Raw genomic sequence first — 64652 nt, forward strand, 5'->3', positions numbered from 1 at the left:
GCCTCCTGGTAGCTAGAGGGCAGCAGGGAGACACCCTTGCGTTTCAAAATAAAATACAGCGGTTGGGAAAAATTTCGTCTGCTCACCCTAGCAAGGCAAGGCTGACCTTCAGCAAGCCTGCACTGCAACCAACCTCGTTTGATCTATAGGATCCGCCCCCTCTTCTATAGCGCAGGTTTGATCTCCAATCGCGTTTGATTCGTTTCCTACCTCAGAGGGTTTGTTGATATCGGCCAATCAGACGGCACCTGCAAGGTTCCCAGCTACCAATCACGTTGCTCTGAGGGCGTGTTCTCCAATACATGAGCCACGCCCATTCCTCCCCACGCTGGGTCAAACCTCTCACTAGTTCCAGGTTGCTGAATGATTGACAGAGACGCCGTCTTATCAGAGCGCCGCTGGGGCAGCCAATACCCAATTATGTCTGAGGACGAGCTGAGTAGGTAGGCCTTGGCCTGTCGTGTGTTAGGTTGTCCGTTCCCTTGTGCAGCCGGTATAGAAGAGCCGTCCTCGACTGGGTTGGACAACGTGAGTACCGCATGAGGTTTTGTATAAATGTATTTTTTACCAGAAAGATTGAATAAAGCCAGACATATTGAAAATACGTGGGGCGGTGCATTTTTATAAAATCCTGGCCTCTGTGTGTGTGTGCGCGCTCGTGGTGGCGATTTCCGCACAGCGAGCAGGAGGCTGGGATTGATTGGCGATCGATCGGTGGGGTCGGCGACGCAGGGTGTCGGTCCAGGTCTTTAGCAGCGCCCCTGTGGGGAGACCTGTGAGCCCGGCGACGGTCTGGACAGCGTTTGTCCGGAGCCGACGAGTCGCAGTGAGCTGCATCGAGGGGGTCGGACATGTCCAGCTGTGTGCGTCTGTACGGCTCGAACTCTCTCTCACACCCGGCGCCCTCTTCTCCCGGACTGAGTAAAATCATTCGAGGCCGATTAAAACCCACTCGGCCTCAGTAACACCCCCGACTTGTAATCCCGCCGGTCCAGGTAACAGCCCGACCGGATCAAACCCGCCTCCGACCAGCGCGGCCCGGGTCAGGGGCGACTCCGGTGAGCTGACCGCGGGCGTCTGGCGTGAGAGTCCGGGGCTCGGGGCGCCTGGACTGGGGCCTGTCCACTGGTCAGTGTCGTGAGAGAGAGAGGGAGTACACTGGACTGGAGCCTGTCCACTGGTCAGTGTCGTGAGAGAGAGGTGGACAGAGAGAGGGAGTACACTGGACTGGGGCCTGTCCACTGGTCAGTGTCGTGAGAGAGAGGTGGACAGAGAGAGGGAGTACACTGGACTGGGGTCTGTTCTGTGGTCTCTGAGCCTCTGATGTAGCACCTTGTCCCGGCTCACCTCAGCAATGTTCTGGTGCCGGGGCTCGGCTCAGGCGAGTAGGGCGTGCGCTGTCCTGCTGGGATGAATGTCCGTCAGAATGAGCCTGCAGGGAGGACAGCAATTGAGGTTCCAGGATCAGGCTGCCCCTGGTCACCTCAGGTCAGGTCCTGTCACGTCCACCAGCAACTCAAGACAAACTCTGGGTGGGGGTGTGTGTCTGTGTGAGAGCTGGGGGGGGGTGTGCGCAGCTGTGCTCCTGGTCTCCACACAGACCAGTGTTGCTCCTGATCCCTGCGGCGGGTTCAGTCGATGTGGACGGGGAGCCCAGGTCGTGCTGCAGTGATGCTGACCTCTGCCTGCCCCTCCCTCTGTGTTCCAGCTCAGCTGTGCCCAGTCTTCCCACAGTCCAGCCCGCACTCCTCTCAGCCCCCGCGCACCCCCACGATGGGCAACGTCTTCGCTGCAGGGGCTCCCTCCGCGCCCCCTCCCCCCGCCAGCAGCACCCCCGCCGGACCGGGCCTGATGTCGGTGCCCCCGGGCTTCACCATGCCACCCGTGTCCTCGCTGGGCCCCGCTGCCACCGCCGACCAGCAGGGCGGCGACAGAGAGGGAGCCCTCTCCAACCCCGGCACCTTCGAGGAGTGCCATCGCAAGTGTAAAGGTGGGGGTGTCTTTTTCTGGGGGGCCCCTCTTGGGGTCGGGGGTTGTGAAACTGGGGGTTGGTGAGAAAAAAGGGGTATAAATTTGGAGGTGTCCTTGGGCTTCTCTGGGGGTCGGGGGGGGGGAGGTATGAACGTGGGGATCACTGCTGCATGTTGTGGGGCTGGGGTATTAAGGAATTTATGACTTTGGGGTCACTGGCCGGGTCGGGGGGCACCAGGAAGGCTAACCTGAGGTTCTTGATGTATCTCAATAACTCTGTCCTGTCCCCATCCCCCCCGCTGTCCTGTCCCTAGAGATCTTCCCAGTGCAGATGGAAGGAGTGAAGCTGATAGTCAATAAAGGACTGAGCAATCACTTCCAGGTCAGTGAAGGTCAACACACTTCTTTTTCAAAGAGCCTTGTGTACCGTGTGTACTAACTTCTAGTGTAACAGACTGTTCTACTGGACTGGGACTGTAGCTCCTAGTGTAACAGACTGGTCTACTGGACTGGACTGTAGCTCCTAATGTAACTGGATTGTTCTACTGTACTGGTCATTTTGCAGGTGAACCACACAGTAGCTCTGAGCACGATGGGAGATTCCAGTTACCGGTTCGGTGCCACTTACGTCGGAACCAAGCAGACCGGACCTGCTGAGGTACTGAGCGGGCAGTTTGGATGAAACGTGTGAACTGCTCCAGGCGAGCTCGCACCCTGACCGCTGTCCCCTGTCTCCCAGGCCTTCCCCGTGATGGTGGGCGACATGGACAACAGCGGCAGCCTGAACGCACAGGTCATCCACCAGCTGACCAGCAGAGTCCGGTCCAAACTGGCCTTCCAGGTGTGTGCCCGTTCTGGGGGGATTTAAGGGGTACTGGCTGTGTTGAGCTGTATCACTTGTGTGTTTGGTGTTGAAGGGATTGGGCTGTGTTGAGCTATATCACTTGTGTGTTTGGTGTTGAAGGGAATGGGTTGTGTTGAGCTGTATCACTTGTGTGTTTGGTGTTGAAGTGGTACCAGTTGTGTTGCAGTTAATCAGTTGTGTGTCTGGTGTTGTGCTGCAGACCCAGCAGTCGAAGTTTGTGAACTGGCAGGCAGACGCGGAGTACAGGGGTGACGACTTCACTGCCGCGGTCACTCTGGGCAACCCTGACATCATCATGGGCTCAGGTGACTCCTGTCCTGGCCTGACTGTCTGTCTCTCTCTCACCCTGTCTGTCTGTGTGTCAGCCTGTCTCTCTCTCACCCTGTCTGTCTGTGTGTCAGCCTGTCTCTCTCTCCCTGACTGTCTGTGTGTAAGCCTGTCTCTCTCTCTCTCCCTGACTGTCTGTGTGTGAGCCTGTCTCTCTCTCTCTCCCTGACTGTCTGTGTTTGAGCCTGTCTCTCTCTCTCTCCCTGACTGTCTGTGTGTGAGCCTGTCTCTCTCTCTCAGCCTGTCTTTCTGTGTGTCAGCCTGTCTCTCTCTCCCCGACTGTCTGTGTGTGAGCCTGTCTCTCTCTCTCACCCTGTCTGTCTGTGTGTGAGCCTGTCTCTCTCTCTCACCCTGTCTGTCTGTGTGTGAGCCTGTCTCTCTCTCTCACCCTGTCTGTCTGTGTGTCAGCCTGTCTCTCTCTCTCACCCTGTCTGTCTGTGTGTCAGCCTGTCTCTCTCTCACCCTGTCTGTCTGTGTGTCAGCCTGTCTCTCTCTCCCCAACTGTCTGTCTGTGTGTCAGCCTGTCTCTCTCTCACCCTGACTGTCTGTGTGTCAGCCTGTCTCTCTCTCACCCTGACTGTCTGTGTGTCAGCCTGTCTCTCTCTCTCCCTGACTGTCTGTGCGTGAGCCTGTCTCTCTCTCACCCTGACTGTCTGTGTGTCAGCCTGTCTCTCTCTCACCCTGACTGTCTGTGCGTGAGCCTGTCTCTCTCTCACCCTGTCTGTCTGTGTGTCAGCCTGTCTCTCTCTCAGTGTGCTGACCCCTCTCTCTGGCTCTCAGGTATTCTAGTTGCCCACTTCCTGCAGAGTGTCACCCCGAGTCTGGCCCTGGGGGGGGAGCTGGTGTACCACCGGCGCCCAGGGGAGGAGGGCACGGTCATGTCCCTGGCGGGCAGGTACACAGGTGAGGCTGGTGTCGGGGGGGGCAGTGGGGGCAGCACGGTGGGCTATGTGTGTCAGTGGTGACAGGAGCTCTCTCTCTCTCTCTCTCTCTCTCTCTCTCTCTCTCTCTCTCTCTCTCCAGGCAGTAATTTTGTGGCCACGCTGACGGTTGGGGGCGCAGGGGCTCACGCCACATACTACCACAAAGCCAACGAGCAGGTAAGACAGCAGCCCTGCCTCTGCCCACCCTGATTCAGGTGCCTCTCTGTGTGCATTAACCCTCCTCTCTCTGTGTCTGTATTAACCCTCCTCTCTCTGTGTCTGTATTAACCCTCCTCTCTCTGTGTCTGTATTAACCCTCCTCTCTCTGTGTGCATTAACCCTCCTCTCTGTGTCTGTATTAACCCTCCTCTCTCTGTGTGTATTAACCCCCCTCTCGATCTCTGTATTAACCCCCCTTTCTATCTCGGTATTAACCCCCCTCTCCTTGTCTGTATTAACCCTCCTCTCTGTGTGTATTAACCCTCCTCTCTCTGTGTCTGTGTTAACCCTCCTCTCTCTGTGTCTGTATTAACCCCCCTCTCGATCTCTGTATTAACCCCCCTCTCCTTGTCTGTGTTAACCCTCCTCTCTCTGGGGGTGTACGTGTGTACTAACCCCCCTGTCTCTCTCTCTGGGGGGGGGTATATGTGCATTAACCCCCTGTCTCTCTGTATAGTTGCAGGTGGGGGTGGAGTTTGAAGCCAGCACTCGCATGCAGGACACCAGTATGTCATTCGGTTACCAGTTAGATCTTCCTAAAGCAAACCTGCTGTTTAAAGGTACCAGCATTAACCTCTCTCTCAGTGCAGTGTTAATGTACTGGAGTGTCCAGTCAGTGTGTCTGTATTAACCCCTCTCTCTCTCAGTGCAGTGTTAATGTACTGGAGTGTCCAGTCAGTGTGTCTGTATGAACCCCTCTCTCTCTCTCAGTGCAGTGTTAATGTACTGGAGTGTCCAGTCAGTGTGTCTGTATTAACCCCTCTCTCTCTCAGTGCAGTGTTCATGTACTGGAGTGTCCAGTCAGTGTGTCTGTATTAACCCCTCTCTCTCTCAGTGCAGTGTTAATGTACTGGAGTGTCCAGTCAGTGTGTCTGTATTAACCCCTCTCTCAGTGCAGTGTTAATGTACTGGAGTGTCCAGTCAGTGTGTCTGTATTAACCCCTCTCTCTCTCAGTGCAGTGTTAATGTACTGGAGTGTCCAGTCAGTGTGTCTGTATTAACCCCTCTCTCTCTCAGTGCAGTGTTAATGTACTGGAGTGTCCAGTCAGTGTGTCTGTATTAACCCCCCCTCTCTCAGTGCAGTGTTAATGTACTGGAGTGTCCAGTCAGTGTGTCTGTATTAACCCCTCTCTCTCTCAGGCTCAGTGGACAGTAACTGGATTGTCGGGGCCACCCTGGAGAAGAAGCTGGTGCCCCTGCCCCTCTCTCTGGCCATGGGCGCCTTCCTCAACCACCAGAAGAACAAGTTCCAGTGTGGATTCGGGATCACCATCGGCTAGACAGACAGAGACCGAGTGGCCGACCTGTGGACACGAAACACATCGACATGCCAAGACGACAGAGAGACGCGTGCAGAGAGACGGGGGTGTACAGACCACAGGCAATCCCTGAGACAGTCAGACAGACAGTCAGAGATGGACAGAACTACTGACATACAGACGGACTTTCTCACAGAGACTGAACTAGAAGCAGATGGCTGGACACTGTCAGAGAGACACACAGACACACAGAGGGACAGACAGTCACAGAGCTTCAGACACTGTCAGACACACAGACACACAGAGCTACAGTCAGAGAGACAGACACAGAGCTCCAGACACTGTCAGAGAGACACACAGAGGGACAGACACTGTCAGAGAGACACACAGAGGGAAAGACACTGTCAGAGAGACAGACAGAGCTACAGACACTGTCAGACAGACAGACACAGAGCTACAGACACTGTCAGACAGACAGACACAGAGCCACAGACACTGTCAGAGAGACACACAGACACACAGAGCTACAGAGAGGGACAGAGACAGACAGAACTACAGAAAGTCTGAGACAGATCAGGAGAGCGCAGAGGGAGGGGGAGAGGAGACATGATTGTTTTTTTCTGTTTCTTGTTTTGATTTTTTTACTTGTTTTTGTACTGTACAAGCGGACTGTCTGGGGGCTCCAGCTGAGGGGCACTGTGAGGGGTGGGGGTGTCGCTGCTGGTCGGGGAAGGGGTGTGGAATAATGTTTGTTTTTGAGTCCCTCCCTTTTAATTTAATTCTTTTCCTCTCCGTTTCTCTCAGTGGTACATATATATAAATATTCCCTGTACATATCTATTAAAAAGATCAAGGCCATTTCTTACAAACCTGTGATGGATTGTTGTCTGCTTCCGACACGGTGTGTCTGTGTGCTTGTGTGTCTGCAGGTGTGCATGCTTGTGTGTGCAGGGTGGGGTGTATGTGAGCGCGTCTGTCATGACTGAAACTGCAGTACTGTACTTGACAGACTGCCAGTGGCCACAAGAGGGCAGTCTGAGCACGCCACAGGCCATGAGACAGACCGATCAAGAGAGAGATTAACAGAGACATTGGCAGGCAGAGAGAGCCTGAGCACCAGTGTGCCTTCTGTGACGATTATTAATAATTCAGGTGGGGAGCTGCGTCAGCCTGCGTAGTCTGTGTATTCCCTGCTGAAAAGAGAAAACAACGTTTTGGCAGCGAAGCCTTCTTCAGGTGTCAAGTTGAAAACGTTGTTCTCTCTCTTCTCTTTTCAGTATGGAATAAACCTATTACTTGTGCCTTTGCATGATCATTAGTAAGTTGTCTGTTGGACGATTCTTGTACTCTGCTCAGCTGTGCCTGTGTGTGAGTGTGTGTGTGTGAGTGGACTCTGTCCCTGATACACACGTCTCCACGCTGGAAGACAGCAGGGCATGAAGCACAGGCAGGCGGAAGATAAGCTGGCTGGCAGCCCTGCCCACAGCCTTGACAGACACTGACTCATCACGCACTGAAAACACACAGCCCTTACTGAGAGAGGCGCCCGCTTCTAGTCATCAAAGAGCAGGGTTCATGAGTCTGGGAAGAAGCTGTGGTGCTGCTGGTTCGGACAGGAGCAGGATTAGATACAGCAGACAGTACTATAGCAGTGGCAGGATTAGAGTACAACAGTCACATCCGTGACAGTAGCAGTATTAGAGTATAATAGTTACAGCAGTGACAGCAGCAGTATTAGAGAATAAGTTACAGCAGTGAGAGTATCGGTTACAGTAGTGGCAGCAGTGATAGTAGCAGCACTGGATACAGCAGTGACAGTAACAGTAGTAGAGTATAACAGTAACAGCAGCGAGAGTAGTATTGGATATAGCAGTAGCAGTATGAGAGTCTAACAGTTACAGCAGTGAGAGTATCAGTTACAGCAGTGACAGTAGCAGTATTAGAGAATAACAGTTACAGCAGTGACAGTAGCAGTAGTAGAGTATAACAGTAACAGCAGAGAGCGTAGTATTGGATATAGCAGTAGCAGTATTAGAGTATAACAGTTACAGCAGAGAGAGTATTAGTTACAGCTGTGACAGTAGAAGTATTAGAATATAACAGTTACAGCAGTGAGAGTATTAGTTACAGCAGTAACAGCAGCAGTAGTAGAGTATAACAGTTACAGCAGAGAGAGTATAAGTTACAGCTGTGACAGTAGAAGTATTAGAATATAACAGTTACAGCAGTGAGAGTATTAGTTACAGCAGTAACAGCAGCAGTAGTAGAGTATAACAGTAACAGCAGAGAGCGTAGTATTGGATATAGCAGTAGCAGTATTAGAGTATAACAGTTACAGCAGAGAGAGTATTAGTTACAGCAGTGACAGTAGATGTATTAGAATATAACAGTTACAGCAGCAGCAGCATCAGAGGCTAACAGTTACAGCAGTGAGAGTATTAGAGTATAACAGTTACAGCAGTGAGAGTATTAGTTACATCAGTAACAGCAGCAGTATTAGAGTATAACAGTTACAGCAGTGAGAGTATCAGTATCAGTAGCAGCCACAGCAGTGAGAGTATTAATTAGAGCTGTGACAGTGATAGACATATTAGTTACAGCAGTGATTGTAGTAGTTACAGCAGTAAAAATACATTTCCTAATCTTATTAAATAGGACAGCAGTTGGAAACAAGCTCTGTGGTGATGTGGGAGAGAGGTGTGTTATGGTGGAAAGTGGTTGGAGGTTGTGAGGTTTCTCAGTCACTGTGAACAGACTGCTCTCTCACCTGGATGGTTTGTGTATCAGAGGCAGACTTTCCTGCTCTGCTGGCTGGGTCACTGGGTTCTGTATATAAATAATAAAGAACCTGTGCTGTCAGCACTCCATCATCATCATCATCAGAGCTGTAGAGTCCCTGTAGAGACACACAGTTCAGCTCATCTGTATCTTCACACTAACACTCCTTCATCACCATCAGAGCTGTAGAGTAACTGTAAAGACAGTCAGTCCAGCTCATCTGTATCTTCACACTAACACTCCTTCATCACCATCAGAGCTGTAGAGTAACTGTAGAGACACTCAGTCCAGCTCATCTGTATCTTCACACTAACACTCCTTCATCATCATCAGAGCTGTAGAATAACTGTAAAGACACACAGTCCAGCTCATCTGTATCTTCACACTAACACTCCTTCATCACCATCAGAGCTGTAGAATACCTGTAAAGACACTGAGGCCAGCTCATCTGTATCTTCACACTAACACTCCTTCATCACCATCAGAGCTGTAGAATAACTGTAAAGACACTGAGGCCAGCTCATCTGTGACTTTATCAGCTCCTCTTTGATCTTGGAGTGGTGATGCAGGAGGTCTGATGTGGGAGCTGTGAGGTGTGATCTTTGAGCTGGGAAGGGTGTGGCAGTGCTCACTCGTGGTGACAGGTGAGCTGACAGCAGGGCACTCTCTCCTGGACTTTGTGTCCCGATCAGCCGAGCCCTGTACATATAGAGAGGCCGGCCAGAGCAGAGAGCAGGAGCACCAGAGCACAGTGCAGGAATCAGACTGATCTGCTGCTGGTTGTTGTGTCTGCAGGACCTTTCTGAAGCCCAGCCATGAAGCTGTTTGTGGTTTTAGTGTTGGCTGTCTCCACAGGTGAGCTCTCAACATTCAGACTGCTTTTAATTCTCTGCATGAATACCGTGGTTGCTGCCTCGCAGAGCTGGGGCCCCGGGTTCAAACCCTGGGGCGCCATCTGCGCGGATGCGAGTACAAGGGTACAAGTCTGTCTCCAGGGAGCGAGTGTGGGTGCATGTCTGTGCAACAGGTAAGGCATATGGCTTCTGGGAAAACTGGCTCTGGTGTGAGTGTGTGTTTGTGTGTGTGTGTGCCCTGTGATGGACTGGTGTCCCATCCAGGGTGTACCCTGCCATGTGCCCGTTGCTTCCTGGGATAGGCTCCGGCTCGGCCACAGCTCTGCACTGGACAAAGCAGTTACAGTAGGAACGGATGCATGGGCAAGCAGACCTGTGTAAAACACTGACAAAGAGGCGACTCAGAAAAGCTTTGTACTCGCTACCCGCTTGTGGATTTCCATATTAGAATAAGAGCAGTAGATTCCTGTGTTGTGACATTGTTATCACACTTACAGAAAAGCGACAGGAGTGATATGGAATCGCACGGTACCACGGTTACTGACCTTCCGTTGTTGTGTCACCCCCTAAAGGTTGCCATGCCAACATTCTGTGGCAGGAGCAGCCCAAGACACAGATGGAGCAGGTGAAAGAGGCATTCTGGGACTATGCTGCCAAGGCGACACACACGGCAGAGGACACACTCCAGATGATCAGACAGTCAGAGCTGGGACAGGAAATCAAGTATGTCAATACACACACAAAGCACAGACACTGAAGCAGTCCTGTCTGTGTGTCTGTATTAACCCCTCTCTCTCTCAGTGCAGTGTTAATGTACTGGAGTGTCCAGTCAGTGTGTCTGTATGAACCCCTCTCTCTCTCAGTGCAGTGTTAATGTACTGGAGTGTCCAGTCAGTGTGTCTGTATTAACCCCTCTCTCTCAGTGCAGTGTTCATGTACTGGAGTGTCCAGTCAGTGTGTCTGTATTAACCCCTCTCTCTCAGTGCAGTGTTAATGTACTGGAGTGTCCAGTCAGGGATGTTAACTCTAACCTCTCCCTCTGCCAGTGCCAAGATCACAGAAAGTGCCAACACTGCCAACCTGTTCGCCCTGGAGCTGCAAGGCCGGGTGACGCCCCTGGCCCAGGAGCTGATGGACCGGCTGACCCAGGACGCCGAGACCCTGCGCCAGCGGCTGATGGAGGACCTGCAGGCCATGAGCGGGCAGCTGGGGCCCTACGCGGATGAGCTGGGCACCCAGGTGCGCGCCAGTGTGGACGAGCTGCGCCAGGGCCTGGCGCCCTACGCCGACGGGCTGCGCGACTCGCTGGGCCAGAACGCGGAGGACCTGCGGAGGGCGCTGCAGGAGCGGAGCGCGGAGCTGCAGGGGCGCCTGGAGGAGGGCGTGGAGGAGCTGCGCGCCCGCCTCAGCCCCCACGCCGACGAGCTGCGCGCCCGGATCGAGCAGCGCGTGCAGGAGTTCCGCAGCGGCATGGTGCCCTACGCCCGCAGCCTGCAGGAGCGCCTGGCCCAGAGCTTGGCGCCCTACGCCGAGGACCTGCGCGGCCGGCTGGACCCCTACGCCCAGGACCTGCGGGCCCAGCTCTCCTCCCTCTGGGACTCCTTCCAGAAGAGCTTCTAGATCAGAGTGCCCCCCTCCGCTGATCTCTCCCGCACCCCGGCCCCGCGCGCTTCCCGCCACACAGACAACCACCACCCCCGCTCGGAGGGTGCCGATGGTTTACTCCGCTGGACGCACCCAGGCTTGCCCCTGGGGTCGGAGCATACCATGGCTCGGGGAGGGGGTGTGTGAGCTGTCTGCAGGAGCCCGGCTGTAAGACGAGGAGGCGCCGAGCTTCCCCTTCCCACAATCCCTCTCTCCGCTGTGCTGTTGCAGCTGACCGTCCCCATCACACAGCACAGCCTGGCTCGGGGTTCGAGCAGGGCAAGAGTGTGGGGGGGGGTCTCCCCTGTGTGTCTTACTCTGTACTGTAACATTGTGCTGTTTTCCTCCTTAATTTATGCAAATAAAGAGTGAAAAAATGAGAAAACCCCAGTGTACTGTATGATCTTTTTCTTTTCTCAAAAGGTTTTTCTTTTTGTAACAAAAGCAAAAGAATGACCTTTTTTGCAAGCAGAGTAACCCAAGCCTGTCCCACTCTTGCTCTGTTTTACCATGCCTTTCTTCATCCTAGAGAAATTATCTAGAGCTGGGAGAGAGAAGGGAGGATGGAGAGTGGAGAAGGGAGGAGAGGGAGGGAGAGAGAGTGGAGTTCAATCACAGACCGGGATGACACTGAATGGGACAAACACCCCATAGACTCTCTGCACATGGAGCTCTGTAAAAACTCCTCCCAATGTGTGCAAGATTAAATAAGGCCAATAGCCATTACTTATCAACTTACTCAAGACAGCCCTAGAATACTGGTTACCCCCGAGAGACAGTGATCAGAAGTACACCACCACCAGGCCCTGCTGAGCCCAGAGCTGAGCCCAGAGAAGAGCCCATCAGCCAGCTGGTCCTGAGGCTCACGGACACCATCCAGCCCCAGGACAGCACAGCTCCAGAGACACGAGTATAAGACTCAAGCACTTCACAGCACAAGCCAAACAACACTGCCTCACCCACTGGGACACACACGCACACTGGAATGCTACAGAACCCTAAACACACAACACACACCAGAAGAATACCTGAGCAGGGTAAGAAACAGCAAGGAGAAACAGACCCTGACGAAGGGCAGGCTCAGTGACCACAGCCTGGCCACAGAAACTGGACCTGGCTGTCCAGTGAGGACAGGCTCTCAGTGACCACAGCCTGGACACTGACACTGGACACAGGCAGACCTGGCTGCCCAGAAAGGACAGGCTCTTTGACCACAATCTGGCTAGAACAACTGGACACAGGCAGACCTGGCTGCCCAGAGAGGACAAACTCAGTGACCACAGCCTGGACATAGACACTGGACACAGGCAGACCTGGCTGTCGGCTCTTGGCCCAGTTGTGGGATCAGATGATCTGACATCCCCGAGTGCTCGGTGACGCACACCCACGCGACTGAGGAAGCTGAGAACGGTGTTGTCAGCAGTTCCCTCTCGGTGGCCTGTGACCTCGTGGCCAAGAGCTGCCATCGTGCTGGCTCTCTGACGGGGGGGCAGGGAGGGACGACACCAGAGACTCCCCGAGCACATGGGAGAGCCAGGGCTCGGTACTGTGCTGCCCTCGGAAACCCCCCTGCCTGCAGCCCCCCAACCAACAGGAAGCAAAGCTGAGAAACTCAGCATCCCCACATCTGTGTCATAGTGTGGAAAAGCACAGTACAGTGCAGTAAAGCCCAGTGACAGCAGGGTAAAAGCACAGTACAGTGCTGTAAAGCCCAGTGAGATCAGGGTAAAAGCACAGTACAGTGCTGTAAAGCCCAGTGAGATCAGGGTAAAAGCACAGTACAGTGCAGTAAAGCCCAGTGAGAGCAGGGTAAAAGCACAGTACAGTGCTGTAAAGCGCAGTGACAGCAGGGTAAAAGCACAGTACAGTGCTGTAAAGCCCAGTGAGATCAGGGTAAAAGGACAGTACAGTCAGTAAAGCCCAGTGAGAGCAGGGTAAAAGCACAGTACAGTGCTGTAAAGCCCAGTGAGAGCAGGGTAAAAGCACAGTACAGTGCAGTAAAGCCCAGTGAGATCAGGGTAAAAGCACAGTACAGTGCTGTAAAGCCCAGTGAGAGCAGGGTAAAAGCACAGTACAGTGCAGCAAAGCCCAGTGAGATCAGGGTGAAAGCATAGTACAGTGCAGCAAAGCCCAGTGAGATCAGGGTAAAAGCACAGTACAGTGCTGTAAAGCCCAGTGAGATATTCCTTCTGTCTGATATCTCAGCTCTGTCTCCGTCTCTCAGTTCAATTCTGAGCTCCACTGGCCTGTCTCATCCTCACACTCGTCACATCAGAGTGAAGTCACCACAGCAGACAACAGGCAGTCAGCTACAGTGCAGGAGACATCTACAGTACCTACACAGCACAGCAAGCCACTGGACAGTGGGAAAAGAGCAGCAAAGTCAGTGATCAGTCAGCAAGTATCCAGCGCCCGTGGCACACACTGTCTCCTGGAGTCATTTCTTTACACAAAGAGCTGCGGGAGGGTGGAACAGACTGCCAGGCCGTGTTGTGGAAGGCAGTAACGTGGTGTCACTCAAGACGCAGCTGGAGGGGATCCTCCGGGCAGGATGTGAAAGCCGATACTTGGGCTCCTGGGGAGAAACAGCTGGATGATGCTGGGATCAGTCAGCGAGCAGCAGAGTGTCTGAGCGTAACCTCTCTCCTGTTGCTAGGCTCCAAGGTATGTGCCCTGTCCTCCCAGACGTCTCCCCCTCTGCCTGTACTGTGCCAGACGCTGTGCCTTCTCGTTCTCACTGGAGTTTGAGTTTTGGTTAAAGGTTACAGTTAATAACGAATTCCTCAGAGGCGTCTTGGTGGGGGGGCGGGGGGGGGCTGTCCTGTCTGCGGCCCGATAAGATCAGAACTCCGCGGGGCAGGTGGGAAAAGCCTGTCCTCCCTCGCGGATGAGCGCGTTATCGCTGAGCGAGAGGCGGGCGGACCTCGGACCTCGGACCGCGGACCTCGCAGGGCGCCACGCCTCGCCTCGCCGCACCTGGGCACCACGGGCCGCTGAGCTCGGCGCTGACCCCTGCGTGTCCCCGGACACGAGCGCATCCACACCCACCCACGCGCGCGCGCGCCCGAGTGCCCGCCCGCTTTGGCACGAAGTAACCTCGCGAGGAGCTTCATCACACACACACACGCACGCACACGCACACCCCACACCACACCCCACCCCATCGTGTATAAAAAGGCGGTCCGCACACAGCAGAAAGTCACCGAGGAAGAGGCGAGGCGGGGAGCATCGATCCAGGTGAGACAGCCGGTCCTTTCTGTAGACGCCGACCTCGGGTCCGAGTTGAGTGGGAGGTTTAACGTCTCTGCGATTGCTCGTGGAGCAGGGGCGATGTCAGCACTGCTCTGGCAGCGGGGTGATCAATAATAAGGCGCGCTTTGATTCTGAGACGGAGTTATGAAAGATCGATTTAACTGTCTGACGCGCCGATGTCGCCGGAGCGAACGAGCCGAGGTCCTGACAGCTCGATAACTCGACACGAGCGTGGGGTGTCCGGCCGTGGGGTGCTGTGGGACTCTGAGGACGCGGTATCGTCCGAGTGGATCTGACTCGCTCCGGAGCTTAATCACGGGGAGGTGCGCGCAAACAGGGGGTGGAAACAGAACTGTTAACAGACGGAGAGTCACTTCTCTGTCCTCTCAGTCCTGCTCAATTCAAGACGTTTCATTGGCATCTACAATGAGTGTTACCAAAGCAAAACTGATACAACTAACATGAAACATCTACAGCCATTTACAACACAGACACAATCATACGATATTCACGTATAAACATCTGGAGCATTACTGGAAGACAGGCTCACTGGTCCTCAGGCTGGGACAGGAGATCACATACTGGGCTGCCAGTTCAACTGAGTTCCTCCTCCCTCTCCCAGTAGGATTGGGAGCTGTTGTGATTCTGGCAGGTGTGGGAACTCTGGGATCAGATGTGTAAATATGGGGAAGAATGTTTCTCTAATCCCAGAGAATCTGTCACAGTGCAGTAGGAAGTGCACCTCTGTCTCTGATTCTCCCCGCTGGCAGTGGGAGCACAGTCTGTCCTCTCTGGACAGCCAGGTCTGCCTGTGTCCAGTGTGTATGGCCAGGCTGTGGTCACTGAGCCTGTCCTCTCTGGACAGCCAGGTCTGCCTGTGTCCAGTGTCTATGGCCAGGCTGTGGTCACTGAGCCTGTCCTCTCTGGACAGCCAGGTCTGCCTGTGTCCAGTGTCTATGGCAGGGCTGTGGTCACTGAGCCTGTCCTCTCTGGACAGCCAGGTCTGCCTGTGTCCAGTGTCTATGGCCAGGCTGTGGTCACTGAGCCTGTTCTCTCTGGACAGCCAGGTCTGCCTGTGTCCAGTGTCTGTGTCCAGGCTGTGGTCACTTCGTCTATCACTTTTCTCTCCATCCCTCTCCCATTCTCTCACTCCTGTTTCTCTTTTTTCTAATTCTATCACTCTCCATCCCTCTCTCCTTCGGTCTCCCTGCTGTATCTGGACCTACATTTGTGTTTCATTCTGCAGCTGCTGTACAAACCCTCCTGTGGAACCATGAGGACTCTGGTTGTGATTCTGGTGTTGGCTGTCATTGCAGGTAAGTGAGTCTCTGGTGCAGTCCACTGGAGTGCCAGTGTGCTGGACTCCACAGGGACTAGAGGAGTCTAGAGCCTGTGACTGGGCTGTGTGTCAGTGTACTGGACTCCACAGGGACTAGAAGAGTCTAGAGCCCTGTGACTGGGCTGTGTCAGTGTGCTGGACTCCACAGGGACTAGAAGAGTCTAGAGCCTGTGACTGGGCTGTGTGTCAGTGTCCTGGACTCCACAGGGACTAGAGGAGTCTAGAGCCTGTGACTGGGCTGTGTCAGTGTCCTGGACTCCACAGGGACTAGAGGAGTCCAGAGCCCTGTGACTGAGCTGTGTCTCGGTGTACTGGACTCCACAGGGACTAAAAGAGTCTAGAGCCCTGTGACTGGGCTGTGTCAGTGTGCTGGACTCCACAGGGACTAGAAGACACACAGACTCACTGACCTGTGTCCCCAGGCTGTCAGGCCCGTGCTGTGCCCAGTGAAGAGCCCAAGACAAAATGGGAGGAGATGGTGGACCAGTTCTGGCAGTATGTGGCTGACGTGAGCACCAAGACGGATGGAGTTGTGGACAACCTCAAGAGCTCTCAGCTGACCCGCGAGCTGGAGTGAGTACAGCCTGCTGCAGCACCTCAACACCTGTGTGAGAAATCAGAGCAGGAAGACATTGCTAGGAAGTATGGGATAGAGGAACACAAATTAGCTTTGTCTGCGTCATCACACTATGTAAGCAGAACTGATCAAAGAGACCCCTAATTCTGGAGGTGTCTCCGAGTCTCTATTTGTATCACAGTGAGACTGGGGCTCCTTTAAAGCTCTCTGCTCCAGACTGTGGGGAGATGAGTATCATGACTCTATAAGGGCTGTGTCTCTACCTGTAACACTGACACAGATCACAGGGAGACTGGGGCTCCTTTAAAGCTCTCTGCTCCAGACTGCAGGGAGATGAGTATCCTGACTCTATAAGGGCTGTGTCTCTACATGCAACACTGACACAGATCACAGTGAGACTGGGGCTCCTTTAAAGCTCTCTGCTCCAGACTGCAGGGAGATGAGTATCCTGACTCTATAAGGGCTGTGTCTCTACCTGTAACACTGACACAGATCACAGGGAGACTGGGGCTCCTTTAAAGCTCTCTGCTCCAGACTGCAGGGAGATGAGTATCCTGACTCTATAAGGGCTGTGTCTCTACCTGTAACACTGACACAGGTCACAGTGTGACTGGGGCTCCTTTAAAGCTCTGTGCTCCAGACTGCAGGGAGATGAGTATCCTGACTCTGAGTGACCTTGTCCTTCCCGACAGTGGACTGATCACGGACACCATGGCCGAGCTCGGCGTGTACAGCGAAGACCTCCAGAACAAGCTGGCGCCCTACACGAAGGACGCGGCCGGACGCTTCGCCCGGGACTTCACCATCCTGCGCGACCGGCTGCACGCCGACATGCTGGGCGCCCGCAACAAGGCGGCGCAGTACAGCGAGGAGATGCGCGTGATGATGGAGCAGAACGTGGACGATGTGCGCAACAGGCTCAACCTGTACACCCGCAAGCTGAAGAAGAGGCTGGGCAAGGACACCGAGGAGATCCGCAGGTAAGAGCACCTGGGTCAGGTCAGAGGTCAGCACACTCACAGGTAAGAGCACCTGGGTCAGGTCAGAGGTCAGCACACTCACAGGTTGGATCACCTGGGTCAGGTCAGAGGTCAGCACACTCACAGGTTGGATCACCTGGGTCAGGTCAGAGGTCAGCAGACTCACAGGTTGGATCACCTGGGTCAGGTCAGAGGTCAGCACACTAACAGGTAAGAGCACCTGGGTCAGGTCAGAGGTCAGCACACTCACAGGTAAGAGCACCTGGGTCAGGTCAGAGGTCAGCACACTCACAGGTAAGAGCACCTGGGAAAGGTCAGGGGTCAGCACACTCACAGGTAAGAGCACCTGGGTCAGGTCATAGGTCAGCAGACTCACAGGTGAGAGCACCTGGGAAAGGTCAGGGGTCAGCAGACTCACAGGTGAGAGCACCTGGGAAAGGTCAGGGGTCAGCAGACTCACAGGTGAGAGGGCAGATGAGTTCAGGGCTGTGAACCAGTCAGGATCAGGCCGTCTGACCCCCGGCTCTCCTCCCGCAGGAAAGTCTCTGCCTACCTGGAGGAGCTGCAGTCCCGCATGCAGCAGAACGTGGACGCTGTGCGCCAGCGGCTGGAGCCCCTCGTCAGCTCCCTGCAGGACAAGGCGCAGGAGAAGCTGCTGGCGCTGCAGCAGATCCTCGGGCAGCAGGGCGACGGGCTGCGCCAGCACTTCGACACGCAGGCCACGCAGATCCGCGGGCAGCTGGAGCAGACGGCGCAGGAGCTGCGCAGCTCGCTGGAGGCCAAGCTGGAGGAGCTGCGTCGCTGGTTCGAGCCCTACGCCCAGGAGCTGAGGGGCAAGCTGGAGGAGGCCGTCGAGAAGCTGCGGAAGGACGCCAGCGCCTAGACCGGCAGCGGACCCCTCCCCCCACTAACATCACCCCTTCCCAGACTAACTGCCCCCCCCCCGGCCCCCAGCGCAGCGCTCCAGAACCGCCGCTCCAACGCCTGTGTCCGGAGAGCAGGACAGGCCAGGAAGGACCGGGAGTGACCGGCCTGGTGTCCAGCTCCTCTCTGGGCTGATGCTGCTGGCTCCTGAGGGAGTGCGCTGTGCTGTCTGTAACCACGGTGATTAAACTTGAGAAGATCCGCCTGTGTCCTGGTCATTCGCGCTGTCGGTCTCACCTGTCCGTGTGGAGCGAGAAGGGGCTGGGGTTTGCTCTGGACACACTCTCCCCTTAATATGCTGTCCATCTGACTGCCCCGTCCACCTGTGTCCACCCCTGTCCATCAGCTGGTCCATCTGACTGCCCTTGTCCACCCCTGTCCATCAGTCGGTCCATCTGACTGCCATGTCCTCCTGTGTCCACCCCTGTCCATCAGTTGGTCCATCTGACTGCCCTTGTCCACCCCTGTCCATCAGTCTGTCCATCTGACTGCCCCATCATCCTGTGTCCACCCCTGTCCATCAGTCTGTCCATCTGACTGCCCCATCATCCTGTGTCATCCATCATCCTGACACACACTCACACTCCCTGGACAGGACAATAGTCCATCACAGGACACACATAGACACACACTCACACTCCCTGGACAGGACACCAGTCCATCACAGGACACACACACACCCATACCAGGGCCAGTTTTCCCAGAAGCCAATTAACCCACTGGCATGTCTCTGGACTGTAGGGGAATCCACATCAACACAGGGAGAACATGCAAACTCCACACAGACAGCACCCCAGGGCCCCAGCGCTGCGAGGCAGCAATGCTGACCCCTGTGCCACCCATTACAGGCTGATCCACATGGAAATATGAGCAAGCAGCAGTAATCAACAACAGAGCAGATGAGAATGTTCTGAAGGCGGTAGATGACGTTCCTTACAAAGGACTAGGCGCCAAATTGCAGGCAGTAAACACCCAAGACAAGGCTGAAAGGCGACACTAGCACAGGGTGATACACGCAGGCAGAAACGTTTTTAGAAGCTTCCTATGAGACGGTCTGCACAGAAACCGCAATTCATCATTCCAGACACTGTGGAGAAGCAGCTCTGCTGTGAGGGTACAGAGCTCAAACTGAAGCTTTTAAATCGGGGGGCCGAGGACTGTAAACGCACTGGTCAGGCTTCATGAATCACAGTGTCCATCTCTGTCGCCATGTCAGAGAAAACATCACTCACAGAGAATCAGGCCACAGCACCAGAAACATCCTGCAGCGCTCTACACTGACAGACTGAAGGGACTGAGTCTCTTTAGTCTGAAGGGAGTGTCCCTCACTGACAGGCTGGAGGAACTGAGTCTCTTTAGTCTGAAGGGAGTGTCCCACACTGACAGGCTGGAGGAGCTGAGTCTCTTTAGTCTGAAGGGAGTGTCCCTCACTGACAGGCTGGAGGAACTGAGTCTCTTTAGTCTGAAGGGAGTGTCCCACACTGACAGGCTGGAGGAGCTGGGTCTCTTTAGTCTGAAGGGAGTGTCCCACACTGACAGGCTGGAGGAATTCTCTTTTGGTCTTGAGCACAGAAGACTAGGGGGATACATGAATTCAAAATCCACAACGATACTGAGAAAGTCCCCCCCAGAATCAACAGTAACAAACCAGAGGACACAGGAGAAAACTACAGGGAAGAGCATTTAAAAATGAAAACAGATTCCACTTCTTTACAGAAAGGGTGGAGGGAGTCTGTATTAACCCCTCTCTCTCTCAGTGCAGTGTTAATGTACTGGAGTGTCCAGTCAGTGTGTCTGTATTAACCCCTCTCTCTCTGTCAGTGCAGTGTTAATGTACTGGAGTGTCCAGTCAGTGTGTCTGTATTAACCCCTCTCTCTCTCAGTGCAGTGTTAATGTACTGGAGTGTCCAGTCAGTGTGTCTGTATAAACCCCTCTCTCTCTCTCAGTGCAGTGTTAATGTAGTGGAGTGTCCAGTCAGTGTGTCTGTATTAACCCCTCTCTCTCTCTCTCAGTGCAGTGTTAATGTACTGGAGTGTCCAGTCAGTGTGTCTGTATTAACCCCTCTCTCTCAGTGCAGTGTTAATGTACTGGAGTGTCCAGTCAGTGTCCAGTATTAACCCCTCTCTCTCTCAGTGCAGTGTTAATGTACTGGAGTGTCCAGTCAGTGTGTCTGTATTAACCCCTCTCTCTCTGTCAGTGCAGTGTTAATGTACTGGAGTGTCCAGTCAGTGTGTCTGTATTAACCCCTCTCTCTCTCAGTGCAGTGTTAATGTACTGGAGTGTCCAGTCAGTGTGTCTGTATAAACCCCTCTCTCTCTCTCAGTGCAGTGTTAATGTAGTGGAGTGTCCAGTCAGTGTGTCTGTATTAACCCCTCTCTCTCTCTCTCAGTGCAGTGTTAATGTACTGGAGTGTCCAGTCAGTGTGTCTGTATTAACCCCTCTCTCTCAGTGCAGTGTTAATGTACTGGAGTGTCCAGTCAGTGTGTCTGTATTAACCCCTCTCTCTCTCTCAGTGCAGTGTTAATGTACTGGAGTGTCCAGTCAGTGTGTCTGTATTAACCCCTCTCTCTCTCAGTGCAGTGTTAAAGTACTGGAGTGTCCAGTCAGTGTGTCTGTATTAACCCCTCTCTCTCTCAGTGCAGTGTTAAAGTACTGGAGTGCCCAGTCAGTCACATTATCACAGTTGAGCTCCTCGTCTGTCCTCCTCTGTCCTGTTTCAACACGCTGGTTTCTCCTGCACATTCCGATGCGCCGCAGTGTCACGCGATCACTGTCCTGAGCAGCGCGTTCTGCTGAGCTGTTTGTTTGGTTAGCGAGATTGTTTTGTTTCTGACTTGTGTACCAAGAATCTCCCGGCCCCAGGTTACGCAACATTCCCGATAACTGCACCAACAGCGGGGGCTGATGCCAGACTGTGCCGGGTGTGAGATTCACGACGGATCCCCTGACTCTGCACAGCACAGGCAGACAGCAGAGAGAGAGGGGGCTCAGACGGGTGGGGTACCCCAGTGACAAAATCACCCCTGACTCTGCACAGGACAGACAGGCAGGCAGGCAGGGAGGCAGACAGACAGGACAGATAGGCAGGCAGGCAGGCAGGCAGGGAGGCAGGGAGGCAGGGAGGCAGGGAGGCAGACAGACAAGCAGTGTCTTAAGTCCCTGTCAGACCGTTGAGGAATCATGTCCATCTCTCTTGGTGCAACAGATGGACAAGCAGAGCTTGTTCTACAGCTCTTTTCCCAAGACGACAGAAAAAAGACCCAGACAGAGGACACCAGTGCACAAGAGAGCAGCAGCTCCAGGAGCTGAGGTTCCAATCGGACAGCCGGGCGCGAGCTCTGGGCCCGGGAGGAGACCGGCAGTAACCCCGCCAGCCAGAGTGACCGCTGGTACTGCAGTTCACCGCATGGAGACGCTCACCGCAGGACCCCAGCGAGCCCAACTGTGTTAGAGACAGAACAAGATGACAGAGCTCTGGGGGAAAACCAGGCTGTCAGCCGTGCAGGGGGACCAGCAGGGGGCGCTCTCTTCCCTCTGGTCCAGAATACACACACTGTGCTGCAGGAGGTGTTAAACTGGGGTCCTGAGCACGGGGCCATTACAGGTCCCAGGACACTGGTCCTGAGAGTGGGGTGTCAAACCCAGAGTCCTGACTGAACCCCACTCTGGGCTGGACAGGCTATCCTCCCTAACTCTTTGGGATGAAAGGCACTTTATAAAGGCAAGAAGTTATTATTAATATGTAAAAATTCTTCAGATGTTTTTGCAGTAGACATCCTGAGCACAAGAGTTGTTGACGTGAAACCAGCTGTGCAGCAGCTGTATCCAGTCTGGGCCAGGTGTCAGGACTTTACCCCCTCCCTCCCCCCGGTGACAAGCCTCTCGGCTGGGTTACTGAGGGTCACTGCCCTTCTGCACACTCACACAGCTGAGCGCTGAGCACAGAAACACACACACACTCACACAGCTGAGCGCTGAGCACAGAAACACACTCACACAGCTGAGCGCTGAGCACAGAAACACACACACACACTCACACAGCTGAGCGCTGAGCACAGAAACACACTCACACAGCTGAGCGCTGAGCACAGAAACACACACACACTCACACAGCTGAGCGCTGAGCACAGAAACACACTCACACAGCTGAGCACTGAGCAGAGAAACACACACACACTCACACAGCTGAGCACTGAGCAGAGAAACACACACACACTCACACAGCTGAGCTGTGAGCAGAGAAACACACTCACACTCACACAGCTGAGCGCTGAGCACAGAAACACACACACTCACACAGCTGAGCGCTGAGCAGAGAAACACACACACACACTCACACAGCTGAGCTCTGAGCAGAGAAACACACACACACACTCACACAGCTGAGCTCTGAGCAGAGAAACACACACACACACTCACACAGCTGAGCTCTGAGCAGAGAAACACACACACACTCACACACACAGCTGAGCTCTGAGCAGAGAAACAAACTCACACAGCTGAGCGCGGAGCAGAGAAACACACACACACTCACACAGCTGAGCGCGGAGCAGAGAAACACACACACATCTGAGCTCTGAGCAGAGAAAGACACACACACATCTGAGCTCTGAGCACAGAAACACACACACACAGCTGAGCGCTGAGCACAGAAACACACACACACAGCTGAGCAGAGAAACACACACAGCTGTGAGTGAGCTGTGAGCTCTGAGTAGAGAAACACACACAGCTGAGCTCTGAGCAGAGAAACACACACACACATCTGAGCTCTGAGCAGAGAAACACACACACACAGCTGAGCGCTGAGCAGAGAAACACACTCACTCACACAGCTGAGCGCAGAGCAGTGAAACACACACACACACACATTGTGCTGTACAGTCTCTCTGTCTCCAGAGAGGATAGCAGGACAGACTGTCTCTCTCTCAGTGCAGCGAGACAGTCCAGTTCCCTCTGTCTCCAGACTCTGTACTTTAACCTGAAGTATTCTGGGGTTCCCTCTTCAGTGTGCTGCCTCAGGCTGGGGGTACACTTAGGGCTGCAGAAGAGATGTGGGCCCAGGCTGAAGGCTCAGATTCAGGTGTGAGGTCAGGGTTACAGCAGGAGTGAGCTTTAGGGGTACCTGGATGGGGTGCAGTCCACCTGACCTCCCACCCGAGACTGTGGCAAACAGCCCCTCTGACGTCACACGCTCCGCGGCTCCGGCAGTGCCGGTGACACACCGTGGACCGCCCACTCGCGTTCGCGCCGGGGCCCCCCAGGGAACCGACTATACCCACCTGCGCGGCCGCTGTTTCCTCCTGGCGACAGCAACGCAAATGTCGCCTGTATCCGCAGAGTTTGTACCGCGCTTCCCTCGCCGAAACCGAGCGGAGTTAAAAACACTAACCCGCCGCGGACGGGCTGTTAATCTTTAACCGGGGGGTGGGGGGGCAGGGGGGCACCCCGCTCGCTGGCCTGACCTTTGTCACTGCCGCGTGTGAGTGTTTGTGCTGGAGGTCAGGGGTCAGGGGCCGCACGGCGCTTTATAAGGAGGACCGAGCCGTGGAAGAGACAGAACCCCCACACCATTTCAAACACAAAGCCTCCTGCCCCGAGAGTCAGGTGAGTTCATTCTTCTACATTTATTTGTGTTACTGAGGCTGGATGTAGCTCACTGGTATGAACTACGTCATGATTCAAATCCTCAATGAGCTTTGTTATTTAAGTTAAGCAATGGTAGCATCATGAAAGCAGGTCTCCTGCACGCATTTATTCGGGCAGATACAATCACTCGGTCAGGAGGGGAGTAAGCGGCAGCCTGATTGTCCCGCCGCCTGGGCTCTGTCCGTGGCCGGTCGCACAGCGGCCCCTGCTGGCCACCCCGGACACTGCAAGCGCCCAGGAGACGGACTGCTGAGGACCTCTCGACTAGAAAGCTTTAAAACGAGCCTCCCCTTTTCCCAGCGTATATTTCCACGTTTTAAACTCTGACAGAACGTTTTCAGGAAATAAAAAAAATTACAATGTACAGAAGTACTTCTGTCATTAATAATAATTCATTATAACTGCAAAGGAACAAGAAGAGCTTTATTCCCAGCTGAAAAGAGAAGAGATGAAACACAACGTTTCGGCTGTGGAGCCTCCTTCAGGTCAGGAATGAACCTATCATCCTTGAGGAATAAGCCTCTACTTGTTCCTTTGCAGCCTGTGCATGCTGACGCAGCTCCTCACCTGAACTAATTCATTATAACTGCCTGCCCACACTGCTGACTTAATTACCCGTCCAAACTATAGTGGTGGAGCTCAGCAGGACCCTGTGGGCCACCCTGCTCGAACCCTGAGCCGACCAGCTCTGGCAAAGTTTCACCCACAGCTGGTGTCATGAGTTACTGTACCAGCCTCTCTGTGCCCAAACCTGCACTGTACTGTGCTTTTACCCTGATCTCACTGGGCTTTACAGCACTGTACTGTGCTTTTACCATGTCTTCATAGATAACAGCTGATGAAAAAGTAGTACAGGTAGTAAAGACAGGTACTGGTGTTTAAGGCAGAGCTAAAACTGTCCTTTAACATGGGCTCTGTGACCTCTGTGTGCTGCAGGAATCAGAGAGAAGATGAAGCTGCCTGTTGCCATTGCAGTGCTGGTCCTGGTACTGGCTGTTCACTCAGGTCAGTGTGTCTGTGTTAACCCCTCTCTCTCTCAGTGCAGTGTTAATGTACTGGAGTGTCCAGTCAGTGTGTCTGTATTAACCCCTCTCTCTCTCTCTCAGTGCAGTGTTAATGTACTGGAGTGTCCAGTCAGTGTGTCTGTATTAACCCCCCTCTCTCTCAGTGCAGTGTTAATGTACTGGAGTGTCCAGTCAGTGTGTCTGTATTAACCCCTCTCTCTCTCAGTGCAGTGTTAATGTACTGGAGTGTCCAGTCAGTGTGTCTGTATTAACCCCTCACTCTCAGTGCAGTGTTAATGTACTGGAGTGTCCAGTCAGCGTGTCTGTATTAACCCCTCTCTCTCAGTGCAGTGTTAATGTACTGGAGTGTCCAGTCAGTGTGTCTGTATTAACCCCTCTCTCTCTCTCAGTGCAGTGTTAATGTACTGGAGTGTCCCTTCAGTGTGTCTGTATTAACCCCTCTCTCTCAGTGCAGTGTTAATGTACTGGAGTGTCCAGTCAGTGTGTCTGTATTAACCCCTCTCTCTCTCTCAGTGCAGTGTTAATGTACTGGAGTGTCCAGTCATTGTGTCTGTATTAACCCCTCTCTCTCTCTCTCAGTGCAGTGTTAATGTACTGGAGTGTCCAGTCAGTGTGTCTGTATTAACCCCTCTCTCTCAGTGCAGTGTTGATGTACTATAGTGTCAGTGTGTCTGTATTAACCCCTCTCTCTCTCAGTGCAGTGTTGATGTACTGGAGTGTCCAGTCAGTGTGTCTGTATTAACCCCTCTCTCTCAGTGCAGTGTTGATGTACTGGAGTGTCTGTGTGTCTGTATTAACCCCTCTCTCTCTCAGTGCAGTGTTAATGTACTGGAGTGTCCAGTCAGTGTGTCTGTATTAACCCCTCTCTCTCAGTGCAGTGTTAATGTACTGGAGTGTCCAGTCAGTGTGTCTGTATTAACCCCTCTCTCTCAGTGCAGTGTTAATGTACTGGAGTGTCCAGTCAGTGTGTCTGTATTAACCCCTCTCTCTCTCAGTGCAGTGTTGATGTACTGGAGTGTCAGTGTGTCTGTATTAACCCCTCTCTCTCTGAGTAGATGCTGCAGAAGAGCCCACTATTGAGGAGCGGTTTGCCAACTTCCACACTCAGGTGAAGGAGTTCACCAGTGACCTGACAGAGAAAGCCAAGACGACCTTTGAACAGATCCACCAGAGTGAATTTGCAGTCAAGACCAGGTACAGCTCTGAGACTCTTTATCAATGTAGAGTAAAGTGAGATCAGGGTAAAACCACAGTGCAGTAAATCACAGTGAGATCAGGGTAAAAGCACAGTGCAGTGCAGTAAAGCCCAGTGAGATCAGGGTAAAACTACAGTGCAGTAAATCACAGTGAGATCAGGGTAAAACCACAGTGCAGTAAATCACAGTGAGATCAGGGTAAAAGCACAGTGCAGTGCAGTAAAGCCCAGTGAGATCAGGGTAAAACCACAGTGCAGTAAATCACAGTGAGATCAGGGTAAAGCACAGTGCAGTGCAGTAAAGCCCAGTGAGATCAGGGTAAAACTACAGTGCAGTAAAGCCCAGTGAGATCAGGGTAAAACTACAGTGCAGTAAAGCCCAGTGAGATCAGGGTAAAACTACAGTGCAGTAAATCACAGTGAGATCAGGGTAAAAGCACAGCACAGTGCAGTCCAGTGCAGTAAATCACAGTGAGATCAGGGTAAAAGCACAGCAAATCACAGTGAAATCAGGGTAAAATCACAGTGCAGTGCAGTAACTCACAGTGAGATCAGGGTAAAAGCACAGCACAGCACAGTGCAGTGCAGTAAATCACAGTGAGATCAGGGTAAAAGCACAGTAAATCACAGTGAAATCAGGGTAAAAGCACAGTGCAGTGCAGTAACTCACAGTGAGATCAGGGTAAAAGCACAGTACAGTGCAGTAAAGCCCAGTGAGATCAGGGTGAAAGCACAGTACAGTGCTGTAAAGCCCAGTGAGATCAGGGTGAAAGCACAGTACAGTGCAGTAAAGCCCAGTGAGATCAGGGTGAAAGCACAGGGAGACACCATGCCAGAGCCCGGCTGGCTCAGGGTTCGAGCAGGGGATCTCTGCCTGCAGGTGATCAGGATGCCTGATGCTCTGTCTCTTCCCCCAGGAACTGGTTCTCAGAGCAGTTTGACAAGGCGAAGCAGAAGTTTGAGGAGACCTTCAAGCAGAAGTGAAGAGACCCCTCTTGTCTGATCTCCCCCTTCTCTCTCCCTGTCCCAGAACCCCGATACCCCTCCTGTCTGATCTCCCCCCTCTCTCTCCCTGTCCCAGAACCCCGATACCCCTCCTGTCTGATCTCCCCCCTCTCTCGCCCTGTCCCAGAACCCCGATACCCCTCCTGTCTGATCTCCCCCCTCTCTCACCCCCACCTTGGCCGCTGTCTCTGATCCCAAGTCTCGAGGGGGGTGTCTTCTGTTTGTCACGTCCAGTATTTGGGGGCTCCGCGTTCAGTAATGAAGGGCGGAGCTGAGCCCGTCTCTGTCTCGCCTCCCCACTCCGCCCTAGACGCGCGGTGACACCCCCCCTCCTCCTGAGGAACGGCCATCAGAAAAGTGGAACGAGTCTGGAACCATCGTCCCCCATCCCAGAATCCCACCGATGGCGAAGGCAATAAAAATCGCTTTTCTAACGAGCGCAGTGGCCTCAGAGTTTCTGTTCAGATTCAGTTGTGTTCCGAGAGAAATGAGAACCTGCCTACAGGTCAAACACATCTGAGCTCTCCTCTCACACATCTGTCTGTATCGGTACTGGTCTCTGAGCCCACCTGTCGGTGTCGATACTCTGTGAACCTGTCTGTCCATCTATTGGTTTCTCACCTTATCTGGCTCTGAACCTGTCTGTCTGTTAATGTGTCCATCTGTGTTTCCTACATAAGAAAGCCCATCTACACACAGACTTTGTGAGATCAGGGTAAAAGCACAGCACGGTGCAGTAAATGACAGTGAGATCATGGTAAAAGCACAGTACGGTGCAGTAAATCACAGTGAGATCAGGGTAAAAGCACAGTTCAGTGCTTCAGGTCTGAACACTTGATAAACATTAATATATTATTCACCTTTTACTGCAGTACTGGCTTCAGGGTGGCCTGTCATAATGAGAAAAGATCGCCTGAGCTCCGTAGTTTTTAAGGATCCCAAGGCATCGATTTCAACAACATGGCTGGGCTGCTTGTTCCACACTCCCACCACCCTTTGTGTAAAGAAGTGCCTCCTGGTCTTCGTTATGAAATGCATTTTTCCCTGTGTCCCCTGGTCCGTGGGTCACTGTCCATCATGAAGTCCGTTGGGTTGACAGTCAGAGCCGGTGAGGATTCTGACTACTTGGACCAGAACCCTCTGCTCAAGACTGAAGAGACTCAGTTCCTCCAGTCTGTCGGTGGGCTGACTTTGACTTGTGTAAGTGGGAACAGTGACAGCAGAGCTGGATTCTGCAGTAACCTGTCCCACTGGGCTTTCACGGGGGGACAGTGGGATGGGCCTCTACCAACTGGCACTGAGGACAGTAAGCACACCGGCTACTTCAGCTACAACTGGCAGTGCAGTGTTCATGTACTGGAGTGTCCAGTCAGTGTGTCTGTATTAACCCCTCTCTCTCAGTGCAGTGTTAATGTACTGGAGTGTCCAGTCAGTGTGTCTGTATTAACCCCTCTCTCTCTCAGTGCAGTGTTAATGTACTGGAGTGTCCAGTCAGTGTGTCTGTATTAACCCCTCTCACTCAGTGCAGTGTTAATGTACTGGAGTGTCCAGTCAGTGTGTCTGTATGAACCCCTCTCTCTCTCAGTGCAGTGTTAATGTACTGGAGTGTCCAGTCAGTGTGTCTGTATGAACCCCTCTCTCTCAGTGCAGTGTTAATGTACTGGAGTGCCCAGTCAGTGTGTCTGTATTAACCCCTCTCTCTCTCTCAGTGCAGTGTTAATGTACTGGAGTGTCCAGTCAGTGTGTCTGTATGAACCCCTCTCACTCAGTGCAGTGTTAATGTACTGGAGTGCCCAGTCAGTGTGTCTGTATTAACCCCTCTCTCTCTCAGTGCAGTGTTAATGTACTGGAGTGTCCAGTCAGTGTGTCTGTATTAACCCCCCTCTCTCTCAGTGCAGTGTTAATGTACTGGAGTGTCCAGTCAGGGTGTCTGTATGAACCCCTCTCTCTCTCAGTGCAGTGTTAATGTACTGTAGTGTCCAGTCAGTGTGTCTGTATTAACCCCTCTCTCTCAGTGCAGTGTTAATGTACTGGAGTGTCCAGTCAGTGTGTCTGTATTAACCCCTCTCTCTCTCAGTGCAGTGTTCATGTGTTAATGGAGTGTCCAGTCACTCAGTGAGTCTGTATTTTCTCATTAAGAAACGCTCTCCACACCACACCATGCTGTCCCGAGCGGGGTCGCCGCCCTGTGATGTCTTATCTGGGGAGACGGGTTGCGCAAACCCCGTGTGTGAAACAGCGCAAACAGAGGCGGGTCCGGGGCTGTCTGGCTCGGACGCGCCGGTTCGATACCATACACACACGTGTACCCGCCCATATCCCGCAAGCCGCCCGCCAACCGCTAGTACTTTTGTATTTATAGTTGCAAATACCTTAGGTGTCCTCGTCTCACTGACTCTCTTCCAAGGCAAAATGGAGAGGAATCACCTGTCGGCGGCCGGAGGCCGGACGCCGGTCTGGCGCGCCCTCGGGCCCTGGGGCCCTGCGCATGCGCGGGCGGGGTGAGCTGACCGCTCCGCCAGCCTATGAGGAGGGGCGGTCCGCGGGCTCGCGCCGCCCGGCTGCAGGGCTTTAGGGCGCGAGCCGCCCGCGCGCCGCACACTGCGGGGTGGAACCGCACGCGAGACAGAGGAGCCCAGCCCGGCGGTCACGAGAGCAGGTCTGGACACGCGCGGATTCCGTGCTGATTGTTAATTGATGATTATCGGCTTGTTAGCAGCCTACAGGCGCCTGAATTCTGATTTCTTTCGTGTCGCATTTATAGCTTCTAAATGTTAAAAGGTGGCATTAAAATTATACAAATTTGTTTCTAGGAAGCATTTTTAAAATAGATTTTACTTTAATCTTTCTTCTCTCTCTCTCCCTCTCCTGCATCTTCGTCTCCTCTGGTCTCCATTCCTCCCTGTCACCCCGAACTCTCACACTCTCTCTGTCCCCGTCACCCCAAACTCTCTCCCTCTCTCATCCCAATTCTCCTGCTCTCCTCCTGTCTCCCCAAACTCAATCCCTCTCTTCTCCCCCTCTGTCCTCCTCTCTCCTCTCTCCTGTGTCTCCTCTCTCCTCTCTCAGACATGGCTGTGAAGCAGGTGACAGTGGTTCTACTGTTTCTTCTCCTACAAGGTAAGAAACCGACTCTCCTGTCTCTCCTGCTCCTCTCCTGGCTGTGTTCCTGGGACTTGTCCCACTGGTCCACACTGGGCTGTGGGCTCAACCCATGACAATCCCTCCCTGTTTATTCTGTATCGGGACTCTGGGATAGAGAATTGATTCCCATTGCTGTACCTGGGAATTTAAGGGGGAGTCTGCATGTTCTGTCAGCCGGTGAGGAGTGTAGCACAAGCCGCAGGATTCTGACCCCAGATTTCCTGTGTACCCACTTATTTACCAGCTGGGGGGTTGTCAAGGGAGAGCTACGCTATCCTGTCCTGTCCTGTGCTGTGCTGTGCTGTCCTGTGCAGTCCTGTTCTGTGCTGTCCTGTCCTCTCCTGTCCTGTGCTGTCCTGTGCAGTCCTGTCTTGTACAGTCTTATCCTGTCCTGTGCAGCCCTGTGCAGGCTTGTCCTGTGCTGTCCTGTCCTCTCCTGTCCTGTGCAGTCCTGTGCTGTCCTGTCCTGTGCAGTCCTGTGCTGTCCTGTCCTGTGCAGTCCTGTCCTCTCCTGTGCTGTCCTGTCCTCTCCTGTCCTGTGCAGTCCTGTGCTGTCCTGTCCTGTCCTCTCCTGTCCTGTGCTGTCCTATGCTGTCCTGTCCTGTGCAGTCCTGTCCTCTCCTGTCCTCTCCTGTCCTGTGCAGCCCTGTCCTGTGCAGTCCTGTGTTGTCCTGTGCAGTCCTGTCCTGTGCTGTCCTGTCCTCTCCTGTCCTGTGCTGTCCTGTGCAGCCCTGTCCTGTGCAGTCCTGTGTTGTCCTGTCCTCTCCTGTCCTGTGCAGCCCTGTCCTGTGCAGTCCTGTCCAGTCCTGTGCTGTCCTGTCCTGTCATACTGTTCCCCCTGTCCCCCTGCAGTCACCCTCGCGCCCGCGGCACCCCAGGGCAGTGCGGAGGAGCCGGCCGGCGGGCTGCTGCAGCTCGCCAGCGAGGCGCTCGGGTACATGCGCGGCCTGTACGCCGACGTGACCGACACCGTCGCCACCTCCGAAACCTGGAAGCTCCTCAAGGATATGCTGCCAGACGACCCGTTCGGCGAGGCCAGCAAGCTGCCCAAGTCAGTGCCTGCTCGCAGACGGGGGCCTGAGGGGGGAGCGGGGGCTCACACGCCGGACACGCCTCTCTCTCCCGTACAGGAAGTGTGTCACACGCCGGACACGCCTCTCTCTCCCGTACAGGAAGTGTGTCACACGCCGGACACGCCTCTCTCTCCCGTACAGGAAGTGTGTCACACGCCGGACACGCCTCTCTCTCCCGTACAGGAAGTGTGTCACACGCCGGACACGCCTCTCTCTCCCGTACAGGAAGTGTGTCACACGCCGGACACGCCTCTCTCTCCCGTACAGGAAGTGTGTCACACACCGGACACGCCTCTCTCTCCCGTACAGGAAGTGTGTCACACGCCGGACACGCCTCTCTCTCCCGTACAGGAAGTGTGTCACACGCCGGACACGCCTCTCTCTCCCGTACAGGAAGTGTGTCACACACCGGACACGCCTCTCTCTCCCGTACAGGAAGTGTGTCACACGCCGGACACGCCTCTCTCTCCCGTACAGGAAGTGTGTCAGGCAGTGTGTGAGCGGCTCTCAGGCAGCGCTGGTGTGGCGCCCCTTCCTGGAGGAGTGATGCCGGTTGGGAACGTGGTCTGAACCTCTCTCCCCGTGTGTGTCTCCCCGCAGGACGATCACCAGCCAGGTGGAGGCGGTGAGCAGCGCGGTGAAGGGCTTCGCTGCAGCCTACTATGACGACCACATCAAGGGCGTGGCCCAGCCCTTAGTGGGCTGGGCCAGCACCACGGCCGTGTCCTTCTGGGACAAGCTCAAGGTCCAGTACGACCAGATCTGGACGCCCACACCGACGGCCGCCCCGGCGTACAGATAGAGTCCTGGCTGTGGGGGCTCGGGATGTTCATCCTGCACAACCCGCCCTGCTCTCCCGAACCACACTCGTCGAAGACCAGGCGCCTGCCCGAAACCCACCGGCATCGCAGACGAGCTGGGAGAACCGGGACAATGACATTCCTAGAGGGCGAAGACACCCCCCCCCCCGTCTCCTAATGAATAAATACGGGTAACATGTGCCCCTTTCCTGACACCCTTTCCTAACAACAGCTCCGTCTGTTATCCGGGTTTTCCCGAGTAATGCTCCCTTAGGACCTTCCCGGACCCGACGCAGCTCAGCTCCTCACTCGCGGCTTCAACACCGACCAGAGGAGAATCCCACGGACAATTGGCCTGTCCCGGAGAGTCACCCCGAAGTGTTCCAGATGTTCTCCCACTTCTCTCCCCTCTGTGCTCCTCCTGTCTACCTGTCTGTAACACCGTGGCCGACACACTGCCGTCGGCTTCTCAATAAACACCTGTTACCCACAGCTGTGACGCTGGTTTCTCACACGGAGAAGAGCGAGAGGGCAGAGCAAGTGAGCGAGGGAGGCGCACCACAGGGGTGATCAAGTGACAGGGTGGGAGGCGCACCACAGGGGTGATCGAGGGACACAGGGAGGCGCACCACAGGGGTGATCAAGTGACACAGGGAGGCGCACCACAGGGGTGATCGAGGGACAGAGTGGGAGGCGCAACACAGGGGTGATCAAGTGACACAGGGAGGCGCACCACAGGGGTGATCAAGTGACACAGGGAGGCGCAACACAGGGGTGATCAAGTGACACAGGGAGGCGCACCACAGGGGTGATCGAGGGACAGAGTGGGAGGCGCAACACAGGGGTGATCAAGTGACACAGGGAGGCGCACCACAGGGGTGATCAAGTGACACAGGGAGGCGCACCACAGGAGTGATCGAGTGAGAGGGTGGGAGGCGCACCACAGGGGTGATCGAGTGACACAGGGAGGTGCACCACAGGGGTGATCCAGTGACAGAGTGGGAGGCGCACCACAGGGGTGATTGAGGGACAGAGTGGGAGGCGCACCACAGGGGTGATTGAGTGACACAGGGAGGGGCACCACAGGGGTGATCGAGTGACAGAGTGGGAGCCGCAACACAGGAGTGATTGAGTGACACAGGGAGGCGCACCACAGGGGTAATCGAGTGACAGAGTGGGAGGCGCAACACAGGGGTGATCGAGTGACAGAGTGAGGGGTGGATCAGAGGAGTGGAGGAGTGACACAGGGAGGTGCAACACAGGAGTGATCGAGTGACACAGGGAGAGGGAGAGGTGTAAAGGAATGTCTAACACTGCAGTGTTCATCCAGCACTGTACACCTAATACAACACTGCACAACTAATACAGCACTGTACATCTAATACAACACTGCACAGCTAATACAGCACTGCACAGCTAATACAACACTGCACAGCTAATACAGCACTGCACAGCTAATACAACAGTGTATAGCTAATACAACACTGCACAACTAATACAACACTGTACACCTAATACAACACTGCACAGCTAATACAGCACTGTACATCTAATACAAAACTGTACACCTAATACAACACTGTACATCTAATACAACATTGTACACCTAATACAACACTGCACAGCTAATACAGCACTGTACACCTAATACAACACTGCACAGCTAATACAGCACTGTACATCTAATACAACAGTGTACGCCTAATACAACACTGCACAGCTAATACAGCACTGTACAGCTAATACAACACTGCACAGCTAATACAGCACTGTACATCTAATACAACAGTGTACGCGTAATACAACACTGCACAGCTAATACAACAGTGTACACCTAATACAACACTGCACAGCTAATACAGCACTGTACATCTAATACAACAGTGTACGCCTAATACAACACTGCACAGCTAATACAACAGTGTACACCTAATACAACACTGCAAAGCTAATACAACACTGTACATCTAATACAACACTGCAAAGCTAATACAGCACTGCACAGCTAATACAACAGTGTACACCTAATACAACAGTGCACAGCTAATACAACACTGCACAGCTAATACAGCACTGTACATCTAATACAACACTGCACAGCTAATACAGCACTGCACAGCTAATACAGCACTGTACATCTAATACAACACTGCACAGCTAATACAACACTGTAGACCTAATACAACACTGCACAGCTAATACAGCACTGTACATCTAATACAACACTGCACAGCTAATACAACACTGTAGACCTAATACAACACTGCACAGCTAATACAGCACTGCACAGCTAATACAACACTGTACACCTAATACAACAGTGTACAGCTAATACAACAGTGCACAGCTAATACAACAGTGTACAGCTAATACAGCACTGCACAGCTAATACAGCACTGTACATCTAATACAACACTGCACAGTTGATCTAGCACAACACTGTAGAGAGTCTAACACTGTACACCTAATCCAGCACAATACAGCTAATACAGCACTGCACTGTTAATCTAACACTGTACACCTAATACAGCACTGCACAGCTAATACAGCACTGCACTGTTACTATAACACTGCACTGTTAATATAACACTGCACTAGACACTACATTACACTGGCGGTGGCTCTGTGGCTCAGGATCTACGTCTGTGGCTGGAAGGTTGCCGGTTCAAATCCCGCAGCCGGCAGAGGAATCCTACTCCGTTGGGCCCCTGAGCAAGGCCCTTCACCCCAACTGCTCCAGGGGCATCGTATAAATGGCTGACCCCTAGCTTCTTTCCTCTAGAGCCCTGTGACTGGGCTGTGTCAGTGTGCTGGACTCCACAGGGACTAGAAGAGTCTAGAGCCCTGTGACTGGGCTGTGTCAGTGTGCTGGACTCCACAGGGACTAGAAGAGTCTAGAGCCCTGTGACTGGGCTGTGTGTCAGTGTGCTGGACTCCACAGGGACTAGAAGAGTCTAGAGCCTGTGACTGGGCTGTGTCAGTGTGCTGGACTCCACAGGGACTAGAAGAGTCTAGAGCCTGTGACTGGGCTGTGTCAGTGTGCTGGACTCCACAGGGACTAGAAGAGTCTAGAGCCCTGTGACTGAGCTGTGTCTCAGTGTACTGGACTCCACAGGGACTAGAAGAGTCTAGAGCCCTGTGACTGGGCTGTGTCTCAGTGTACTGGACTCCACAGGGACTAGAAGAGTCTAGAGCCCTGTGACTGGGCTGTGTCAGTGTGCTGGACTCCACAGGGACTAGAAGAGTCTAGAGCCCTGTGACTGGGCTGTGTGTCAGTGTGCTGGACTCCACAGGGACTAGAAGAGTCTAGAGCCTGTGACTGGGCTGTGTCAGTGTGCTGGACTCCACAGGGACTAGAAGAGTCTAGAGCCTGTGACTGGGCTGTGTCAGTGTGCTGGACTCCACAGGGACTAGAAGAGTCTAGAGCCTGTGACTGGGCTGTGTCAGTGTGCTGGACTCCACAGGGACTAGAAGAGTCTAGAGCCCTGTGACTGGGCTGTGTCAGTGTGCTGGACTCCACAGGGACTAGAAGAGTCTAGAGCCCTGTGACTGGGCTGTGTGTCAGTGTGCTGGACTCCACAGGGACTAGAAGAGTCTAGAGCCTGTGACTGGGCTGTGTGTCAGTGTCCTGGGCTGTGTGTCAGTGTGCTGGACTCCACAGGGACTAGAAGAGTCTAGAGCCTGTGACTGGGCTGTGTGTCAGTGTCCTGGACTCCACAGGGACTAGAGGAGTCCAGAGCCCTGTGACTGGGCTGTGTCAGTGTACTGGAAATAGCTGTAATAGCTAATGGTCTCTGTCATGGATTGGAAATCTGGGATGTTTCAGAACCCCCAGTGTTGGCTCGGGCTGGTCTGAAGTCCAGATGGCCACATCACCTGCTCTTCTATTTACTGTTGGAGGGCTCCAGGAACACAGTAAACACTGAGGCTTAGACAAACTGACCCTTGAGCCCCTGTGAATCGCTGTCCCAGCAGATGAATCGCCCGGGCCCGGAGACACTGTGCTCTAGTGCTCTAGTGCCGAATTCGCAGGTCTGTGTCTCTGTAGGCAAGTCTCCTTTAAACCATCCTAAACCAGGCTCCTGGGGAGCCCCACTCCAGCCAGGTCAGAGGTCAATTCCTACCACTTGCGGTCAGTCAGACAGGCCATGTCTCACAGGTCCTTAGTGATTTTATCTGAAACAAAACAGCCAGAGACACTCTGGCTCAAAAGATCCAACGTTCCTTCATTAAACAAGTCACTTGCTTAACTGATCAATAAGCTGCAAGTGCCTCTACTAACTGGACCGGGGACCCCTGTGCTTACTGGAATGGGGCTCTCCGGGACCAGGGTTGGGGACCCCTGTACTAACTGGACTGGGGTTCTTGGGGACCAGGGACCCCTGTACTAACTGGACTGGGGCTCTCGGGGACCAGGGACCCCTGTACTAACTGGACAGGGGCTCTCGGGGACCAGGGACCCCTGTACTAACTGGACAGGGGCTCTCTGGGACCGGGGTTGGAGACCCCTGTACTAACTAGACTGGGGTTCTCGGGGACCAGGGACCCCTGTACTAACTGGACAGGGGTTCTTGGGGACCAGGGACCCCTGTACTAACTGGACTGGGGCTCTCGGGGACCAGGGACCCCTGTACTAACTGGACAGGGGCTCTCTGGGACCAGGGACCCCAGATCTCAATAACGAACAGCAGGTGCTTGCAGCTCCAGAGAGCAGGGGGCCGAAGGGGGGCTCGCACGCGCGGCGCTGTGTGGGGGGAGACAACGTGTCCCAGCGGACTTGGGACTGTCCTGAGTCAACACAGGGGTCAAGGGTCAAGCTGAGCTGCACGTCAGCAAGCGCTTATCACAAGTGGCCGCACACAGGCACGGGTACATATAGGAGAGAGAGTCTGCTCCGCGCCAGCACACACAGGTATATATAGGAGAGAGAGTCTGCTCCGCGCCAGCACACACAGGTATATATAGGAGAGAGAGTCTGCTCTGCGCCAGCACACACAGGTATATATAGGAGAGAGAGTCTGCTCCGCGCCAGCACACACAGGTATATATAGCAGAGAGAGTCTGCTCCGCGCCAGCACACACAGGTATATATAGGAGAGAGAGTCTGCTCCGCGCCAGCACACACAGGTATATATAGGAGAGAGAGTCTGCTCTGCGCCAGCACACACAGGTATATATAGGAGAGAGAGTCTGCTCCGCGCCAGCACACACAGGTATATATAGGAGAGAGAGTCTGCTCTGCGCCAGCACACACAGGTATATATAGGAGAGAGAGTCTGCTCCGCGCCAGCACACACAGGTATATATAGGAGAGAGAGTCTGCTCCGCGCCAGCAGTCCCAGTGAGAAATCGCGCGAGGAAGTAAGTCCTGATGCTCCGCTCTCCCGCAGGGCTCCTCCTGCTGGTGAGAAGGAGTCACTGTGCCCAGCGCCACCCCACAGGCCCCTGGGCTGCAGGTCTCCCAGGATGCACTGCAGAGGGACCCCCCCCCCGGTGGGGAAGGAGACGCGCTCACTGACGCGCCTCGCGGCCCAGAGGCGTGGAATCCAGCGTGAAACAGGGGTTCGAGATCAGGGGGTGTGAGGGAGAAGGAAACTGGAAGGGGGACTTTGGCCCTGCCTCGTGGCTCCGGGGTCCCGGGTTCGAATCCAGACCGGCACAGCTGAAACTTGGGAGCCTGCATGTTCCCCCTGCAGGGGTACGGGGGGTCCAGGAGGGTGTGGGGGGGGCGGGCTGTGTGCGACTGTGTCTGCTGGGTCAGGCACAAGCACAGCAGGAAGGCAGAACTAGAGCAAGCTGGTCAGTCAGTCCCGGTCTTGTTCCGCTCAACAGAAAGAGCCTCTTCGTAAGACCAGGGAGTGAAGACACAGGACCCACTCGTGCAGCCTGGAGCGGGCCGAGTATGCACGGCGACTGCCTCGTTTCTCTCTCTGTGAAATACCTTCTCGCTCACAACCGCGCCCGCTGTGAGCGACCGGGCTACCGGCCGTGAGAGGACTCCACCTAGCGGACAGAAGGTGGAACCGCTGCTGCTGTGCTGTGCTGCGCTCTGTTAAGGGCGCCTGTCTCTCTCTCTCCCCAGATCCCGACCGACACCATGAACAGGCTACTCGCCCTGGCGGTCCTCCTGGCCCTCTGCTGCTGTGGTAAGCGCTCCGAGACCCCGAGGTCAGCCCGAGCCGCTGTCCGAGCACGCCTTACCCAGCACCGTCCGGGTGTTAAGATCACCTGCCGGGATTCCGTCTTCCGACCGGCGCAGCAGAACCTGACCCGCCGGCGAGAGCGTTTGGACCCCTGCCGCTGGCGGTTCCGGACGTAGCGGTCCGGCACGTCTTGGCCCAGCAGGAACGCGAGATGCGCATCACGGTGCTGCTGTTGAAAAAGCTCCGCCTGCAGGCAGATTAGGGCTCCGCGAGCTACACTTGCATACTGTGACCACGCTGCACCCGTGACACTCACACGCGAGGCATTTTCTCGGGGGTACCGATCGGCTTTGCCGGGGACGTTGGCGCCGTCTTGTGGCGGCAGGCGGAACTACAGCGGCGCTGCGCGCCCTGTGCGTGTGTCTGAGACTCTCGGCCCCCCGTTAATCACCGTCCTGCTGCCCCCCCAGGCGCCGACAGTCTCCCCACAGAAGCCGCCCAGGAGGCCACGGACCCCCTGAAGACGGTCAGCGACACCCTGTGGTCTTACTATGACCAGACCATGAAGACGGCCGCGGGCTGGGTGGACCAGGCCAAGAGCTGGAAACTGGACGACAAGGCCAGGTGTGTAGAGCCCCTCTCCCCCTGGCACCCCCACACTCTGACTGACACCCCCACACTCTGACTGCCAGCCCAACACCCCGACTGACACCCCCACATTCAGACTGACTGACACTGACACACTGACTGACACTCTGACACTCTGACTCACTGACACACTGACACACTGACTGACACTCTGACACACTGACTGACACTCTGACTGACACTCTGACTCACTGACACACTGACTGACACTCTGACTGACACTCTGATGCTCTGACACACTGACACTCTGACACTCTGACTCACTGACACACTGACACACTGACTGACACTCTGACTGACACTCTGATGCTCTGACACACTGACACACTGACTGACACTCTGACTCACACTCTGATGCTCTGACACACTGACACTCTGACACTCTGACTGACACTCTGACACTCTGACTCACTGACACACTGACACACTGACTGACACTCTGACACACTGACTGACACTCTGACTGACACTCTGATGCTCTGACACACTGACACTCTGACACTCTGTCTGACACTCTGATGCTCTGACACACTGACACTCTGACTGACACTCTGACACACACTGACACTCTGACTGACACTCTGACACACTGACTGACACTCTGACTGACACTCTGATGCTCTGACACACTTACACTCTGACTGCTTGAATTTCTCCCCGTCTTCCTCTTCCTCAGGAATGTTTATGAGGAGACTTCGAAGGCTGTGACCACGTACGCTGGAATCCTGAAGGACCAAGTTTACCACATCTTATTCTCCCAGTAACCCCCTCCAGAACCCCCCCCTGCCCCCTGACCCCTGACCCCTGACCCCCAAGAAAGACTCTCAGCACGGGGTGCCAGCCCTGCCCCTGACACCCCTGAGGCAGCCGGGCAGCAGCCTGGACTTCTGGGTAGAGCTTTGGAGTGCCAGCTGAAGGGTCACGGGTTCACATCCGAGGTGGGGGCACAGCTTGCAGCATTGTACCCAGAATACTCCAGCTGTGCCACACGGGAACCGGATTCATGCAGAGTACAAAACAATAAAGGAGGCATCTTTAGCCTCTGTAAGTCGCTTGGGATAAAGCCGCCGACCAAATTTATTAATTAAGCATAAGGACTACAAATTCAAAGCCTTAAGACATCCTAATCCCAGAGACAATCTCCAGTTTTCCATAGGGTGCTATGGGTCTCTCTCGACGGGGGTGACATCACTGCGAGAACAGCCCACAGACACAGAGCCGTTCGACAGCTCTCCCGCCTCCTCCTCCGGTCACAGACTGCGGGCCCTCTCCGCACAGTGTGGACGTGCGGTACTCGGTCCTGATTCCTGACCATCACGGGTTCTTTGCGATCTGCCGCTGGGCTCTGAGCTGGAGAGCGTGAGACAAACACACCCCTCCCACACGCAGGCGCACACACACACACACACACACACACACACACATACTGTCTCCCAGAATCCCTCGTCTCCTGGGGCTAGCCTGCGTGCCGCCTCGCTGAGCTCTTGCAATAAAATCTTTGCGTTTGTACAAACAGTTGTCTGGTTGTGTGTGTTCTGATCCACGATGGCTATGAACATCAACATGTGAGAAAGGTCCCGGACCAGAGCAGGACCTGGGTTTCTAGGTGGAAATACTGTCCAGACAATCAGATAGAAGCCCAGATAAACAACATGGCTGAGCAGTCTGTTCCACTCCCCCACATCTCTTTGTGTAAAGACACCCCTCCTGTTTTCCCTGTAGTCTGCACTGATGTGCTCTAGTTTGTGGTTCACCCTGAAGGCGCCCACTGAGTTGACTTTGATGGTTCTGAATATTTGAATCAGGCTTGAGTTGCAAGCTTTTTACTTTGTACTACATGGATTTTTTGTAATGTCCTCTTCCTTTTTCATGATGCCCTCAGTGTCTCCTACAGCAGTGCCCTCAGTCTCTCCTACAGCAGTGACCTGATGCCCTCAGTCTCTCCTACAGCAGTGCCCTGATGCCCTCAGTGTCTCCTACAGCAGTGCCCTGATGCCCTCAGTCTCTCCTACAGCAGTGCCCTGATGCCCTCAGTCTCTCCTTCAGCAGTGCCCTGATGCCCTCAGTCTCTCCTACAGCAGTGCCCTGGTGTCCTCAGTCTCTCCTACAGCAGTGCCCTGATGTCCTCAGTCTCTCCTACAGCAGTGCCCTGATGCCCTCAGTCTCTCCTACAGCAGTGCCCTGATGCCCTCAGTGTCTCCTACAGCAGTGCCCTGATGCCCTCAGTCTCTCCTACAGCAGTGCCCTGATGCCCTCAGTCTCTCCTTCAGCAGTGCCCTGATGCCCTCAGTCTCTCCTACAGCAGTGTCCTGATGCCCTCAGTCTCTCCTACAGCAGTGCCCTGATGCCCTCAGTCTCTCCTACAGCAGTGCCCTGATGTCCTCAGTCTCTCCTACAGCAGTGCCCTGATGCCCTCAGTCTCTCCTACAGCAGTGCCCTGATGTCCTCAGTCTCTCCTACAGCAGTGTCCTGATGCCCTCAGTCTCTCCTACAGCAGTGTCCTGATGCCCTCAGTGTCTCCTACAGCAGTGCCCTGATGTCCTCAGTCTCTCCTACAGCAGTGCCCTGATGCCCTCAGTCTCTCCTACAGCAGTGCCCTGATGCCCTCAGTCTCTCCTACAGCAGTGCCCTGATGTCCTCAGTCTCTCCTGCAGCAGTGCCCTCAGTCTCTCCTACAGCAGTGCCCTGATGCCCTCAGTCTCTCCTACAGCAGTGCCCTGATGCCCTCAGTCTCTCCTACAGCAGTGCCCTCGGTCTCTCCTACAGCAGTGCCCTGATGTCCTCAGTCTCTCCTACAGCAGTGCTCTGATGCCCTCAGTCTCTCCTACAGCAGTGCCCTGATGCCCTCAGTCTCTCCTACAGCAGTGTCCTCAGTCTCTCCTACAGCAGTGCCCTGATGCCCTCAGTCTCTCCTACAGCAGTGCCCTGATGCCCTCAGTCTCTCCTACAGCAGTGCCCTGATGCCCTCAGTCTCTCCTACAGCAGTGTCCTCAGTCTCTCCTACAGCAGTGCCCTGATGCCCTCAGTCTCTCCTACAGCAGTGACCTGATGCCCTCAGTCTCTCCTACAGCAGTGCCCTCAGTCTCTCCTACAGCAGTGCCCTGATGTCCTCAGTCTCTCCTACAGCAGTGCCCTGATGCCCTCAGTCTCTCCTACAGCAGTGTCCTGATGTCCTCAGTCTCTCCTACAGCAGTGCTCTGATGCCCTCAGTCTCTCCTACAGCAGTGCCCTGATGCCCTCAGTCTCTCCTACAGCAGTGCCCTGATGCCCTCAGTCTCTCCTACAGCAGTGTCCTGATGTCCTCAGTGCTCATTCCACTACATGATTTGATTTAGGATCTTATTCTCAGAGAAACTTCTGTGGTATGGTGCAAATGTTGTCCACATGAAGTTGCTGTTTCACCTTTTACATATACAGATACTCTATATAGACACTTATATACATATAGAAATGTACACCGTACACACTCACTGACACACACACACAAACGCTGTGCACACAAAAATGCTGTGGGTTAAAAATGTTGAACCTCTCCCACACACGTGTGTTGGACCTGAGATCCAGTGGGGTTTTGCACAGCTGCACACTCACACACTCATACACATAGCTCTGCGGTGTGACCTTGGGAGATTAGATCTGGGGTGCTTCTGTCGGGGTGTCAGCTGCTGGCTGCGCAGTTCTTCCCACTGCAGGGAGGGGGAGGCTGTCAGGTCTGGGGGTACAAATACAGGCACTGCACCCCCCTGACACACAGAGGATCACACAGTAAACACACAGACATGAGGGTCATTCTGCTAGCGGTGGTGCTGGTGTTGGGCTGTGCAGGTAATTATCGCCAGTGCTACCGCACTGCTATGATCACTGAGAACTGCATAAGGGGTTCACTCACTGTGACAGGGGTTCACATACTGAGACAGGGGTTCACTCACTGTCACAGGGGTTCACATACTGAGACAAGGGTTCACTCACTGTGACAGGGGTTAACACACGACTGTGATGACTGCAGCAGGGGTTCACTCACTGAGACAGGGGTTCACTCAGTGTGACACGGGGTCACTCAGTGTGACAGGGGAGACACCGAAGCCCTCCAGCACTGGACTGGGTTTGTGTGCACAGTCAGCAGTGACACTGTGGCTGTCTCTCTGCCTCTCTCAGGGGCAGTCCCAGTGGAGGATGAGCGCATCGTGAACGGGTTCGAGTGTCGCCCCCACTCTCAGCCCTGGCAGGTCTTCCTCACCTACAATGGGGGGAACCGCTGGTGCGGGGGCTCCCTGATCAACCAGTGGTGGGTAGTGTCAGCGGCTCACTGTTACAAACCGTAAGTATCCCAGCCTGTCTGTCTCTCCACCTGTTAATGTACTGGAGTGTCCAGTCAGTGTGTCTGTATTAACCCCTCTCTCTCTCAGTGCAGTGTTAATGTGCTGGAGTGTCCAGTCAGTGTGTCTGGATTAACCCCTCTCTATCTCAGTGCAGTGTTAATGTACTGGAGTGTCCAGTCAGTGTGTCTGTATTAACCCCTCTCTCTCTCAGTGCAGTGTTAATGTACTGGAGTGTCCAGTCAGTGTGTCTGTATTAACCCCTCTCTCTCTCAGTGCAGTGTTAATGTACTGGAGTGTCCAGTCAGTGTGTCTGTATTAACCCCTCTCTCTCTCAGTGCAGTGTTAATGTACTGGAGTGTCCAGTCAGTGTGTCTGTATTAACCCCTCTCTCTCAGTGCAGTGTTAATGTACTGGAGTGTCCAGTCAGTGTGTCTGTATTAACCCCTCTCTCTCTCAGTGCAGTGTTAATGTACTGGAGTGTCCAGTCAGTGTGTCTGTATTAACCCCTCTCTCTCTCAGTGCAGTGTTAATGTACTGGAGTGTCCAGTCAGTGTGTCTGTATTAACCCCTCTCTCTCTCAGTGCAGTGTTCATGTACTGGAGTGTCCAGTCAGTGTGTCTGTATTAACCCCTCTCTCTCTCAGTGCAGTGTTAATGTACTGGAGTGTCCAGTCAGTGTCCAGCTGGTCAGCTTGTCTCTCTCTCAGGCCCAGCTCTCTGGAAGTCCACCTCGGAGAACATGACACGACCCGGGTCGAGGGTACAGAGCAGCGGTTCTGGGTGTCCAAGGCCATCCCCCACCCCTTCTACAACTCCCAGACCCTGGACAATGACATCATGCTGATCAAGCTGGCCCAGCCTGCCCAGTTCACCCAGTATGTGCGTCCCATCGCACTGCCCACCAGCTGCCCCCCACCGGGCACCCAGTGCTTGGTGTCGGGTTGGGGCAATCTGATCACCAACGGGGGTAAAGACAGCATTAATCTGAGCAGTAGTAACACTAGTAATAGGGTCAGTAATAACAGTAGTAATAGAGAGGGTATTAACAATAATAATACATACAGTTATAACAGAAATAGTAACAATAGGAAAAGAGACAGCAGGGAGAATAGTAATAGAGAAGTTAATAACAGTAGTTTAAGGGACAGTTATAACAAACAGTAACAACAGTAACAGAGATGGTAATAACATTAGTGAATAGGGACAGTCATAACAGAAACAGTAGTAATATGGGCAGTAAGAACAGCAGTAAGTACAATATTAGAATGGTACTAACAAAAGAAATAAAGACTGTAACAGCAGTAATAACAATAGTAATAAGGACAGTAATAACAACAGTCATAACTAGTAAAAGGGACAATTATTACAGAAATTTTAGCAACAGTAATAGGGGCAGTAATAACAGCAGTAATGATGGTAATTAACACAGTAATAACATCATTAAGGACAGTAGTAATTGGAACAGTTGCAAACCAGGCCCATTCTAAACTGATCCCATTATTAACCAGCGCAGTGTGCCTGCTGTCTTCCAGTCCAGTACCCCCATGCCCTGCAGTGCCTGGACCAGCCCATTATCGATGACGACACCTGCCGCCGCGCCTATCCCTACTACTACACTGACAACATGGTATGTTCCGGATTCATGCAGGGCGGAGCCAGCAGCTGCCAGGTGAGTCAGTGTCCAGTCACTAGCTTCCAGGTCTCACTGTCCTCAGTGCCAGTGTTAGCCAGTGCTTACTGTTAGCCAGTGTCCAGTGTCCAATGTCCAGTCCTCAGTGCCAGTGTTTGCCAGTGTCCAGTCCTCAGTGCCAGTGTTTGCCAGTGTCCAGTCACCAGTATTAACTCGTCTCTCTCCGTCTCTCAGGGTGACTCAGGGGGTCCCCTGGTCTGTAACGGGCAGCTGCAGGGCGTGGTGTCCTGGGGGTACGACTGTGCCGAGCCTGGACACCCCAGTGTCTACGTGCGTGTGTGCCGCTACAACGACTGGATCAGGGACGTCATGGCGTACAACTGAGAGCTGGCGCCCGCCTCTCTCCGCGCTGCGCCTCGCTGTCTGAAATAAAGATGATCACACCGTGCTCAGACACGCGGGCTCTGCTGCCGTTCTTGGTAAACGTGGTGCTCAGAGGGCTTGCTGTGTACTCGCTCTCACAGGACTTCACACCCGACTGGACCCTGGTCCTGTAGGAGAAAAAAAATAAGAGTCCTGAATACGAGGTTTACTTATTTATTATTTTTTCCTCCTGGCACCAGAACGCTGCCCTAACACTGCCAGAACAGCACACCAGAGCTCTAGTCTGCTCTACTTATATTCTATACCTTAGTATCTGTTCACAGTACTCTCTCTATCAGATAGATACAGTAGTATCTGTTCACTGTACTCTCTCTATCAGATAGATACAGTAGTATCTGTTCACTCTACTCTCTCTATAAGATAGATACAGTAGTATCTGTTCACAGTACTCCCTCTATCAGATAGATACAGTAGTATCTGTTCACAGTACTCCCTCTATCAGATAGATACAGTAGTATCTGTTCACAGTACTCTCTCTATCAGATAGATACAGTAGTATCTGTTCATAGTACTCTCTCTATCAGACAGGTACAGTAGTATCTGTTCACAGTACTCTATCAGATAGATACAGTAGTATCTGTTCACTGTACTCTCTCTATCAGATAGATACAGTAGTATCTGTTCACTCTACTCTCTCTATCAGATAGATACAGTAGTATCTGTTCACTGTACTCTCTCTATCAGATAGATACAGTAGTATCTGTTCACTCTACTCTCTCTATCAGATAGATACAGTAGTATCTGTTCACAGTACTCTCTCTATCAGATACAGTAGTATCTGTTCACAGTACTCTATCAGATAGATACAGTAGTATCTGTTCACAGTACTCTCTCTATCAGACAGGTACAGTAGTATCTGTTCACAGTACTCTATCAGATAGATACAGTAGTACAGTATCTGTTCACAGTACTCTCTCTATCAGACAGGTACAGTAGTATCTGTTAGCAGTACTCTATCAGATAGATACAGTAGTATCTGTTCACTGTACTCTCTCTATCAGATAGATACAGTAGTATCTGTTCACTCTACTCTCTCTATCAGATAGATACAGTAGTATCTGTTCACAGTACTCTCTCTATCAGATACAGTAGTATCTGTTCACAGTACTCTATCAGATAGATACAGTAGTATCTGTTCACAGTACTCTCTCTATCAGACAGGTACAGTAGTATCTGTTCACAGTACTCTATCAGATAGATACAGTAGTACAGTATCTGTTCACAGTACTCTCTCTATCAGACAGGTACAGTAGTATCTGTTCACAGTACTCTATCAGATAGATACAGTAGTATCTGTTCACTGTACTCTCTCTATCAGATAGATACAGTAGTATCTGTTCACTCTACTCTCTCTATCAGATAGATACAGTAGTATCTGTTCACAGTACTCTCTCTATCAGATACAGTAGTATCTGTTCACAGTACTCTATCAGATAGATACAGTAGTATCTGTTCACAGTACTCTCTCTATCAGACAGGTACAGTAGTATCTGTTCACAGTACTCTATCAGATAGATACAGTAGTACAGTATCTGTTCACAGTACTCTCTCTATCAGACAGGTACAGTAGTATCTGTTCACAGTACTCTATCAGATAGATACAGTAGTATCTGTTCACTGTACTCTCTCTATCAGATAGATACAGTAGTATCTGTTCACTCTACTCTCTCTATCAGATAGATACAGTAGTATCTGTTCACAGTACTCTCTCTATCAGATACAGTAGTATCTGTTCACAGTACTCTATCAGATAGATACAGTAGTATCTGTTCACAGTACTCTCTCTATCAGACAGGTACAGTAGTATCTGTTCACAGTACTCTATCAGATAGATACAGTAGTACAGTATCTGTTCACAGTACTCTCTCTATCAGACAGGTACAGTAGTATCTGTTAGCAGTATATTAGTGTCTTTCAGCAGTAAGATCTCCTTCACACAAACACCTCTCCCCCTGAACGTCATGAGGGAATTTGGAATCAATCAGCAGTATAATTTATTAACTAATTAACGCCAGCCATTTGCAAAGAGTAAAAGAGAATGGTCTTCCTCACTCTCTATTGGCATAGAAGCCTGAGAGGAATGAGAATAAAAAACAGGTTACACACACCACTGCTCACGTTTGTGGAGGGTTCAAAATATATTTGTATTAAAGTGGGTGTAGAAGATCTGAGCCTGAAGTGTTCGTTCGTCCAGCCAAGCTTTATTGTATGCATACAAGGAACCACAATAAGCACCATAATAGTTATAGTACCAATCGTAGCTCAAAGTGGATATGGTCCTACAGAACTTATATATACGTCCCCCCCCCCCTCCTGTCTTTGATGTAACCGAAGGAAATAGAAACCTTCCTTTGTCATCAGGAGTTTAGTGTAAACATTTACCATTTGGGTAAACATTCACCATTTGGGGGTCAGTACAGGGGGGAAGGCCTCTGTGATCAAGCAGGCGTGATGGTTACAGTTCAGCATGTAAAAGCCGTTAGCAGGCTCCATCATGGGGGAGAGGGTGGGGGTGTGACCGTGCTTGTTTTCCCAAGAGGAACTGCATTTACAAGTAAGAACAGGTGGCACTACTTTACACAAAGAGTGGTTGGAGTATGAACAAGGTCCCCAGCCATGATGTTGAAGCCCATAGCCTGGATTCCTTCAAGAAATGGCTACATAAGGTCCTGGGATCAATTAACTACTAATGACGGAGCAGCTCCATATTCTTGAGGATTCTCTCTTTTTAAAATTCCTGGAGTCATGGTTAATCTGCCCACTCAGGCATGAGGAGCAGGAGTGTGTGGGCTGGCCCAGGTGCAAGGCTCCCACGCCTCTGGCTGATCCCGCTATCAGAGGGGCCTAAGAATAGCCTCCTCAACGCCGCAGGGGCAGGTGTGCAGATAAGGCCCACCTGTGCACAGGTGCAGGGGGCTGTATATTAGTGCCCTGCTCCTCGCCAGACCCCCAGTGCAGCACCCAGCTCAGGTGAGATGAGGAGATTCCTGTTCGCAGTGCTGGTCGCCACTGCAGGTGAGGGAAACACACCTGTCTGTCTGTCTCTCTGTCTGTCTGCCTGACTGTCTCTGACAGACATTTACACTACAAATACTTTATAGGACATTTATATACAGCATAAAACTCATAGAACATTATTGAGAGATGGGCTCATTGTTCCTCAGGCTGGGACAGGAGATCACACACTGTATTATTATTATTGAGAGACAGGCTCACTGTTCCTCAGGCTGGGACAGGAGATCACACACTGTATTATTATTATTGAGAGACAGGCTCATTGTTCCTCAGGCTGGGACAGGAGATCACACACTGTATTATTATTATTGAGAGACAGGCTCATTGTTCCTCAGGCTGGGACAGGAGATCACACACTGTATTATTATTATTGAGAGACAGGCTCACTGTCTGTTCCTCAGGCTGTGACAGGAGATCACACACTGTATTATTATTATTGAGAGACAGGCTCACTGTTCCTCAGGCTGGGACAGGAGATCACACACTGTATTATTATTATTGAGAGACAGGCTCACTGTCTGTTCCTCAGGCTGTGACAGGAGATCACACACTGTATTATTATTATTGAGAGACAGGCTCACTGTTCCTCAGGCTGGGACAGGAGATCACACACTGTATTATTATTATTGAGAGACAGGCTCACTGTCTGTTCCTCAGGCTGGGACAGGAGATCACACACTGTATTATTATTATTGAGAGACAGGCTCACTGTTCCTCAGGCTGGGACAGGAGATCACACACTGTATTATTATTATTGAGAGACAGGCTCACTGTCTGTTCCTCAGGCTGGGACAGGAGATCACACACTGTATTATTATTATTGAGAGACAGGCTCACTGTTCCTCAGGCTGGGACAGGAGATCACACACTGTATTATTATTATTGAGAGACAGGCTCACTGTCTGTTCCTCAGGCTGGGACAGGAGATCACACACTGTATTATTATTATTGAGAGACAGGCTCACTGTCTGTTCCTCAGGCTGGGACAGGAGATCACACACTGTATTATTATTATTGAGAGACAGGCTCGCTGTCTGTTCCTCAGGCTGGGACAGGAGATCACACACTGTATTATTATTATTGAGAGACAGGCTCACTGTTCCTCAGGCTGGGACAGGAGATCACACACTGTATTATTATTATTGAGAGACAGGCTCACTGTCTGTTCCTCAGGCTGGGACAGGAGATCACACACTGTATTATTATTATTGAGAGACAGGCTCACTGTTCCTCAGGCTGGGACAGGAGATCACACACTGTATTATTATTATTGAGAGACAGGCTCACTGTCTGTTCCTCAGGCTGGGACAGGAGATCACACACTGTATTATTATTATTGAGAGACAGGCTCACTGTCTGTTCCTCAGGCTGGGACAGGAGATCACACACTGTATTATTATTATTGAGAGACAGGCTCGCTGTCTGTTCCTCAGGCTGGGACAGGAGATCACACACTGTATTATTATTATTGAGAGACAGGCTCACTGTCTGTTCCTCAGGCTGGGACAGGAGATCACACACTGTATTATTATTATTGAGAGACAGGCTCACTGTCTGTTCCTCAGGATGGGACAAGAGATCACACACCGTATTATTATTATTGAGAGACAGGCTTACTGTCTGTTCCTCAGGCTGGGACAGGAGTAGTAGGATTGGGAGTTGCTGTGATTTTGGCAGGTGTGTGAATTCTGGGATAAGATTTGTTAATTTGGGGAAGACTGTGCCTTCTCTCTCAGTGCCTTCACTGCCAGCTCAAAACTCCCAGATGAGCTGATGGTGAGACCGAGATATGTGTAGCTGGATGTTGCTCCAGTGTGTTGTTGAGTGTGAAGTTGTACTTGTTTCCCTGAGGTCTGACTTTCTTCTGGAAAACCATGACGCAGGTCTTGTCCAGATTGACTCTCTCTGTGCTCGATCTCTCGTGACTGTGGCTCTGTGCTCTGTGCCAGTGGCCAGCGCCCCTGGTGGAGATGATGACAAGATTATCGGGGGGTACGAGTGTCGCCCCCACTCCCAGCCCTGGCAGGTCTACCTCACCTACGACAACGGGCAGCGCTGGTGTGGGGGGTCCCTGATCAACGAGTGGTGGGTGGTGTCAGCTGCACACTGCTACATACCGTGAGTCGTGTTGTGTGTCCACTACACACTGCTACACACTGCTACACACCGCTACACTGCTATATACTGCTGGACACTGCTACACACTGTTAGACACTGCTACACACTGCTGGACACTGTTAGACACTGCTACACACTGCTACACACTGTTAGACACTGCTACACACTGCTGGACACTGTTAGACACTGCTACACACTGCGAGTCCTCTGCCCGCCTGTGTCGCAGCAGGGGTCGTGCTGTGTGCTTGTGTGTCTGTGTATCTTACGGTCTAACACACTGAGCCCCCTCCCTGCCCCGCCCCCAGACCCCCGCGCCTGGAGGTGCACCTGGGCGAGCACCACCTGTTCCGGGACGAGGGCTCCGAGCAGCACATTCCAGCAGCCAAGGTCATCCGACACCCCGGCTACAACGAGCGCACCACCGACAACGACTTCATGCTGATCAAACTGCAGCAGCCGGCACGCCTCAACCAGTACGTCCAGCCCATCGCCCTGGCGACCAGCTGCGTCACCGCGGGGACCCAGTGCCTCGTCTCCGGGTGGGGCAACCAGCTGACCAATGACGGTGAGGGGCGGAGCCTGGAAGGGGTCTGAGGGAGGGCTCTGTTCCCTGGAGACAGAGGAAGTGCTGTTGTCCGAAAAGCACGCAGATAAACAGAGACAATGCAATGTGGGAAAGAGATTTTTCTTTCTTTGGCATGCAGTATACACTGTATAAACCGCAGTAATTCTGTGGTCTGTGTCCATCTGTCTCAACACCTGTCGCTCTTTCTTCCTCTCGCCCCTGTCACCATTGGTTGTGACCTTTGCCCTCTGTGTGTAACCTTTGCCCTCTGTGTGTGCTCTAGTGAACTACGCCTCGGTGCTGCAGTGCCTGAACCTGCCTGTCCTCAGCGATGACATTTATCCTCTGTGAGACCTTTCCCCTCTGTGTGATACTTTCCCCCATGTGTGACCTTTGCCCCCTGTGCGTGACCCCTGCCCTCTGTGTGACCTTTGCCCCCCTGTATGTGACCTTTGCCCTCTGTGTGTGACCTTTGCCCTCTGTGTGTGCTCTAGTGAACTACGCCTCGGTGCTGCAGTGCCTGAACCTGCCTGTCCTCAGCGATGGCCAGTGCAAGAGCTCCTACGGCAGTCAGATCACGCAGAACATGTTCTGCGCCGGGTACCTGGAGGGCGGCAAGGACTCCTGCCAGGTGAGCCCGCGGGCACAGACAACCCTGCCGCCCAGCTCGGTTGGACGAGTCCACACTGACCCCCTCTCTCTCTCTCAGGGTGACTCTGGGGGCCCCCTGGTCTGCAACGGGCAGCTACAGGGCGTGGTGTCCTGGGGGTATGGCTGTGCCCAGAGTGGGTACCCTGGCGTCTACGCCAAGGTCTGCCGCTACACTGCCTGGGTGGAGCACATCCTGGCCACGAGCTGAGGGGCCCCGCCGGGCTCCAGGCAGGGGCCAGCGCTGCCCGTCTAACTGCTCCTCTCCGGGCCACACAAGTCATGTAACAACCCTCCCCCCCCCCACTCACTCCCTGGTCCCCGCTGTGTGACCACCAGCCACAATAAACGAGCAGGCCGACTTGTGTCTTTGTCCCTCTCCTGTCTCTCGCTCCCCTTGACGGGACTCCCAGCATGCACCGAGCTGAGCCGCAGGGCGCTGGCTTCACCACTAGGAAGATTTCAGGGGACCCTGGGAGAACTGTGGGAGATTGCCCTGGTGTGGGGGGTGTGGGGGGCAATAAGCTTAGCAGACAGAGGAAGGGGGGCAGTGTTGTTCGTGGGGGTGGGGGGGGGATCGGGGGCAGCAGCTGATTGTCCCAACAAGACGGGGGTCACAGGCGGAAGGTGAGGTTTAATCAGCCAGGTGAGAGGGCACTGGCTCCACAGGTGACCAGGTGCAGTGTCTTTCTCCAGCCACAACCCTCCACTCAGCCTGGGACGCTGGCTCCCAATCTACATTCCCAGTCGGTTTCCCAGTCTACAAGCACCGAACCACGGACAGTGTCGCAGGGGCAGTGACATTCATGACACTCATCTACTCTGAACGGAAAACACCGGTCCTGACCCTTGACCTCTGACCACCTAACTCTGAACTCTGACTCCTCTCCTGAACTGTAACCCCTACCGCTCACCTCGACCCTATACTCAACACTGAACCTCTAGTCCTGACACCGGGATCAAGACCCTGGTCCCTTATACCGAGTCCGGATCTCTGACCTCTGGCCTCTGACCTCTAGGTGCTTCATGGTGTTTATAAAGAAAACAAGCACAATGTTTCGGCTGTGGAGCTTCCTCAGACGCTCCCTCTCTTTACCTTCCGGCCTGGAACGAGCCCTTCCCTGCTCCGTGGGGACAGAAAATGCCCTATTTCCACAGCAGCCGCCAGTGTCCCATGAGGAAGAACACGGAAAGCACACGCAGAGCTGCACTGCGGGAATCGGGGTATTACCCTCAGACACACGGACACACACTCACAGGGGCAAAACCGACCAATGACAGCAAGGCCTGCATCTGCTTTTGTCTGCCTGACCAGCCAACCAGACGGCTCGAAGGCGCTGCCTGCCCCTCCCCTGGGGCTCGTGTGGGCGGAGCAGAGACCGATCCCCGCCCACTGGCGTTTCAGGTGTCAGTGTCAGAAACAGGACAACATGCGGAGGGACTTCATTAAAGAGCTTTATTGGTCCTTTAGTCATTTTCCCAGCCAAGGAGGTCACTGTAGCTTTCCTTCCTTTGTCTAGCTCAAGGAGAGAGAGGAGAGAGAGAGAGGAGAGAGAGAGGAGAGAGGAGAGAGAGAGGAGAGAGGAGAGAGAGTGGAGAGAGGAGAGAGGGGGAGAGAGAGAGAGGGGGAGAGAGGAGAGAGAGGAGAGAGAGAGGAGAGAGAGAGGAGAGAGGAGAGAGGGGGAGAGAGTGGAGAGAGGAGAGAGAGGAGAGAGAGGGAGATAGGAAAGAGGAGAGAGAAGGAGAGATAGGGGAGAGAGGGGAGAGAGGAGAGAGAGAGATAGGGAAGAGAAGAGAGGGGAGAGAGGGGAGAGAGGGAGATAGGGAAGAGGAGAGAGAAGGAGAGATAGGGGAGAGAGGGGAGAGAGGAGAGAGAGAGAGATAGGGAAGAGAAGAGAGGGGAGAGAGGGGAGAGAGGGAGATAGGGAGATAGGGAAGAGGAGAGAGGGAGAGAGGTGGGCTCAGTTGGCAGCCATGGTGCTGTAGATCCAGGACAGCAGGCTGCAGATCTTGGTGTAGACGCCAGGGTAGCCGGGTTGAGCACAGCCCTGACCCCAGGACACCAGGCCCTGCAACTCTCCTCCGCACACCAGGGGGCTGCCGGAGTCGCCCTGCGGGGACACACAGAGAGGCCGGGCTGCTGATTCAGCGGCTGACAGCGCCTCCTGCTGGCAGGGGTCTGGCAGGACACGCGCTCCAGCAGAAACTGGGCCGGGGAGGAGTGTGGTGCTGGCCCAGTTCCAGCACAGATCTGGACCTTTCGGAGTCACGGCCACAGAACAGCAAGAGCCCGTTTAATAAACGACGTCGACGTCAGAACGACGTTTTGGTTGTTATGGAAATCTAAGGGTGCAATGAATACTGGTTCAGAAACGTGAGAACTGAGACTTGCTCAGTGCTGCCCCCTGGGGGGCGGGGGCAAGAGTGTACAGCGAGCGGTGTGGCGGTACACACATTGCAGGCGTCTCTCCCTCCTTCCAGGTAGCCAGCGCACATCATGGTGCTGGTGATCATCCCAGGATATGCTGTCTCACACTGGGCCTGGCTGAGGACAGGAACCTCCAGACACTGCAGGACAGTGGCACCATTCGCTTGGGGAGAGAGAGGAGAGAGAGACAGGAGAGTGAGAGAGGAGAGACAGAAGAGAGAGGAGAGAGAGGAGAGAGAGAGACAGGAGAGTGATAGAGGAGAGAGAGACAGGAGAGTGAGAGAGGAGAGAGAGGAGAGAGAAAGACAGGAGAGTGAGAGAGGAGAGAGAGGAGAGAGAGGAGAGAGAGAGACAGGAGAGTGATAGAGGAGAGAGAGAGACAGGAGAGTGAGAGAGGAGAGAGAGGAGAGAGAAAGACAGGAGAGTGAGAGAGGAGAGACAGAAGAGAGAGGAGAGAGAGGAGAGAGGGGAGAGAGAGACAGGAGAATAAGAGAGGAGAGAGGAGAAAGAGAAAAGAGCGGAGAATTTCAAGAGCAGAGAGGAGAGACAGGAGAGTGAGAGGGAGAGAGATAAGAGAAAGACGAGAGAGGAGAGTTAGAGAGAGTCAGAAGAGGACAGGAGGAGAGGGGGAGACACAGAGGAGTTAAGACCTGGCCCCCCCTCCTCACCTCCGTCCGTCTGCATGCTGCCCCAGCCTGACACCACGCAACTCTGCCCCGCGCTGGGGCAGCCCGAGGGCAGGCTGACGGGCCGCACGGCGCCAGTGAGCTGGGCCGGGTGGAAGAGCTTGATCATCATGATGTCGTGGTCCAGGGTCTGGTAGTCGTAGGAGGGGTGCCACACGATGGTGTTGGTCTTCATCAGCTGCTCCGTGCCCTCGAACCTGCGCAAGTTGTGTTCTCCCAGAATCACCTGCATGTAGTAGGGGCTGCGAGCAGGGAGAGGAGAGGAGAGCCCGTGTACACAGCGCGCCAGACCCGCCAGCCTCTCCTCCGCGGCACAGGCACGAGGGCGTTACTCACTTGTACCAGCAGTGGGCGACGGAGAGCACCCACTGGTCGTTGATGAGGACACCCCCGCAGAAGTGATAGCCGTAGTTGAGGGAGGCCATCCAGGGCTTGGAGTTCGGGGTGCACTCGTGTCCCCCAATGATCCTCCCGTCCTCCATTGGGACAGCCACTGTAAGAGACCCACAGTCCGTCAGGACATGCCTTTTCTCAGCATGTGGGACTGGACAAACTAGCAGCAGTAACTGTACCAGTAATATCAGGAGTCATAACATCAGCAGCAGTAATAAGAGTAGCAGCAGCAGTAACAGTATCAGTAATATCAGTAGTAATAACAGCAGCAGTAGTAATAACAGTAGTAATAAGAGTATCATCAGCAGTAACAGTATCAGTAACAAGAGTAGCAGCAGCAGTAACAGTATCAGTAATATTAGGAGTAATAACAGCAGCAGTAGTAATAACAGTAGTAATGAGTAGCAGCAGCAGTAACAGTATCAGTAATATCAGTAGTAATAACAGCAGCGGTAGTAATAACAGTAGTAATAAGAGTATTGGCAGCAGTAACAGCTGCGCCAGCTCCTCTCTTCTCACCAGCAGCTCCGAAGAGCAGTAGCAGGACCAGGTCTCTCATCATGTCCAGCAATGTAGGCGGTGTGATTCGGGAGGCAGAAGACCTGTGCCTCTCTTTTATACCCCTCTCCCCTCTCCCTGGTTAATGGATAATCTACACAATCGCACTTTCTTTTCTTAAACAAGCGCAGGACCTGACTGTCGGAGCTGGAGTTGTTTATGAAGAAAAGAGAAAAGTCCCCAGACCAGGGTAGGTCATGGGCAGGCTGAGCCACATGGCAGTCTCACACAGCTCAGGGTCAGAGCAGGGCCATCTGACAGCCATTGTAAGATCAGCCCAGGGGAGATCGGGGTCAGACTAGGGCCAGATCGGGGTCACACAAGGGTCAGCCAGGGCAAACTCAGGATAAAATCAGGGCCAGATCAGAGTCAGCCCAGTATTGCCTCAATAGTCTCCCTGCGGTCACCTGAACCCTGAGCCGACCAGCTCTGTCATGGTTTCACCCACAGCTGGTGTAATGAGTTACTGTACCAGCCTCTCTGTGCCCAAACCTGCACTCACTGGGCTTTACTGCACTGTACTGTGCTTTTATTCTGATCTCACTGGGCTTTACTGCCCTGTACTGTGCTTTTACTCTGATCTCACTGGGCTTTGCTGCACTGTACTGTGCTTTTACCCTGATCTCACTCTGATTTACTGCACTGTACTGTGCTTTTACCCTGCTCTCCCTGGGCTGTATTTTACTGCGGTGTGGCACGGCAGACACAGTAAGTGAAGGCAGAACCGCCCCCTGTCCCAGTACAGGTTAGTGGAGGTGCGGTGCCAGCTGCGGTGCCAGGTGCTGTCTGCGTGTCTCCACAAGGCTGGGAGTGTCCCAGCTGCTGCAGGAGCGCGGTGCCCTGTTCCTGGGGCGGGCGATTGCGCCACAGCGCTGCGTGTTTGTTAACAGGGGTGCGCAGAGCCCCTCTGCGGACTATAAAGCACAGGCTGGTCAAGCCCCTCTTACAGTCGGGCTGAAGATTTAGTGTTGGCAGTATGATCTCCTTCCTCGTGTTGGTGCTCCTGGGAGTCACAGGTAATGACACAAGGAAACAGACTCTCACAGACACACAGAGACAGACCAGCTCTCACAGACACACAGAGACAGACAGGCTCTCACAGACACACAGAGACAGACAGACTCTCACAGACACACAGAGATAGACAGACACTGATGTTTGATAGACAGACATAGATCTCAGACAGATACAGATCTCAGACACAGATCTCAGACAGATAGACACAGGTCTCAGACACGCACAGATCTCAGACACAGATCTCAGACAGATAGACACAGGTCTCAGATACAGATCTCAGACACAGATCTCAGACAGATAGACACAGGTCTCAGACATGCACAGATCTCAGACAGATAGACACAGGTCTCAGATACAGATCTCAGACACAGATCTCAGACAGATAGACACAGGTCTCAGACACGCACAGATCTCAGACACAGATCTCAGACAGATAGACACAGGTCTCAGATACAGATCTCAGACACACACCGATCTCAGAGAGTCAGACAGAAACAGGAGCAGGTGATGCACAGACGTTCAGGAGGCCAGTGCCAGACAGCAGCAGGTAGACTGTGTGATTCTAACACTTCCTGAGGTCTGTCCCACTCTCTCCCGACTCCAGCTGCGGCTCCAGTGGAGGATGAAAAGATTATCGGAGGATACGAGTGCCGGCCACACTCCCAGCCCTGGCAGGCCTCCCTGAATGCGGGGTACCACTTCTGTGGGGGCTCCCTCATCAATGACCAGTGGGTGATCTCTGCTGCCCACTGCTGGCTCAAGTGAGTGTGCTGGAAACTGCTGGGATCGCACCAGGGAATGAGCTGGGAATAACTAGGATCCTTCCATAGAGTGTGTTAGGATAACTGGAATAGTACCAGTGTCAGAATATTGATTTTCCATGGATATGTGCAGGAGTGTGCTGGGATTGTGTAAGTGAGGCACTGAACAAGCGCTGATGAGTGAGCTTGGAATGCTCTGACAGCACTAGAGAGTCAGTGTGTCTGTATTAACCCCTCTCTCAGTGCAGTGTTAATGTACTGGAGTGTCCAGTCAGTGTGTCTGTATTAACCCCTCTCTCTCTCAGTGCAGTGTTAATGTACTGGAGTGTCCAGTCAGTGTGTCTGTATTAACCCCTCTCTCTCTCAGTGCAGTGTTAATGTACTGTAGTGTCCAGTCAGTGTGTCTGTATTAACCCCTCTCTCTCTCAGTGCAGTGTTAATGTACTGGAGTGTCCAGTCAGTGTGTCTGTATTAACTCCTCTCTCTCTCAGTGCAGTGTTAATGTACTGGAGTGTCCAGTCAGTGTGTCTGTATTAACCCCTCTCTCTCTCAGTGCAGTGTTCATGTACTGGAGTGTCCAGTCAGTGTGTCTGTATTAACCCCTCTCTCTCTCAGTGCAGTGTTAATGTACTGGAGTGTCCAGTCAGTGTGTCTGTATTAACCCCTCTCTCTCTCAGTGCAGTGTTCATGTACTGGAGTGTCCAGTCAGTGTGTCTGTATTAACCCCTCTCTCTCTCAGTGCAGTGTTAATGTACTGGAGTGTCTCTCTGCCTGTAGTCCCTATTCCCAGATAGTCATACTGGGAGATCACCACATCTGGGAGTACGAGGGCACAGAGCAGTACATGTCAGTGCAGAGCATCTACTGGCACCAGAGCTACGACTACCAGACCATGGACCACGACATCATGCTGCTGAAGCTGACTCAGCGCGTCTCCATCAACGCCTACGTCAGCCCTGTCGCCCTGCCCTCCGCCTGCCCCGCCCCGGAGGACTGGTGTGTCGTGTCCGGCTGGGGCAACATCGTCACGGACGGCGGTACGAGTGTGCCCTCCTTACTCCACGCCTGGCAGTGATGACCCTCGCAGGGTCTGTCCGGGGTCATCGCCCCAAGTCCCTCGAGTCCCACAGGCTCTGCACGGAAACTGGAAATGGGGAGGGCGAGTAGCTGAACAGGACCTGCGCTAGGAGGATGGCACAGGGGGCGAGAGAAAGTGGTGGCGTGGGCAGACTGAGACAGCAATGTGTGCAGTAGAGTGCATGAACCCCTCTCCTCCTCTCTCTCCTCTCCTGCTCTCCTTCCTCTCTCTCCTCTTTCTCCTCTCCGTCATCTCTCCTCCTCTCCCTCTTCACCTCCTCTCTCCTCTCTCTCCTCTCGCTCCAGTCTTCAACCCCTTCAACTTGCAGTGTGTGGACGTGCCCATCCTGAGCCAGCAGGACTGTGACAGCTCCTATCCTGGCATGATCACCAGCACCATGCTGTGCGCCGGGTACCTGGAGGGTGGCAAGGACGCCTGCCAGGTGAGTCAGTGGCCAGCTGTGGGTGGTGAAGGAGGCTGTGCTGCCCTCTCTGTCTCTCTGAAAGGTACGATCGAGAGCAGGCGGCTCTGTCCATCGGGTTGTAAGGAGTTAGTTGAGCCCAGGATCTCATTCTGGTGGTTTTTGAGAGACTCCTACAACATGGTGGGGCAGTGTGTTTCATACTCCCACAGCTCCTGTGCCTTCTGTTCTCCGTTTTACATGAGCTTGTGTGTTCAGATGTTGTTCTCCACTCTAACGGGCCTGAATTGGACTCTGGCAGGGGGACTCCGGTGGGCCGCTGGTGTGTAACCGGCAGCTGCAGGGCATCGTGTCCTGGGGGTACGGCTGTGCTGAGCCCAACCACCCTGGCGTCTACACCAAGGTCTGTGCCCTGCTGCCCTGGATCAATGACATCATCTCCACCTACTAGGCACCACGGCAACCAGATACCACGGTGACACCAGTGCCTGCCTCCCTCCTCTCCCTCTCGGCCCCTGGCCAGGACACGACCCCTGGTGTCTCCCGGAGCCTGGGGATGACATCATGTCAGCGACCCCAACCCCAAACCACCCTAAATAAACAGACTTCCTCCAAGCTGCTGCCCTGCCTCATTTGTATGTCAAAAAAAGAAAAAAAAAAGAAATGTTTTCTGTGTAAATGAAAAAAATAAAACTGGGCAAATTCTGAACCATTACTCTTCAAGACAAGTCCAGTTCTACAACATGCAACACAAATCATACTAAAAAAATTATAAAGATAATGACACAGTCCTGTAATAGTTTTATACATTACAGTCAGTGTTCAGTAAAGACACAGTCCTGTAATAGTCACTGTGCTTCATGAGTAAAATATTACAGTCAGTGTTCAGTAAAGACACAGTCCTGTAATAGTCCCTGTGCTTCATGTATAAAATATGAACAGTCAGTTTTTAGTAAAGACACAGTCTTGTATTAATCACTGTCCATTCATCTGTTTTCTGACCACTGTATTTAATTCAGGGTTGCAGGGCAGCAGAAGTCTATCTTGACAAGCAATGGGTGAAGGATGGAAAAACACTTGGCCTGGAAGCCAGTCCATTGCAGAGCACACACAGACACACACACACACACACACACACACACACACACACACACACACACACACACACACACACACACACACACACTCACACACTCACACACTCACACCAGGGCCAATCTGCCCACAAGCCAGCACCTTCCTCCTGTGGGAGGAAACTGGACCACCTGGAAGAAACCCACACAAACAGGGGTAAGAACCTACAAGGTTTGGGGAGGTGGAGCCCATCATCAGAATTTAACCCAGCGAGCTTGTATTCAGAGGCAGCAACGCTAAGCACCGTGCTCCACGTATGAAATATTAAAGTCTTTTAATAATTACTGTGTTTCATTTCTAAAAGTATTGTACTCGGTGTTCAGTAAAGTCACAGTCACAGTTTTCACAGATATTTTTAACCTTTCACTTTTACCGTCTTCCGTTCGCCTGTGTTTTAAGAAAACTATTCTTATTCCAGTCCCAAAGAAAAATACTGCCACCTTTTTAATGATTAACACCCCCCAGCATGAAATGCTTCGAAAGGCTGGTGTTGGGGCTCATTAACACAATGGTAGCTGAGTGCTTAGACTCCCTGCAGCTTGCATACCGGCGTAACAGGTCCACTTCCCTCAGGCTGTCAGATTACCGAACTCTACCCCCACCACTGGCTCACACTGAGGTTTTTTTCTCTAAGAGGTCTGTTACTTAACTTGTTGTTGCTGCCGCTGTTCTGTTTTTGTTTTTTGCTGTTTCCTTGATGTCTTTGTACAGGAGCAGACATGCAAATAGGCATTTCATTGCACTTGTGCACATGACCATAAACTCTACTCTCACTCTCAAGTATTAGCCACTGTGTTCCATGAAATATTACAGCCAGTGTTTGGTAAAGACACAGTCTTTGTGCTTCATGTATAAAATAAGTCCCTGTGCTTCATGTATAAAATATTTCAATCCATGTTCAGTCAAGACAGTCCTGTAATAGTCACTGTGCTTCCTCTGTAAAATATTACAGTCAGTATTCAGTAAAGACACAGTCCTGTAATAGTCACTGTGTTTCATGTATATAATATTACAGTCTGTGTTCAGGAAAGACACAGCCCTGTAATGGACACTGTGTTTCATGTACAAAACATTACTGTCAGTGTTCTGTCATTAACAGTCATTAAGTTCATTAAGATTTAAGATATGACAACAGAGTTCATGTTGTGCCCTGCACATGGACAGACACTCAGACGGGCTCCCTTTTGGTTAATGAATTATTTTATTATATTCTGCTGAAAAACAAACTGAAGATGGACGAACAGGTATCAAAAGCCCCCCTGGTCGCAACAGTGATTGTGGTGGACAGTTGGACCAGTCTTCGCTGGATGCTGGTCTTAGTTGCTGGCCATGGTGCTGGTCAGCCAGGTGGTGAACCGGCAGACCCTGGTGTAGACACCTGGGTGACCCTGCTCAGCACAGCCATATCCCCAGGACACCACACCCTGGAGCTGACCGCTACAGACCACTGGACCCCCAGAGTCACCCTGAGAGAGAGAGACAGAGGTTAATACAGACACACTGACTGGACACTCCAGTACATTAACACTGCACTGAGAGAGAGAGAGGGGTTAATACAGACACACTGACTGGACACTCCAGTACATTAACACTGCACTGAGAGAGAGAGAGGGGTTAATACAGACACACTGACTGGACACTCCAGTACATTAACACTGCACTGAGAGAGAGAGGGGTTAATACAGACACACTGACTGGACACTCCAGTACATGAACACTGCACTGAGAGAGAGAGGGGTTAATACAGGCACACTGACTGGACACTCCAGTACATTAACACTGCACTGAGAGAGAGAGGGGTAAATACAGACACACTGACTGGACACTCCAGTACATTAACACTGCACTGAGAGGACAGATGGTGTGCTGGGCTGGTCAGTACCTGGCAGGAGTCCTTTCCTCCCTCCAGGTATCCGGCACAGAACATGGATGGGGTGATCATGCCAGGGTAGGCCTTGTCACAGTCCTGTTCGGACAGGATGGGGATGTCCAGGCACTGCAGCCTGTCTCCGCTCACTGAGGGAGGGGCAGACAGAGCAGAGAGTGAGGAAGGAGGCTCAGCTCTGAGGCCGAGGCGCTGGGGCGCCCCTAGAGGGCGCTGGCGTCACTGCTTCATGGTCAGTGGCTCGCGGGCCGGACGGCTGCTCACCCGAGCTCATGGTGTTGCCCCAGCCGGACACTCGGCACATGGTGCCCGCGGGGGCGCAGCTGGTGGGGAGGGGCACGGGCTGGATGTCGCTGTCCAGGGTGACGGGGCTCTGCAGCTTGATGAGCATGATGTCGTTGTCGATGGTGTAGGGGTTGTACTCGGGGTGGCGGATGACGCGCGACGAGGAGATGAACTGCTCCGTCCCCTCGTTCACCCTGATGTGGTGCTCCCCCAGGCGCACCTCTATACGGCTGTGGGGGCGACAGGTCAGTCAGGGTGGGCGGGCAGGGGGCACACAGAGAGAGAGACAGGAGGGTGATGCCCCCTGACTGAGAACTGCAGAGGACGTCCTGTAACACACTGTCCTCCTGGCACACAGGCCAGAGACCAGAGTGACCGAGTCACACAGAGGCCAGAGACCAGAGACCAGAGTCACACAGAGACCAGAGACCAGAGTCACCGAGTTGCACAGAGACCAGAGACCAGAGACCAGAGACCAGAGACCAGAGTCACACAGAGACCAGAATCACCGAGTCACACAGAGGCCAGAGACCAGTCACACAGAGGCCAGAATCACACAGAGACCAGAGTCACCGAGTCACACAGAGGCCAGAGACCAGAGTCACACAGAGGCCAGAGACCAGAGTCACCGAGTCACTGAGTCACACAGAGGCCAGAGTCACACAGAGACCAGAGACCAGAGTCACCGTGTCACACAGAGACCAGAGACCAGAGTCACAGAGTCACACACAGAACAGTCAGGTATCAGACACAGACAGGTATGCGAATACAGAGAGACAGGTACACAGACAGTCAGGTACAGCGACACTCACGATTTGTAGCAGTGCGCAGCCGACACCACCCACTGTGCATTGACCAGGGAGCCCCCGCAGAAGTGATACCCAGCGTTCAGAGACACCTGCCAGGGCTGGGAGTGGGGCTGACACTCATACCCCCCAACAATCTTATCATCATCCAGGGCAGCTACAACACAGAGAGAGAGGGGTTAATACAGACACACTGACTGGACACTCCAGTACATGAACACTGCACTGAGAGAGAGAGGGGTTAATACAGACACACTGACTGGACACTCCAGTACATTAACACTGCACTGAGAGAGAGAGGGGTTAATACAGACACACTGACTGGACACTCCAGTACATTAACACTGCACTGAGAGAGAGAGGGGTTAATACAGACACACTGACTGGACACTCCAGTACATTAACACTGCACTGAGAGAGAGAGGGGTTCATACAGACACACTGACTGGACACTCCAGTACATGAACACTGCACTGAGAGAGAGAGGGGTTAATACAGACACACTGACTGGACACTCCAGTACATTAACACTGCACTGAGAGAGAGGGGTTAATACAGACACACTGACTGGGCACTCCAGTACATTAACACTGCACTGAGAGAGAGAGGGGTTAATACAGACACACTGACTGGACACTCCAGTACATGAACACTGCACTGAGAGAGAGAGGGGTTAATACAGACACACTGACTGGACACTCCAGTACATTAACACTGCACTGAGAGAGAGAGGGGTTAATACAGACACACTGACTGGACACTCCAGTACATTAACACTGCACTGAGAGAGAGAGGGGTTAATACAGACACACTGACTGGACACTCCAGTACATTAACACTGCACTGAGAGAGAGAGGGGTTAATACAGACACACTGACTGGACACTCCAGTACATTAACACTGCACTGAGAGAGAGAGGGGTTAATACAGACACACTGACTGGACACTCCAGTACATTAACACTGCACTGAGAGAGAGGGGTTAATACAGACACTGACTGGACACTCCAGTACATTAACACTGCACTGAGAGAGAGGGGTTAATACAGACACACTGACTGGACACTCCAGTACATTAACACTGCACTGAGAGAGAGGGGTTAATACAGACACACTGACTGGACACTCCAGTACATTAACACTGCACTGAGAGAGAGAGGGGTTAATACAGACACACTGACTGGACACTCCAGTACATTAACACTGCACTGAGAGAGAGAGGGGTTAATACAGACACACTGACTGGACACTCCAGTACATGAACACTGCACTGAGAGAGAGGGGTTAATACAGACACACTGACTGGACACTCCAGTACATTAACACAGCACTGGGAGAGAGGATAATTCTGTACAGATATATCACATATACATATATATATCATAGATGTTAATATTATTTTATAGTGTCCCTCTTTAACCCCTTCTCAGTAAATTTTTTAATCTCTCAAGTAAGCCGGTTCTGATAGTTCTGATGGGGTGCCAGTTCTGCCCCCTCTGTCCCGTTACTCACCAGCAATGCCGGCCAGCAGGAGCAGAGCCAGAGTCCTCATGATTCTCTATGGATGCAGATCAGCGATGAGGCCGGAGTCGGGATTCGCTGGCAATTATATGGAGCACACGCTGACCCCCCCCTCCTTCAGACACGCCCCCGCAGCACCCTGTTCAGCCCAGGGGCCTTGAGATTAGCCTCAGGGTAATTATTCATTAACTGCCCCCAGGTAACACCCTGCACGTTCCCACAGACAGACCTGCCTTCTATTCCAGGCCTGGCGATCCTTGTGTGTGGAGCTTGCATGGCCACCTGGGTTTCCTCCCACAGGCCAGGTCCTCTGTGGGCAGGGGGAGGGGGGCAGTCTGAGTGTGGGG

The 64652-nt window shown here is 53.1% G+C and overlaps 11 protein-coding genes across 14 annotated transcripts; 9 read left to right on the forward strand and 2 right to left on the reverse strand.

Annotated features, from left to right (window-relative positions):
• Positions 1-460: 460 nt before the first annotated feature.
• On the forward strand, positions 461-6433 carry tomm40 (translocase of outer mitochondrial membrane 40 homolog (yeast)). 2 transcript variants are annotated; one of them, XM_088905335.1, is made up of 10 exons: positions 461-528; positions 1709-1990; positions 2286-2353; positions 2537-2629; positions 2711-2812; positions 3036-3141; positions 3944-4066; positions 4187-4263; positions 4763-4865; positions 5446-6433. In XM_088905335.1, exons 2-10 carry the CDS (start codon positions 1774-1776, stop codon positions 5583-5585), a joined length of 1029 nt encoding a protein of 342 aa, XP_088761461.1. In that variant the 5' UTR covers positions 461-528; positions 1709-1773; the 3' UTR covers positions 5586-6433. The 2 variants fall into 2 exon arrangements, with proteins under 2 accessions (XP_088761461.1, XP_088761462.1); XM_088905336.1 differs by having other exon boundaries at positions 528-544.
• A 2625-nt stretch (positions 6434-9058) lies between these two features.
• On the forward strand, positions 9059-11225 carry LOC148814986 (uncharacterized). Its single transcript, XM_088905547.1, has 3 exons — positions 9059-9197; positions 9769-9919; positions 10243-11225. The coding sequence occupies exons 1-3, from the start codon at positions 9158-9160 to the stop codon at positions 10814-10816; spliced, it is 765 nt and encodes a 254-aa protein (XP_088761673.1). The 5' UTR covers positions 9059-9157; the 3' UTR covers positions 10817-11225.
• Positions 11226-14032: 2807 nt separating this feature from the next.
• apoeb (apolipoprotein Eb) lies at positions 14033-18113 on the forward strand. The gene is made up of 5 exons (XM_088905548.1): positions 14033-14077; positions 15339-15408; positions 15854-16004; positions 16701-16988; positions 17526-18113. The coding sequence occupies exons 2-5, from the start codon at positions 15366-15368 to the stop codon at positions 17869-17871; spliced, it is 828 nt and encodes a 275-aa protein (XP_088761674.1). The 5' UTR covers positions 14033-14077; positions 15339-15365; the 3' UTR covers positions 17872-18113.
• Positions 18114-23414: 5301 nt separating this feature from the next.
• Positions 23415-27225, forward strand: apoc1 (apolipoprotein C1). The gene is made up of 4 exons (XM_088904931.1): positions 23415-23520; positions 24499-24567; positions 25643-25781; positions 26700-27225. Exons 2-4 carry the CDS (start codon positions 24513-24515, stop codon positions 26764-26766), a joined length of 261 nt encoding a protein of 86 aa, XP_088761057.1. The 5' UTR covers positions 23415-23520; positions 24499-24512; the 3' UTR covers positions 26767-27225.
• Positions 27226-29362: 2137 nt separating this feature from the next.
• apoc4 (apolipoprotein C4) lies at positions 29363-32296 on the forward strand. The gene is made up of 4 exons (XM_088905549.1): positions 29363-29446; positions 29857-29907; positions 30784-30982; positions 31605-32296. The coding sequence occupies exons 2-4, from the start codon at positions 29859-29861 to the stop codon at positions 31804-31806; spliced, it is 450 nt and encodes a 149-aa protein (XP_088761675.1). The 5' UTR covers positions 29363-29446; positions 29857-29858; the 3' UTR covers positions 31807-32296.
• Positions 32297-36689: 4393 nt separating this feature from the next.
• Positions 36690-40110, forward strand: apoc2 (apolipoprotein C2). 3 transcript variants are annotated; one of them, XM_088905636.1, is made up of 4 exons: positions 36690-37165; positions 37887-37950; positions 38418-38571; positions 39272-40110. In XM_088905636.1, the coding sequence occupies exons 2-4, from the start codon at positions 37902-37904 to the stop codon at positions 39357-39359; spliced, it is 291 nt and encodes a 96-aa protein (XP_088761762.1). In that variant the 5' UTR covers positions 36690-37165; positions 37887-37901; the 3' UTR covers positions 39360-40110. The 3 variants fall into 3 exon arrangements, with proteins under 3 accessions (XP_088761762.1, XP_088761764.1, XP_088761763.1); XM_088905638.1 differs by having other exon boundaries at positions 36690-37103; XM_088905637.1 differs by having other exon boundaries at positions 36690-37060.
• A 2255-nt stretch (positions 40111-42365) lies between these two features.
• LOC148814991 (trypsin-like) lies at positions 42366-44927 on the forward strand. The gene is made up of 5 exons (XM_088905800.1): positions 42366-42420; positions 42751-42913; positions 43621-43880; positions 44446-44582; positions 44778-44927. Exons 1-5 carry the CDS (start codon positions 42375-42377, stop codon positions 44925-44927), a joined length of 756 nt encoding a protein of 251 aa, XP_088761926.1. The 5' UTR covers positions 42366-42374.
• Positions 44928-47953: 3026 nt separating this feature from the next.
• LOC148814992 (trypsin-like) lies at positions 47954-51693 on the forward strand. The gene is made up of 5 exons (XM_088905598.1): positions 47954-48002; positions 49952-50120; positions 50426-50685; positions 51180-51316; positions 51395-51693. Exons 1-5 carry the CDS (start codon positions 47963-47965, stop codon positions 51542-51544), a joined length of 756 nt encoding a protein of 251 aa, XP_088761724.1. The 5' UTR covers positions 47954-47962; the 3' UTR covers positions 51545-51693.
• Positions 51694-53178: 1485 nt separating this feature from the next.
• On the reverse strand, positions 53179-55415 carry LOC148814993 (trypsin-like). The gene is made up of 5 exons (XM_088905579.1): positions 55360-55415; positions 54784-54940; positions 54430-54689; positions 53788-53924; positions 53179-53444 (listed from the first exon to the last, which is right to left on the reverse strand). The coding sequence occupies exons 1-5, from the start codon at positions 55400-55402 to the stop codon at positions 53295-53297; spliced, it is 747 nt and encodes a 248-aa protein (XP_088761705.1). The 5' UTR covers positions 55403-55415; the 3' UTR covers positions 53179-53294.
• A 945-nt stretch (positions 55416-56360) lies between these two features.
• On the forward strand, positions 56361-59299 carry LOC148814994 (serine protease 1-like). Its single transcript, XM_088905580.1, has 5 exons — positions 56361-56414; positions 57020-57176; positions 57954-58213; positions 58560-58696; positions 58977-59299. Exons 1-5 carry the CDS (start codon positions 56375-56377, stop codon positions 59124-59126), a joined length of 744 nt encoding a protein of 247 aa, XP_088761706.1. The 5' UTR covers positions 56361-56374; the 3' UTR covers positions 59127-59299.
• A 1692-nt stretch (positions 59300-60991) lies between these two features.
• On the reverse strand, positions 60992-64355 carry LOC148814995 (trypsin-2-like). Its single transcript, XM_088905795.1, has 5 exons — positions 64297-64355; positions 62792-62942; positions 61959-62209; positions 61692-61825; positions 60992-61275 (listed from the first exon to the last, which is right to left on the reverse strand). Exons 1-5 carry the CDS (start codon positions 64334-64336, stop codon positions 61126-61128), a joined length of 726 nt encoding a protein of 241 aa, XP_088761921.1. The 5' UTR covers positions 64337-64355; the 3' UTR covers positions 60992-61125.
• Between the last annotated feature and the right edge of the window lie 297 nt (positions 64356-64652).

Source organism: Atractosteus spatula, chromosome 25 (genome assembly GCF_055471065.1).
Source record: "Atractosteus spatula isolate fAtrSpa1 chromosome 25, fAtrSpa1.hap1, whole genome shotgun sequence".
In the NCBI taxonomy this organism is placed as follows: Eukaryota; Metazoa; Chordata; class Actinopteri; order Semionotiformes; family Lepisosteidae; genus Atractosteus; species Atractosteus spatula.

Excerpts from the sequence above, each read along its gene's own strand:
- tomm40 (XM_088905335.1), top strand. The coding sequence starts at position 1,774 with ATGGGCAACGTCTTCGCTGCAGGGGCTCCCTCCGCGCCCCCTCCCCCC. Across the intron at positions 1,991-2,285 it reads GTGCCATCGCAAGTGTAAAG|AGATCTTCCCAGTGCAGATG; the intron begins GTGGGGGTGTCT and ends TCCTGTCCCTAG. Across the intron at positions 2,630-2,710 it reads AGCAGACCGGACCTGCTGAG|GCCTTCCCCGTGATGGTGGG; the intron begins GTACTGAGCGGG and ends CCTGTCTCCCAG.
- LOC148814986 (XM_088905547.1), top strand. The coding sequence starts at position 9,158 with ATGAAGCTGTTTGTGGTTTTAGTGTTGGCTGTCTCCACAG. Across the intron at positions 9,198-9,768 it reads AGTGTTGGCTGTCTCCACAG|GTTGCCATGCCAACATTCTG; the intron begins GTGAGCTCTCAA and ends CACCCCCTAAAG. Across the intron at positions 9,920-10,242 it reads GAGCTGGGACAGGAAATCAA|TGCCAAGATCACAGAAAGTG; the intron begins GTATGTCAATAC and ends TCCCTCTGCCAG.
- apoeb (XM_088905548.1), top strand. The coding sequence starts at position 15,366 with ATGAGGACTCTGGTTGTGATTCTGGTGTTGGCTGTCATTGCAG. Across the intron at positions 16,005-16,700 it reads CAGCTGACCCGCGAGCTGGA|TGGACTGATCACGGACACCA; the intron begins GTGAGTACAGCC and ends CCTTCCCGACAG. Across the intron at positions 16,989-17,525 it reads GACACCGAGGAGATCCGCAG|GAAAGTCTCTGCCTACCTGG; the intron begins GTAAGAGCACCT and ends CTCCTCCCGCAG.
- apoc1 (XM_088904931.1), top strand. The coding sequence starts at position 24,513 with ATGAAGCTGCCTGTTGCCATTGCAGTGCTGGTCCTGGTACTGGCTGTT. Across the intron at positions 24,568-25,642 it reads GGTACTGGCTGTTCACTCAG|ATGCTGCAGAAGAGCCCACT; the intron begins GTCAGTGTGTCT and ends CTCTCTGAGTAG. Across the intron at positions 25,782-26,699 it reads GAATTTGCAGTCAAGACCAG|GAACTGGTTCTCAGAGCAGT; the intron begins GTACAGCTCTGA and ends CTCTTCCCCCAG.
- apoc4 (XM_088905549.1), top strand. The coding sequence starts at position 29,859 with ATGGCTGTGAAGCAGGTGACAGTGGTTCTACTGTTTCTTCTCCTACAA. Across the intron at positions 29,908-30,783 it reads ACTGTTTCTTCTCCTACAAG|TCACCCTCGCGCCCGCGGCA; the intron begins GTAAGAAACCGA and ends GTCCCCCTGCAG. Across the intron at positions 30,983-31,604 it reads GAGGCCAGCAAGCTGCCCAA|GACGATCACCAGCCAGGTGG; the intron begins GTCAGTGCCTGC and ends GTCTCCCCGCAG.
- apoc2 (XM_088905636.1), top strand. The coding sequence starts at position 37,902 with ATGAACAGGCTACTCGCCCTGGCGGTCCTCCTGGCCCTCTGCTGCTGT. Across the intron at positions 37,951-38,417 it reads CCTGGCCCTCTGCTGCTGTG|GCGCCGACAGTCTCCCCACA; the intron begins GTAAGCGCTCCG and ends CTGCCCCCCCAG. Across the intron at positions 38,572-39,271 it reads AAACTGGACGACAAGGCCAG|GAATGTTTATGAGGAGACTT; the intron begins GTGTGTAGAGCC and ends CCTCTTCCTCAG.
- LOC148814991 (XM_088905800.1), top strand. The coding sequence starts at position 42,375 with ATGAGGGTCATTCTGCTAGCGGTGGTGCTGGTGTTGGGCTGTGCAG. Across the intron at positions 42,421-42,750 it reads GCTGGTGTTGGGCTGTGCAG|GGGCAGTCCCAGTGGAGGAT; the intron begins GTAATTATCGCC and ends TGCCTCTCTCAG. Across the intron at positions 43,881-44,445 it reads CAATCTGATCACCAACGGGG|TCCAGTACCCCCATGCCCTG; the intron begins GTAAAGACAGCA and ends GCTGTCTTCCAG.
- LOC148814992 (XM_088905598.1), top strand. The coding sequence starts at position 47,963 with ATGAGGAGATTCCTGTTCGCAGTGCTGGTCGCCACTGCAG. Across the intron at positions 48,003-49,951 it reads AGTGCTGGTCGCCACTGCAG|TGGCCAGCGCCCCTGGTGGA; the intron begins GTGAGGGAAACA and ends GCTCTGTGCCAG. Across the intron at positions 50,121-50,425 it reads GCTGCACACTGCTACATACC|ACCCCCGCGCCTGGAGGTGC; the intron begins GTGAGTCGTGTT and ends CCCCGCCCCCAG.
- LOC148814993 (XM_088905579.1), bottom strand. The coding sequence starts at position 55,402 with ATGATGAGAGACCTGGTCCTGCTACTGCTCTTCGGAGCTGCTG. Across the intron at positions 54,941-55,359 it reads ACTGCTCTTCGGAGCTGCTG|TGGCTGTCCCAATGGAGGAC; the intron begins GTGAGAAGAGAG and ends GGTCTCTTACAG. Across the intron at positions 53,445-53,787 it reads GAGGGAGAGACGCCTGCAAT|GGCGACTCCGGCAGCCCCCT; the intron begins GTGTGTACCGCC and ends GTGTCCCCGCAG.
- LOC148814994 (XM_088905580.1), top strand. The coding sequence starts at position 56,375 with ATGATCTCCTTCCTCGTGTTGGTGCTCCTGGGAGTCACAG. Across the intron at positions 56,415-57,019 it reads GGTGCTCCTGGGAGTCACAG|CTGCGGCTCCAGTGGAGGAT; the intron begins GTAATGACACAA and ends TCCCGACTCCAG. Across the intron at positions 57,177-57,953 it reads GCTGCCCACTGCTGGCTCAA|TCCCTATTCCCAGATAGTCA; the intron begins GTGAGTGTGCTG and ends CTCTGCCTGTAG.
- LOC148814995 (XM_088905795.1), bottom strand. The coding sequence starts at position 64,336 with ATGAGGACTCTGGCTCTGCTCCTGCTGGCCGGCATTGCTG. Across the intron at positions 61,826-61,958 it reads GGGCAACACCATGAGCTCGG|TGAGCGGAGACAGGCTGCAG; the intron begins GTGAGCAGCCGT and ends CCCCTCCCTCAG. Across the intron at positions 61,276-61,691 it reads GAGGAAAGGACTCCTGCCAG|GGTGACTCTGGGGGTCCAGT; the intron begins GTACTGACCAGC and ends TCTCTCTCTCAG.